This window comes from Mustela nivalis, assembly GCF_964662115.1.
Source record: "Mustela nivalis genome assembly, chromosome: 7".
Lineage (NCBI taxonomy): Eukaryota > Metazoa > Chordata > Mammalia > Carnivora > Mustelidae > Mustela > Mustela nivalis.
The window spans coordinates 94,643,597-94,715,685 of record NC_139026.1 but is presented as its reverse complement, the minus strand read 5'-3'; the positions used below and the strand labels follow the sequence as shown (position 1 = coordinate 94,715,685).

General features: G+C 40.2%; 3 protein-coding genes across 3 annotated transcripts in view; all 3 read right to left on the bottom strand.

The window, feature by feature from the left end:
- The window catches only part of LOC309870329 (olfactory receptor 2AP1-like), a gene marked incomplete at both ends in the record, with an annotated part of 19,652 nt that extends 2,504 nt beyond the window's left edge, over positions 1-17,148 (bottom strand). Inside the window, one exon of the mRNA XM_082742473.1 lies at positions 16,537-17,148. Coding sequence (XP_082598599.1) covers positions 16,537-17,148 — 612 coding nt within the window. The remainder of the gene's footprint in view (positions 1-16,536) is intronic.
- Positions 17,149-27,198: 10,050 nt separating this feature from the next.
- Positions 27,199-28,125, bottom strand: LOC309869900 (olfactory receptor 6C4-like; the record flags this gene model as incomplete). Its single annotated transcript, XM_082741667.1, has 1 exon — positions 27,199-28,125. One exon carries the CDS (start codon positions 28,123-28,125, stop codon positions 27,199-27,201), a length of 927 nt encoding a protein of 308 aa, XP_082597793.1.
- A 27,312-nt stretch (positions 28,126-55,437) lies between these two features.
- Positions 55,438-58,623, bottom strand: LOC309869882 (olfactory receptor 6C4-like). Its single transcript, XM_082741656.1, has 3 exons — positions 58,276-58,623; positions 57,537-57,606; positions 55,438-56,460 (listed from the first exon to the last, which is right to left on the bottom strand). Exon 3 carries the CDS (start codon positions 56,434-56,436, stop codon positions 55,498-55,500), a length of 939 nt encoding a protein of 312 aa, XP_082597782.1. The 5' UTR covers positions 56,437-56,460; positions 57,537-57,606; positions 58,276-58,623; the 3' UTR covers positions 55,438-55,497.
- Between the last annotated feature and the right edge of the window lie 13,466 nt (positions 58,624-72,089).

Genomic DNA, 72,089 nt, shown 5'->3' with positions numbered 1-72,089 from the left:
ATTTGGAGTAAAGTCGTCTATGATTTTCGCACCTGAGTTAATTTCTTCTCTTTCTTGTATATTAACCTCAAGTCTTTATCTCACCGCAAACCTATTTTACATGCCTGTAATCATAGTGGATATACAATTTTGTCTTTTTCCTTTCCTTTTTTTAAAAAAGGTTTTTATTTATTTAAGTAATCCTTATGCCCAATGTAGGGCTTGAGCTAACGACCCCGAGATCAGGAGTTGTGTGCTCTTCTGGCTGAGTCTGTCAGGTGCCCTTTTCCATTTCCTTTTTAATGTTTGCTTGAAGCATTTTGCTCTGTGATCTTTTTTTTTTTTTTAAAGATTTTATTTATTTACTTTTGTATGTGTGTGTGAGAGAGAAAGCACGAGTGGGGGACAGAGAGAGAAGTAGACTCCCTGCTGAGCAGGGAGCCCGAAGCAGGACTCTATCCCAGCACCCTGGGATCATGACCTGAGTGGAAGGCAGACGCTTAACCAACTGAGCCACCCAGGTGCCCTTCTGAATGATCTTATTTCAAAGTTCTTTAGCAGTCTGTTGAATTTCTCCACCACCATTTAACCAACACTTCATATACTCTTGCACTTAAATTCTTCTAATGGGTGTATTTTTTCTTTTAGATAATGATGGAAACAATATCTTTGTGTATTGTCTCATTTTGTTTCTGTTAACTTATTCCCCTAGGAAAATTTTCTAAGAGTGGTAATTGGCTAAAGGTATGGACATCTTTTTGTCCATACATGTCTTGACATGTAATATGTACTTTTGGATTTCTTTTAACTGAACGCAAGTGGCCATGCCAGCCTTCCTTCCCTGAGTAAAGCTGGGATTCTTCTTCATCCTGTCTGTCCTCATCAAGTCTCTCGCACCATCATCAGCTCATCTTTTTTTTTTTTTTAAAGATTTTATTTATTTATTTGAAAGACAGAGATCACAAGTAGGCAGAGAGAGAGGAAGGGAAGCAGGCTCTCTGCTGAGCAGAGAGCCCAATATGGGGCTCGATCCCAGGACCCTGGGATCATGACTTGAGCTGAAGGCAGAGGCTTTAACCCACTGAGCAACCCACGCGCCCCCATCACCTCATCTTTGCCACACCATGAGCATCTCTTTAGTTCAGTCCTCTAATTACATTTCACCCCAAAATATCATCTGTGAAGGGAGAGAGATAAGTTTCTCCTTCCTTAATTTATCCTCTCTCTTCCCTGCTCTATCCCCAGCTCCATCTCCCGTTTGCCGTCTGCCTGTGATAATTTCCCTCTTAACTTCTCTTATCTCCAGTACATCCTGACACAGTTGGGACAATCTTCAGAGAGATACTGGCCCTGAGGCCACTCTTATTTTCTTTAAATTCTCCCATAGAGGGAAAAAGAGAAGGACAGAGAGCCTTTTTGGGTCATAGAGAGGGGCTGAGGCTCTCTCTCTCTCTCTTTTTTTTTTTTTTTTTAAGATTTTTATTTATTTACCAGAGAGAGAGGGGGGTGGAGAAAATAAGCAAGGGAGGGTCACAGGTAGAGAGAGAGAGAGAGAGAAGCAGACTCCCCGCTGAGCAGGGGCTCAATCCCAGGACCCTGAGATCATGACTTTAGCCAAAGCAGATGCTTAACTGACTGAGCCACCCAGATGCCTTTTTTTAAAAAAAAATTATTTTTAACTGTGGTAAAAACACATAACATAAAATTTACCATTTTAACCACTTGTTAGTGTATGGTTTAGTAGTGTTAAGTACATTCACATCGCACACTGAAAAGAAATAAAATAAAATGATAAAAAAAGAAGCAAAAGAAAGTATATTAAGTATATTCACATTGCTATGCAAGGAATCTCCAGAACTTTCTCATCCTGCAGAACTAAAACTCTATACCCATCAAACAACTTCCCATTCTCCCCTCCCGGACACTCATTTGAAAACAGAACCTCTCACCCCCAACGCTTTCTGTAAGTCTTGGTGACATAGGCAGCTGGATAAATCAATCAGGTAAGTGGTCTGTGGATGGAGCAACAGATAACTTGTGTTATCTGGCTAGATGGACAGAAGGTGAAGGGACAAAGGTGCAGCTGTCTGGCTGTATTACTGGTTAGCCTACAGAGCCCTAAGTCCAGGAGGTGAGGCTCTCAAAAGGGGACTGGAATGGATAGTAGCTCTTTAGGGGTAGATCTGATATCTTAGGGGCAAGGGAGCTGGGATTTTGGAACCCACGGAAGGATGTGGGAAGTGGGGGGAGGACTGCCTTTATGAAGTCAGGGAGGTCTTGGGGAGCATAGCCAGACAACTTATCTTTGTTCTTTCAGACATTTTTTTTTCTGCCTGAAACATTAATAACGGGAGTTGCACATGGGTTTGTGTGTGTGCGTGTCTGTGTGTGTGTGTGTGTGTGTGTGTATGTGTTAGGGAGGAAACAGGGCAGCAAAGGAGGATGTGAGCAGCTCTGTGGATGGGGACCATTAACAGGAACCTGGGAAAGAATGTCTTAAGTTTTCATAAGGCATTGACCATAGACAGTCTGGAGACTATGCATGCCCACCTGATTTACCTACCACTTGTGATCCCACAGACTTGCATATGCTTGATGCCCACTGCCTCATTTCCACCTCTTCGCCATACACACCTCATCACACATTGAAAAGTTTGCATAGTCTGAGAATATACACACTTGCCTTGCTGTATTATATGAAGTTTTATCTGGGAGAAGTTGTCCAGATCCCCATTCCCTTCCCTTTCTCATTCCTTCTCCCTGTCCAGCCAACATGGTGGCCCCCGAATCACACCTTTGCAAATGCAATGGTAAGGATTTGGGAAACTTCAGCTGGATTCTTTTCTCCAGTGCCCAGGGACAGGTGTTGGCTACCAGCCCACAGAGAGAGGTTCTAAGGCCCTCTTTTCCTCTTCCCTTTCTACCCTTGGTAGGGTCTAGCCTTGTCAGAGAAGGACCAAGGCTGCCCAGCACTGTATAGGGGCACATACCTGGGAGAGATGGAAGAGCTGCTGGGTACAGACTTGGGCTCTGCTCTTCCTTCCCCTCTTGGAAGTCTCAACCTCTGTGGTGGCTGTAGATATTCTCCAGCTGCTGTTATGTCTTCACCCCTTTGGGATCTAGGAGGCCCTGACTCTTCGCATTTCCCTAGGTGACTCTGAGCTGAGGTAGTGTCATGGGCCAGGTGATTCTGTCTGGGTCCCCAGTGCCTACTGTATCCTCTCATCTCTCCTTGATCTTATTTCTCTTGGCCAAACTGGGTCCTCTTCCCTTTCCTCACACCTTGTTCCTTCACCTTTCTAACTTTTACCTTCTCACTCATTTAGGGTCTCCTTGTTCACAGACTGCATTAGATTTGAGGGTCTCCCTCTGATATATCTAGACTCTCCAATGGGTCATTCATTCATCTGCATGAAGTCTTGGCTTCGAGTTAAATGTGGAAACTTCTGGAAAATTCTAGAAGTTAACTATAGTGAAAATGATTTAGCCACATTAATCTCCATTCTTAGTTTTCTTTTTAGATGAAAGTGTTCCAGTGAAGACATTGCTTGTCTGGTTGCCCAGGCAGGCAGGGAGGACAGGATTTCCATCAATCTCCAGGTCTCTTGTGTCACTGCAGACATTCTTAGTGGTGCCATTAAACAGAGAGTAAGCATTCTTCTTCTTCTTCTCCTTCTCCTCCTCCTCCTCCTCCTCCTCCTTCTTCTTCTTCTTTTAAAGATTTTATTTATTTATTTGACAGAGAGAGAGATCACAAGCAGGCAGAGAGGCAGGCAGAGAGAGAGGAAGGGAAGCAGGCCCCCTGCTGAGCAGAGAGCCTGATGCGGGACTCGATCCCAGGACCCTGAGATCATGACCTGAGATGAAGGTAGTGGCTTAATCCACTGAGCCACCCAGGCACCCTCTTTTCCATTTCTTATCTCCTGTTTTCTGTGTTTGTCCTTACAACTCCACTGAATCTTACTAAAACCACTGACAATCCTGTTTTGTCAAATCCACTGGCTAATTTTCAGTCTTTATCTCAATCTCTCAATGGTATTTGGTTCGCTCTTCTTCTTAAAACATTTTATTTTTTAACTTCTGGGACTCCCAAGCACATATCTTTGACTCTGACTTCTCTTTGTATATATAGTTGAGTATCTCCTTTTTGATGTCTCAGAGCAACTCAAACTTACTGTGTAGAACTCTTGTTGTTCTTCTGAGCTTCCTCATCCCAGCAAGGGAGCTGTTCCCTCCCAGTTGCTCAGATCAAAAATTTAGCCCTCCACTTTAATTCATTTAACACTCCACATTCAACTTCTCAGCAACTTCTGTCAGTTCTGCCTCCAAAATGTAATCCCAACCATCTCATCATCTCCATGGCTAGAATCTTAGTCTAGCAAACTGTCCCTCCCTAGGGCCATCCTGTTCTCCAAATTGTCTCTACCCAGCCAGTGTGATTTTCTCCAAGTGTAAGTTGATGATACCATTACTTTCCCTTAAATCCTCCAGCAACAGTAACTTCTGTTTAGATAGAATAAATCGATAGAGTAAACTGCAAAGTCCTTCCCTTGATTTATAAGATGCTAATGATTCGGTGCCTGCATATTAAGCATGTCTTTTTATTCTGATGTTTTGACATCTGGAACCTTACTCATCCTGGCTAGACTGCCCCTCCCAGCTTCAGCTAATTCCTAGAGATAACCAATGACTCATCTAGAAATGTGCCTCTCATATGCAGACCAACAATCCCGAGGCTGTACCATCTGCCACCGCCTTTATTGGGTTCTAACACTCTAGGCCCACATATTCCTGGGACCTAATCATCCCAGATTCGGTGCCAGACAACTAGAGACAGCCCCTAAATCTAGAACTGGCTGAAATTATCCAAACTAGGTAAACTGAAACTTGTCTAGCCTATGCCTTGCCTGTTCCTTCCCTTGAAAATCACAGTACAGGCTTTTGTCCACAGGACCTCTCACTCCCTGCTGATCTACCCTGGTGCTTCTCCATGTGGCCCTGTGTGAAGCAGCATGCCCTCCTCTTGGGAACTGTGAGTAACAAACTATCTCTTCAGTGGGAATTGTCTTCTGATCTGTTGCCCTCATCCTAGTGGAGAAGTAACAATGAAACCTACATTTTACCATACCCTGCCCTTGTTTCCCTTCCACTATGCTCCTGCCACACTAGCCTTCGTCCTTGTCCTTAACCATACTTCGGGTTCTTCATGCTTGCTGTTCCCTCTGTCGAGAGGTTTTGCCCTACATCTTCCACAGGTGCCTTCTCATTATCATGTCTCCGCTCATATTTCATCTCTTTAAAAAGACTTTCCAAACTGCCCTAGGTATTGCAGCACCATACCCCGATCACCCTATTTCATATCCCAGGCAGAACTGTAATCTTTGGTGTTTTTGTTTGTTTGGTTGTTTAGTGTGTGTCTCCCCCCACTGGGAAGTTTGGTATGTGCAGGAAGGCACTTTGTTTCATTCAAAGCTGTTGCTTCAGAGCTTGGAAGAGCCGCGGGTTGGTAGCTTCGCAGAGATGCTCTGACAGGTGTTACGGAGGACACATTCAATTCCATTTCACCTCTTTTATAGCAGAGCAACTCTTTCTGTCTCCTGCAGTCAAGAGAGCTAAAGATGACAGTCCTCAAACTCCCTTACAGCTCTTACTTGTCTAAGAATTTCTTAGTTTCAATTTCAATTTTTTAAAACATTGGAGTATAGTGGACACACAGTGTTAAATTAGCTTCAGGGGTACAACAGAGTGATTGAACATCTCTCTGTTATGCTGGGCTCTCCACAAGCATGGCTGCCGTCGGTCACCACACATTGCTGTTACGATACTATTGACTATATCCCTTATGCTGTACCTTTCATCCCTGTGACTTATTCATTCCATAACCGGAAGCCTGTACCTCCCACTCCCCTTCACCTATTTTTTGCCCATCTCCCCAAGGCTGCCGTCTCTGGCCAGCATGTATGGTAAGTACCCTATCGGGCCAAGTTTCTAAGGCTGCCACCTGCCCTTGTCTCAAGGCAAGATGGGCACATTTGCTTTTCCACTGGTCCTATTGTGTACGCACTGTCATTGTCCCCCCCTGCGTTGGTTTGGAGGATGGTATAGCACCCACAGAAGCCCTTACTAAATTCGCTCAGCAAGCCTTAAATGATAGCCAGCCAAAAATGTCTTTCTTGAACACTGAAATGTCTCTAATGAGAAAAGCTGTGCTCTGAAATAGAATGACCTTGGACATTATTACAGCTTTGAAAAGAGGCACCTGTGCTTTTATCCAAACAGAATGTGTGTGTTCATGAGTCTGCTGATGGACTCTCTTTATTAAATCACATGAGGACACAAGTGATGCCCTGAATGATCCAACCTCCCAACTAAGGGACTTAATGAATCAGTGAGTGATTCAGATTAGGGGACTCTGAGTGGAAAAAAGTGGTCCTTATTTTGGGAGTCATTCTGTGAATCTTGTTTTTTTTCTTGCATTTGCCTATATTGCTCTGTGACACCTGTGTCCCATGCATCCAGGTAGCCACCCAACATGGCACTGTCACACCAGGAAAACCCTTTACTGCCTGCTCAGGGCGTATTGCAGAAGACGGAGAGTGGGGCATGCAAGATTGTAAGAGCTGGTCCCCAGGCGAGCAGTGCAGGAGGAGGTCATTGGGAGGATATGACCTCGGGTTGACCCCAGGGCTGCATCTGCGCAATCGGGGACTCCTTATCCCCTCCCCTGTCCTTTGAATGTGGGTTCCTCCCACTGTGGGGAGCCATTTTCAAGGACGTAATATTGAGGGGACAAGGTATTGTTGAGACCTTCTGGATGGTGTTCGTTACCGAACCAGGTTAAGTCCTTTATACCAACTTCTACGATTCTGGTGGGCGGGAGCCGAAATCAACGTATTTAGCGGCTATTGGAGACCAGCCTGTAGGTAAGTTTGCTCCAGTGGTAAACCTGCCACCTGCCAGTTGGAGCTGCGTCTTCCTTAGGTTTCTCTTTGTTCTCGGTGGATCTGGCCCAGTTTATGTACTGACAGCTCAGAGCTGCCTCTGCTGGGTCAGGAGACCAGTGTCCCAGGTTCTGGGTGCAGGGATCCCAGGAGGATTTTGTGTGATGCCCGGAGGTGTGCCCCAGTTCCCCTGGGCCTAAGGACAGAAACTGGTTCTCTGCTCCCGAGGTGAAATTCCTGCCTCATTTGCAGAGAGCTCCCTAGAGAGGGGTTTGTAGTAAGGTTCTTTGTGTATCTGAAAACTAATCTGACAAGTTCAGAACAGACAGGTGGACAGATGGATTGCCGGACAGATGGATTGCCAAATAGGTGAGTCCATAAAGGGATGGATGACTGACCACGTGGGCAGAGGACGGGTAGCTGGGGGTGTGGCTGGCGGGCTGGATTAACTGGGTGGCAAGGGGGCCTGTGAAGGCAGGAGGTGGCCCTCTTGGACGAGGGGTGAAGTAGAGGCTCCTGAGGGAAGGTTGGCCCCACAGGGGCAGAGGACGTCTGACTTGATGTCAACAGGAAGCCGTTTGGAATTTGTAACAAGAAAGACAATCTTTTCTTCAACTTGGGACCTGAGAAAGAATGTCTAAGATTACCCTTTGTTACTGGCTCTGGGAATGGAGCCTGTCGTGTGTGTAGTGTCTGTGCTGGGAGGGTGATGTGGTCAGATAGCGGGTGTAGACATGTCCTGTGCAGCTGGAGTGTAACGGGCCTGTGGGTGTCTGTGATGTACCCAGGGTGTGCTATGTGGAAGAGACTGTCTACAGAATCCCCTGGACTGTTTTTCTCAGCCTGATGTACAGCTTCCATCTGGGGATGGCTGGGAATGCCTTTCACTCTCTTTTGAATTGGAGGTCCTGCTTCCCGGATCCAAGGTCTTTTTCTTTCTGAGTTTGAATGGGGTATATTCTCCAGTAGCCTCAGGTATTGTTGGGTGATGGACAAGAAATATAGTTTTTGGGACTTTTCACACCTGAACATTCTTTATTCTAATGTGCTTGATTGAGCATTGGCTGGGTATAGTAGTCAAGGTGTGATTAAGTAATTAATTAATTAATTATTTTTTAAAAAAGAATTTTGAAGGTATTATTCCATTATCTTCAAGATACCAATGCTATTGTTGAGATAGCTGAATCTTTACATGATCATTTCCTCTTTACGATCAATAATCTGTTCATGAAAAACGGATGTTCTGGGTGAAAGTGCTGCTTGGGAACTTATTTCTCATCATTTTAAATGAGAAAAAATATGTGATAATGTCGACTCTAATTCTCCAATTTCCTAAAAAATAGTTCAACACAATAAAAGGTAATCAAAGTATAACACACAATAACAAACTATCATGTTCGGTTGTAAATTGCTTAAAAAAATCATCCTGACCATCGGTTAATATGGTTGTTCACAGGTGGTTGCCTTGAATGGAACAGAAACTTTCTTCTGGCTGACAACAGCCAGCATGCACATTCTTTTTCATGATGCTCATTTTGGATCATATCTGTGTAACTCAAGGCTTTTACCTTAGTGTTTTGCTAAAGTGTTTGCAGTGTTAGCAATGTAAATAGAAAACTCTCTTACATAAACACTAGCTGGGAATGGTGCAATTGTTAAAATGTTTCTAATGCATCATTATAAACTCTTTAAAATTACTTTTTTAACAGGGGCATCTGGTGACTCAATCTGTTAAGTGTCTGCCTTTGGTTCATGGCATGATCCCAGGGTCCTGGAATTGGGCCCCATGTTGGGCTCTGCTTCCTGTTTCCCTCTGCCGCTCCCCATGCTTGTGCTCTCTGGCTTGTTCTCTCTCTCCAAAAAATAAATAAAATTAAAAAAAAATTCCTTTTTAACAGAGACAAACAGGAGTGTCTTGTCGCTTTTCAGCTTAAACTCTGCTGCAGATCTCTCCTCTCCCACTTTCCGTCTCTCTCTCTCCATCCTGTCTGTCTGAGCACATTCATATGTTCATCTTCTATTTTTTTTTGTTTTTTAATTTTAATGTTTAATTTATTGAACCTGTTGTAAAAACTTTGAGATCATAGTCACTATGAATTAATTCCCACAACTTAAAAAATTTGTCAAATTAGCAATCATGAACTCCACACATTCAAATTTGAGTAGTCATGTAAAATTTTTTTTTTTTTAAAGATTTTATGTATTTATTTGACAGAGATCACAAGCAGGCAGAGAGGCAGGCAGAGAGAGAGGAGGAAGCAGGCTCCCTGCCGAGCAGAGAGCCGGATGCGGGACTCGATCCCAGGACCCTGAGATCATGACCTGAGCCGAAGGCAGCGGCTTAACCCACTGAGCCACCCAGGCGCCCTGAGTAGTCATGTAAAATTAACCACACATGGAATGTATGGTTACACAACTATAATACGTTAGCTGAAAACAATTTTGAATTGGGGACAAAGGGCTCTCTAAAAACTTTTATAATTAGATTTAGTTCCCTTATGTACTGTTGAATTTCTGCCATAAATGCTTTTACCAAATCATAATAAGTTTGCTCTCTTGAGGTGGAAGGCTCTTCATCAGTTAAAGATAATATATCTTCTATCTACCTCTTGATGAAACATGTCCACTAATACCTTATCAGCACACATTACCTCTTTAATATCTTGCATTGTAATTTCATAATGCCCTGTATTTTGTACATAATTCCCTACCAGCTTTAAAATGTCTGCAGAAATGTCTTCTAATACTGCTACTATGTAAACAGAAACCCAGAGGTCAATTTTATAAACTATGACTTCCTTTAATAAAGGATGATTTTTTTCTACTGGGAGAGATAAAGGATTTCTTCACTTCCTCTTTTCAATTGTCAATTGGGCATCTGCTATTGCCCTCTTAATAACTGGATGAAGGAAACTTTTTTGAACACTTTGGGGCAGAGCTTGGTGTAGCAAATTTAATAATTTTAAGATTAATTCTTCAACATATGGAAGAGCATCATCACTAGACTCAAGAATCTGGTGAATTTGCCCCTGGATGGTTTTCAGCGCCAGCACCAGCAGCCCCCACCACTTGGATGTGTTGTCCTCTCTGAAAAACTCGTATGGCAGCAGCTGCCCATATATTCATCTTTTTTTTTTAAATGTTCAATTGGCCAACATATAATATCTCATTAGTCTTTGATGTAGTGTTTAATGATTCATTAGTTGCGTATAACATCTGGTGCTCATCACCACATGTGTCTTTCTTAATACCCATCACCCAGGTACTACATTCCTTACCCCTCTCCCCCCTTTCTGTGACCCTCAGTTTGTTTTCTGGAGTCAAGAGTCTCTCATGGTTTGTCTCCCTCTCTGAATTCTTCCCATTCAGTTTTCCCTCCCTTCCCCTTTGGTCCTCCAATGTTCCACAAATGAGTGAAACCATATGATAATTGTCTTTCTCTGCTTGACTGGTTTCACTTAGCATAATCCCCTCTAGTTCCATCCATGTTGATGCAAATGGTGGGTATTCATCCTTCCTAATGGCTGAGTAATATTCCATTTTATGTATGAGACACATCTTTATCCATTGAAGGACATCTTGGCTCCTTCCACAATTTGGCTATTGTGCACCTTGCTGCTATGAACACTGGGGTGGATGTGCCCTTTCTTTTCATTATATCTGTACCTTGGGGGTGAATACTTAGTAGTGGAGTTGTTGGGTCATAGGGTAGCTCTGTTTTTATTTTATTTATTTATTTTAAAAAAGATTTTATTTATTTATTTGACAGCCAGAGATCACAAGTAGGCAGAGAGGCAGACAGAGAGAGAGAGGAAGAGAAGCAGGCTTCCCGCTGAGCGGAGAGCACGCCACGGGGCTCAATGTGGGGCTCAATGTGGGGCTCGATCCCAGGACCCTGGGATCATGACCCAAGCTGAAGGCAGAGGCTTTAACCCACTGAGCCACCCAGGTACCCCTGTTTTTAACTTCTTGAGGAACTGCCATACTGTTTTCTAGATTGACTGCACCAGCTTGCATTCCAGCAGTGTAAGAGGGTTCTGCTTTCTCCACATCATCTTCTAAATAGAAGTTTCAAAAAATTTTTTTTTACATCTTTACAAATAAAATCTTAAGTCTCTATAAAGTTTTTAAAAAATTTATATTTAGAAGGATATTCCTAAGTAGGAAGTAATTTTGCAGAACCCATTCCTTGAACACTTGAAAATGTATTTGTAAATAACACTTTCAAGATCAGTGTTTCTGTCTCCCTTCTTTCTTTCTATTTTCCCCCACTTCCTTCCCTTCTTCTCTTTTATTTTCCCCTTTTCTTCCTTCCTTCCTTCCACCTTCACCCCCTTCCTCCAGTCTCCGACCCCTAGAAGGTGCTGTCTCATCTAGGATAAGCACAGAGGTGACTGTGTACATATTAAAGCAGAATGAAAAGTTAGAGCAGTACAGAGCTCCACCCTCTCCTTCCCCTCATAGAAAGACTTGGCACCTGTTATTAGAAAGGAAGAAAAAACTCCATGTCACTGTTTTCCCTGTTTGAGCTATACAGCAAGAGCAGACAGCAGATGTGTACTCAATTCCGACTATTTTCTTTGAGGATTTTACTTTGGTCTTTTAATTTTTATTGAGAGTCCTTAGATGGCTATTGGGAATTGTATCTAAACAGAATTCCTTAATCTGTGAGTACTCTTGGCTTCAGTGTTCTAAACCAACAATATTTATATTCTTAGTCCTGGTAGATCAGAAAACCTACTCAACCATTTAATTAATCTTTCCCATTAACACCAACATGATACTTAAATTAATAAAGTTTTCATAGACAGGGATCTCCCTAGATCTGGTATTTTCTTTAATTAAAGTTAAAATAAAAATTCATTTAACTAAGGCTTAAAATAAAACCCCCCATAATTCATAACCCTACAGACTAGAAAGAACTACTCAACAATTTAAAAAATCATCCTACTAATACCACTGCATCACTTAAATTTTTAAATTCCCTATGGGCAGACATTTCCCTAGATCTGACTTGTTAATGTTTAGTTATTAAAGCAAGGCACTGAAAATGCCTAGATGAGTTTATTAACTCCATAAACACAGCTTTTAATGAATTTTTATTAAATTAGTTTTAACCAAATTACACACAAAAGTATCTGCATCACAGGGAGAATGCCCTCCAAATCAACAGCTATTAAAAGGAGCAGGCATTAAGAACAGTAAAAAGTAGCTCACAATGCCTTACATAACCTCATCACACCCATATGGGGCATAGCAGTGATAAAAATTAATCCATAAATTAACGTTTGACTAAGTTATATTGGTTAGGGTTGGTCAGTTTTGTGCCAGCCACTGTAGTTGACATTTTCTAAAACAAAACAAACAACGCAACACAACACAACACAACAAAAATCCTTAATGGAGGGAGGTGTTTGTTTAGATCATTCCTGGGACAGTGATTCCATTGTTTGAGAACTTAAATCCTCTGAGTTTCCTAAACTGTGGTGTGTGTGACATTGTAAAAATAGAAAATCCCACTAGAGAGAGCCATTTACCAGATTGTCTCTGGTTCCCTGCCTTGAGAATCTGGTTTCTTCAGCAGGTACACGTTTTAAGTGGCTTTCTGGGTCTTCACTCTCTCCGCATTCCTGTTTCAGTGGGAGGCCTCACAAAAGAGTTACCTTCACATCCTGATAACCTCAATGTGGAAGGTGTAATGCATTTATGAGGTACTGATACAATGTGCTGGGGCTTGAGATGAGAACAAAATGTGTGCATGCGGAGCATTTGCCTGCTTTGGACTTGGCTCATAAATTGTGTCTTTACTGGGTTTGGAGAAAGGAAAGGGATACATGCAATTAAGACTGATCTGGGCTGAGAAGTGAGTGAATCAGCACATCGTCTTCCTGTCTGACTGTTTCCCGCAGCTTCTGAGAAGAAGACACATAGCCTGGGGAGCTCTGGGTCTCTCTCGTGTAGACCATGGCCTTTGTATGAGACTTTTTTTCTCTGGGGACAGAGATCCTGGAAAAGGGTGTCCTAGAAATGCTCCTGACAGGAGTGTGGGGACTTGAGGCTCCAGGTGGCTTCTGAGTTTTCTGGGAAACTCATTGCACACAGAGAATGTTCAAATCAGGCTTCTTGGGATAAGACTTTCAAAGTCTACTGGGGTAACATCCCTATTTGAGTCTTACTTTAGGGGCCACATTACCTGGGAGAAGGACATGGAATGCCCCAAAAGAGAAGTAAATAATTTTGCCTCAGTTTGCTTTACGGCCTATTTCTTGGTAACTTTCTCTGGCCTGCAACTATAGAGATGAGAAGAGATGTAGTTCTCTTTCCTGACCTAACCAAGCCAACTTGAATTCACTTTTTTTTTTTTTAAAGATTTTATTTATTTATTTAAGAGAGAGACAGGGAGAGAGAGCATGAGTGAGGAGAAGGGCAAAGAGAGAAGCAGACTCCCCGTGGAGCTGGGAGCCCGATGCGGGACTCGATCCCAGGACTCCGAGATCATGACCTGAGCCGCAGGCAGTTGTCCAACCAACTGAGCCACCCAGGCGTCCCTTGAACTCACTTCTTAATCTTGGATCCTTAACCAGGCAACAGTATGTGTTTACCATATATATTTACTTTTGCTTGGTGTACTGGTTAATTTTTGTTGAATAATAAACCACTCAAATACTTAGTGGCTTATAATAACCACATTTATTTGGTTCATGATTCTGTGGGTTGGCAACTTGGGCTGGGTTCAGTTGAGTGGTACTTCTCTTGGTTTTTGATGGGCTCATTCATGCACTGCCAGTTGGTTGCTGGCCACCTGGGCAGGGTGTGTGTGTGTGTGCATGCCCGCGCGCATGTGTGTATGTGTGTGTGTGTGATTATTAGTAAATAATAGTAAAGACAATGGTGGCAAGGAGGTCTAGGGTCTTTTAACATCTAGAGGATAGCCCAGACTTGTTCACATGGCAGTCAGAGAGTTCCCAGGGTTTTTTGAATTTCTGCTTGCATTCCGTTTGCTTCTGTCACAATGTGTGAAACAAGCCACATGGCCAAAGCCAGAGTCCATGTGGGAGGGTAGTACCAAAGAGAATGGTGGTAGGGAAGCGAAGAATGTGAGAGCATCTCTTGCAGTCTCTGATAGTTGGTCATATTTGACATGTGGCTTGTGTGCTGAGTGTTGAAATTCAGGGAGAGAGTGAATCCGAGAACCCTTTTGAGGGAGGAGACAGTAGGGGTGGGTGACAGATTACAGGGAAGAGTCAGTGATGACTTCAAGATGTCTAGCTCTAAAGATTGAAGGGATGGTGGTGCCACAGATATAAATGGGAATGATTTGGCACTAGTTTGGGGAACCAATGCCTCTCAGAGGAGGTGTTTCTCCCTATTACCGCAAGAGAAGCAGCTTGGGGGAAATGGGCATACAAAGGCAATAGGGACTCAATTCTGGGGTGAAGGACCAGCTCTAAGGGGTTGGGGGAGCAAGAAATGGGCTGGAGCATCAAATGATTTCTATTGCAGACTATTTTTTAGAAAAGGAAACCAAGACTCAGAGAGACAAAGTATCTTGTTCAAGGCCGCCTAACTAGAAAGCAGCAGCAGAAGAAATACAGGCCTGCTTAGCTTGAGAGTTTGTATTCTTTTTAATGCCCCATGCCCCGTGTTATGTCTTTTGAGGTAATAGAGATCCAGGATCCCTTCTTCTCTGAGAGAGGGGCAAGGATGAGAAAGCGGATGCAGGCCCTGAGGTGTGCTGAGTTGAAAGGAGAGGGTATTTCTGAGCTTAGGCTGCACAACTTCATCCTTTCCTGAAAAGCAGGTGATAAGCTCACCAAAGGAAAAAAGTGGGAAAGGGCAGGAATGATATGAGAGAAATATTATCACACAGGGACATTTGTCAGGGATTTCAGAGGTGAGGAAATGGATTTCTGAACAGCCCTGAGGGCCAGGTTGAAACCCCAACAAGCTTGTCTTAGGGCCTCATGTATCTTTGGGATCATGCTATCTTGGAAGCAGAGGAAAAGCAGGCTGACATTGGGGTGAATGTGATGGGCTGGGAGTGAGGGGCTTGGGGAAAGGTTAGGAGGGTGAGTGCGGCCTAAGTGCTGCAAGTCTTTCTGGAGTATGATGGAGTCTGGGACGGTGTGTGCAGCTCAAATTTCCCCTCAATGTCTCCTTCAGAGCCTGTCTTCCTGGAGTTTCAGAGCTGCCTCCCCATACAGAGGAGCATTTAGATACTGCTGTGTTTTAAGTGGTCCCTGTTCAGACTCATGCCCCAGTCCTACCCACTGTTCTTCATCTTGCACTGAAATAAAGTTCTCAAACACCAATCTGAGCAGCCGTGCCGGGATGCCACTGCGAGGGAGAGCAGCAGCAGCTGAATCCTGCACATAGCTTTTATTTTATTATTTATTTATTTATTTATCAGAAAAGCAAGGACAGATGCCTGCAAGTGTAGGAAAGGAGTACCAAGGGATGGCAAATATCCTGAAGCTGTAGAGCAGATCTGCACCCTCTCCTACATGCCAGCACGCAGGGAGGCATTCATGGGGTAAGGGAGGAACTGGAAGTTTGGATTGGCGGTCACCAGGTGCAGAAAGGGGGAACTGGGATTACATTCTTTCCTAGCTCCTCACTTGTGCCCTGCTACTGGGGATCACGGGATGCCACTGGGGATCATGGGATCCCGTTTCTACCAGGCCATCGTGTTCAATAGCCTGAGCATGGGACACTTGATGTTTCAATGGTTTTCACAGTCACCCCTCAGGTGACAAGATTTTACAATATATTTTCCACATCTCCTTTTGCTTTCCCTCCTTCCCTGATCACACAAGGAGCATTGGTTTTTGTCCCATAGTGGTAGTTCCACCAACAGCCAAGTGAGTGAACTTGGAAGCACATGCCCCCTCAATCATGCCTTCAGATGAGGCCACAGCTCTGGTTGACAGCTTGTCTACAACCTTATGAATCACCTTAAGTCCGAGTTACCCAGCTAATCAGCCAGATTCTGGCCCACTGAAACTATGAGATAATGATCATTTGTTGTTTTAAGCTACTGAGTTTTGTGGGTAACTTGTTATTTGACAATAGGTAATCAATACAGATTTTGGTACCTGGAAGTGGGGTCCTGCCATAACAAATACCTAGAATATGCGAGTGGCTTTTGGGATGAGGGAATGGGTGGAAGTTGGAAAAGCTTGAAGGATTTTGAAGAGGACTATTCATGAAAGCTTAACCTTGAAAATACTTTTTGTAGTATTTGGGCTCTGAGGAGAGTCATGTTTCCCTGGAAAGAGCCTTGTTAGGGCTGTCATTTATTTTGGAGCCAACCCATTTTCCTGATCAGGTCTTTCACTACTTGCTTAACTTGTTGGTTCCTGAGAGTATAGATGAAGGGATTCAAGAGGGGGGCAATAATTGTATTGATTAGAGACACTCCTTTGTTGAAATCAACCCCCTTTCCTGGAGAGGGCTTTACGTACATAAAGAAGCAGCTGCCATAGCACATGGTGACCACAATAATGTGGGAGGAACAGGTAGAGAAAGCTTTCTTTCTCTCCTGGACAGAGGGGATCCTGATGATTGTTCGGATGATCTGGACATAGGATATGGTGATCAGCACCAGAGTGCTGACCAGAGCCACCACAGCCAGGGTGAAGGCCACCATCTCTAACACCTGTGGTCCGCTGCACACCACCTCCATGAGAGGTGTATAGTCACAGAAGAAGTGGTTGATGTGGGTGTCACAGAATGGAAGCTGACTGGTCAGGATGACAGGCACGATGATGAAGGAGAACCCTGCCAGCCAGCAGGTGAGGATAAGCTGCGTGCAGACTCTGTTGCTCATGAGGATGGGGTAGCGGAGGGGCTGGCAGATGGCGATGTACCGGTCGTAGGCCATGGCTGTGAGGAGGAGGAACTCTGTAGCCCCCAGGAAGATATGGAAAAAGTCCTGAGTGATGCAGCCAGCAAAACTAATGGTCTTGGTCCCTGTGGCAATGTTGAGCAACATCTTGGGCACGATGACGGTCTGGAACCAAATTTCCAGGCAGGACAGATTCCGGAGGAAGAAGTACATCGGGGTTTGCAAGCGGGTGTCCAGCAATGTCAGGCTGATGACAACCAGGTTTCCAGAGACAGTCACGAGGTAGGCAAGCAGCAGGAGCAGAAAAACTGCCACCTGAAGCTCTTTGGTATCTGTCAGGCCTTGGAGGAAGAACTCAGTCACTATGGTCCTATTGGCCATGGTGGACCACAGCCCTTTCCACAAACGTGCAAGCCTGGGAGGATAGGAGCATCAGAAATTAGGATGAAGAAGAGAAAAATTTCTCCCAACGTCCATCACTCCTTTGCCTGTGCACTGTCTCTCTATGGATTAAGGGAAGTGGGGCAGAAGTTTCTGGAGACACTTCTCTAGTCAGAAAAGTCACCTCTTTCAGAATCTTTGAGGAATTATTGAATGCCAGTGACTTTCTCCTCTCCCTTCCTTCTTCCCTTCCTCTATTCTTTCTTTTATTCTTGGCTTTTATTTCCTCTGATAATGGCTACAAAGAATTCTCTGCTGTTTCCCTAGTTCTCCTTAGAACTGGCAGACACCTGTTCATCCTCCAAGATCCAGCCTAGGGGTGACCTCTTCTGTGAAGCCTTTCCTGGAAGCCGTAGGCTGAGTCACCTGCTTTCTCCAAGCCCCGGCTAACACATGGTTTGTGCCTCTGTTATATTTTTGTAGAGTCAGTGATGTGGGATAGAGTTTGTCTTCCCCACCAGACCACAGACACCTTGAGCTCAGGGACTGTTTTTTGTTCATCTGTGTATCTCAGCACTTACCTTTCCTTCCTTTGTAGATGCACTGGCTTTCTCAGATCTGTATTCACAACAAAATCTTCTACTTCCTAAGGCATGGCTCACATATGTAGCATGAATTTTGGAATAAGAAGGGTTTTTCGCTCGCCTTGCTGTTTGCTTATGGTGAACCCTTATTAAAAATTGTCTGGTGGTGCCTGGCTGGTGCAGTTGATTAAGGGTCTGATTCTTGGTTTCAGCTCAGGTCGTGATCTTAGGGTTGTGAGATCGAGCCCCTCATCAGGCTCTTCACTTAGTGGGAGTCTGCTTTAGACTCTCTCCTCCTTTGCCCCTTCTCCCTGCCCCCTCTCTAAAATCATCAATCAATCAGTCAATCAATCTTTAAAAAAATTGTCTGACATTTGCATCTAGAGTATCTTGCTTATTTTTACTCAGACTCCTTTCCTCCCCCACCAGCTTTGTTGCAGTATAATTTACAAATAAAGTTGTAAGATATTTAAAGTATACAATGTGATGACTTGATGTATGTGTATACTGTGAAAGGACTCCCCCCACACAGTTAATTAGCACATGCATCACTTCACATAGTAACCTTTTTTCTTCTTCTCTTTTTTGGTGACAACATTTAAGTTATAGTCTCTTAGGAAATTTCAATTATACAATGTAGTATTATCAACCATAGTCACTATACTATACATTAGACCCTCAGACCTTATTCATCTTATAACAGAAAGCTTGTACCCTTTTACCAACCTTCTCACTCATTCCCCCCACCCTCCAGCCCATGGTAACCTCCATTCTACTCTGTTTCCAAGAGTTTAACTTTTTATTTAGATTCCATATGTAAAAGATATCATACAGTATTTGTTTTTCTCTGTCTGGCTTATTTCACTTAGCATAATGGCCTCCATGTTCATCTGTGCTATTGCAAATGGCAGCACTTCCTTTTCTTGGAGGCTGAGTAATATTTCATTATGTATCTATATCTATATCTATATCTATATCTATATCTATTTATATTATGTTTTCATTTCCATTCATCCATTGATGGACAGCTAGGTTTTTTTCCATACCTTGGCCACTGTGAATAATGCTGCAAAGAATACAGGTATCTTTTTGAGGTAATGATTTTGCTTCCTTTGGATGTATACCCAGAAGTGGGATTGCTGGGTCACGTGGTAGTTCTGTTCTTAATTTCTTGAGGAACCTCTACACTGTTTTCCATAGTGGCTGTGCCAGTTTACATTTCTGTCAATAGCACACAAGGGTTCTCTTTTCTCTGCATCCTCACCAGAAGTTGTTACCTGTTGTCTTCTTGATAATAGACATCCTGACGGATGAAAGGTGATATATCATTGTGGCTTTGATTTGCATTTACCTGATGATTAGTGATGCTGGCATCTCTTCATGTATTTGTTGGCCATCTGTATGTCATCTTTGGAAAAATGTTCAGGCGCTCAGACCACTTTCTCATACTGATCCCTGGCATGTATAGTTACCAGTGAAGATTGTTAGGATGGTTCGCACCAGCTTTGATAAGAAAAGTAATTAACTATTGGCTCAGGGCCATGCTGAGAATCTAAAAAATAATAATAGTAAATAATCTAAAAAATAAGTGCAAGCCTCTTGATGTTTCCTTGCCTTGATCAGATTCTCTGAGGCTCTCAGGCACATTGTATTATGAGTAGAAAAGAGATTGTTTTCTGGGGGAAATCTATGGAATTCTTATGAGGGATTTTTTTCTCACTTCTTTTCATTTGTGACCAATGGCCAAGATCGCCTTGGTCCCCCTCATTGCTCTTTAAATGTGGAGGGCACCCACATTGTGGGGTGTGCCAGATGACTGATTATGGGAAGGAGATATTAGAGCCATCTAGTTCAATATATTTCATAAAATTTAAGGTACAGTTCAACGTGAATTACACTATTATTTTATGTGCTATTAGGAAAGATGTTACCCCAATTAGACAGTGACCTTCTGCCAAAATATCATTGATCATCAGAAGTCTTCGAATTTCAGAGATATTGAAACGGATGTCTGGAAGTTGATAAACTATGGAACTTAGTTTTAGCTCATTAAAAAATTCTGTTTCTCCAGGGATGCCTGGGTGGCTTAGTCAGTTAAGTGGCTGCCTTTGGCTCCGGTCATGATCCCAGGGGACTGGGATGGAGTTCCGTAATGGGCTCCTGGCTCAGCAGGGAGTTTGCTTCTCCTTTTCTCTCTCTGCCTGCCGCTCCCCCAGCTTGTACTTTCTCTCTCTCTCTGACAAATAAATAAATAAAATCTTAAAAAAACGAGTATAGAGTATTCTTTTTTTTTTTTTTTAAAGATTTTATTTATTTATTTGACAGAGAGAGATCACAAGTAGGCAGAGAGGCAGTCAGAGAGAGAGGAAGGGAAGCAGGCTCCCTGCTGAGCAGAGAGCCCGATGCGGGACTCGATCCCAGCACCCTGAGATCATGACCTGAGCCGAAGGCAGCGGCTTAACCCACTGAGCCACCCAGGCGCCCGAGTATAGAGTATTCTTAACAAAAATAAAGAAAGGAAAAAATTCTTTTTCTCCAGAAAAATGTTGCTGAGACCCCTAAGATGTTATTACCTATGTTTTCTTTTAGGAGTTTTATGGTTTCAGGCCTTACTCAAAACTAATGTAACATTGTCAGGCAATTATATTTTGTGAAAAAAATGTGTTCTATGTATGTTTTAAAGCATAAACTATGCATTTATATATCACTACATGTAAATAATTTAAAAATTAATTAATATACACACATATATTGGTGATATTTCCTCAACTTCACTTGAAAGTTTTCACTGATGGGATATACAATTAATAATGTTTGGAAAATTCTTGCCTAGGGACCTGTTGCCTATCTCCCTTCCCATAGCCAGCCATTGTTTGAAAAGAGGCCCATTTTCTTTTCGGAGAGGATTATCCTTTAGCTTTATCTTTTAAAAAAGGTTTCTGAGCTGGTGGTTTTCTCAGAATGAGTGCAAGGAAGCTTGCACTATTTCAGAAACCTGGGTGTTGGGTCATTTCTGGGCCCTGGCAAGGGAAGCCATGATCTGCAGCAACCTCCCTTTCTGTACAATGACTGGTTATCTGAGAAGTGGCCTCAGGAACTCACCAGACCAGGGACAACACAAGCTTGTCAGGTCTCTGAGGATCCCTCAAGAAGGGAGCAGGGAGTGTGCAGTCTGGAAAGTCCTATGTGGTTTCATGAAAAGAGCTCATTTGCAGCAAAATGTGGCAACAGCTCTGTAGAAATAGAGTATGACATTCAATAGAAATCTTTTCTTAACTCATTCTTTTTTTCTCTCTGGCCTCCAACGTATCTTCCCCTTCAGCAGCAGCAGTCCTAAAACTTGGCTATCCAAGAAGAAAATTTTGTTGCTTACTCAACATCTAAACAATGCAGCAGGAGGATCAGGGAGAGTCTGAGATGGGACTGGAAGCTTCCTGTCTGTGCTGTGGTTATGGTCCCCCCCCCCCCCCCATCCTCCTGTAATCTAAGGTTTTGAAGCTTTGGGGGCATGTAAGAGGCTTCTGAACAGGTTACTTTCAATGAAAGGGGACATTTGCTTTATAGACTCTTTTATTATAGACTCAAGGGATCAATTCTGGGAAAACACGTGATGCTCCAGGGAATTTGTAATCAGAATTCACTAATTTGCTCAAGATATAACTGTTTTGGCCACAAATTGTAAGCAGTGTAATTTGTCAAAAATCCCTGGAGAAAATGACAAAATACTTACCTAAGACTTTGCTCCTTGATGAATATTTGTGTCCCTGTCAAATATTGATAATGTAGTTGGTAAGAACTGTTGGTAATTTTAAAAAAGATTTTATTTATTTATTTGACAGACAGAGATCACAGGTAGGCAGAGAGGCAGGCAGAGAGAGGAAAGGAAGGTTCCCTGCTGAGCAGAGAGCTCGATGTAGGGCTCAGTCCCAGGACCCTGAGGTCATGACCTGAGCCGAAGGCAGAGGCTTTAACCCAATGAGCCATCCAGGTGCCCTGGTAATTTTTTTAAATTAAGTTTTTAATTTTAAATCCAGTAGAGTTAACATGCAGTGTTATATTAGTTTTAGGTATTCAGTATATTGATTCAACAATTCTATACAGTTTTCCATCCTTATATTATCATGATAAATGTGTCCTTAATCTCCATCACCTATTTCACCTACCCGCCCAACCTCTGTTTTTTCTCTATAGTTAACAGCCTGTTTATTCTGTTCATAAATATTTTTGAGAACGTATAAGTAGGTCAGAAGGCATCAAAGACAACTTTGCTATCCTTGAATCCACGTGTAGACTTCTTGGTAAGGTAATCTATTCCCATTGGTTGCTAAAACTCATAATTTGGTAGATTTTAACATATAAAACCATATTACCATCTTATTTTTTTAAAAGATTTTATTTATTCGACAGAGAGAGATCACAAGTAGGCAGAGAGGCAGGTAGAGAGAGAGGGGAGGGGAAGGAGTCTCCCCACCAAGCAGAGAGCCCTGACCACAGTGCTAGATCCCAGGACCCCGAGGTCACAGCCCGAGTTGAAGGCAGAGGCTTAACCCACTGAGTCACCCAGGCACTCCCATATTACTACTTTATATTCTTTATCAGTTTATGAAACAGGCATCCATGGCTTATTATAAACAAAAACAAAAACTTGGGAAAAAGTTAAAAGAATGGAGTCATATCACAGAACTTGCTCTTTCTAATATCTAACAAAAGTAAACATGAAGATGAAAATAAAATTACAAAGGATTAATTAATTTTCAAATGGTATAGTGAATTACATTGATGGATTGTTTTTATTTCATTTTGAAATGAAAGTACCATACTGTTTTGATTACTACAGCTTTGTAATGTAACTTAAGTAAGAACATTTTTGGAAAGCTGAGTGCTTCCACATAGTTTAGTAACATCCTAATGCATTGTAGAACTCTGGTTACCATTTCAGATACAAGCGAACATCATCTGGTGTGTTCACGTGCTTTATATGTTGTACTGTTGTTGAGTGTTGCTTCTTGAACATTTAAGAAACAAGCTCTACTGGACTGGTTATGAGAGAAAATTTCCAGAACCACAGAAAATATTGAAGAGTGCATGGCATTTAGAATAAAAGGTTCTTTATGTAAAGGTGTTCCTATTTGGAACATCTGGATTTCTTTGGTGACTAAGCTAGAGATTAGTGATGACTTTTAATTTATTACAAATTATTGGGGGAACATGATCAAAAAGACATTACTGCAGCTGGTTGACCTGTGAGCTGGACCTGGTACTTGGAGGCTCCTCACTTTATTTATTTATTTAGAGATTTTATTTATTTGAGAGGGAGAGAGAAAGAGAGAGTGCATGAGGACTCTTGGATCATGACTTAAGGAAAAGGGAGACACTTAATCGACTGAGCCACCCAGGCGCTCTGAAATCATACTTACTTAAAATTCTTGCTGTTTCTGTTCCAGTAATAACTTCTTTGCATCATGTATTGTCTGGTGTGTAATCTTGCTTCTCTCCCTCAGTGGATATATTCTTAAGTTGGGTGGTTATTTTGGCTTCTGAACTCATGACCTCTGTATAGCATTAGCTCTACTGTCTAGTGATGCAGATAAACAGAATCTGAAGCCTTGGTTTGTGACCTTCTGGATAAATCATTTATTTATTTATTTATTTATTTATTTGTTTGTTTAAAAAGAAGAATTAGTTAATTTATGTATTTTAGAGAGAGAGAGAAAGAGAAGGAGAGCAGGGGAAGGGGTGGTGGGAGAGGGGGAAGAGTAAGTATAGTCTGTGCTGAGTATAAAGCCAGATGCGGGGCTCAATCCCATGAGCCTGAGATCAAGACCTGAGCCAAAATTGAGACTTGGGCACTTAACTGAATGAGCAGCCCTCTTCTGGATAAGTTTAAAGACATTACAAAGATGATTCTCAGGCCAGATAGCCCAAATCATTATAGAATTGTTCTTACATAACCTGCCATCTTAAAAAGTACTATTTTTTTTCTTATGGATTTTATTTTTAACATTCTGCAAGGAGCAGCATGTTTTGATGTGTAATCTGTAGTCCATAATCTCTGGGGGTTTAGGGAGAGTGGATAGAGGAACTGGTGCTGAAGTGTGGTGACCCTTGTTTTCATTATCTACTCGCTCTAGCGCAGCTCTAATGTTATCCTGAGAAGGCTAGTAGCCAAAACCGTTTTTTTTGATTCTTCTTTCAAAACAATTTTAATTGTATTTTATTTTAGTGAGAGTGAGAAGGCGTGTATGCAAGAGTGGGGTGGTGCAGTGGCAAAGAGAGAGGGATGGAGAGAGTCCCAAGCAAGCTCCATGCTCAGCAAAGAACCAATGTGGGGCTCAGTCTCACTATCCTGAGATCATGACCTGAACCAAAACCAAGAGTCAGCTGCTTACCTGCCTGAACGACCCAGTGGCCCCTCTTTTGATTCTTGTCTACAGGGGTGACAGGAGGGATAAAGTCTACCAACTCAGACATTTAGAAATTGAACATTCCAAGGGCTCAGCTGCAGAATCAGTAAACTCATTCCTTTGCTGATCTATGACTTGGATTACATTCCAAATATGGACTAGCATAAAACCAGTTTAGTGAAAAGTTGCAGAAGAGCATGACCTGTCTTTTTTTTCTTTGACAAGATTATTTAGAGGGTGATATGTTCCCTCTCGAATAATTTCCAAATGCTTATATTATGAAGGCTGGGTGAAGCCCTGCTTAGTGTTCTTAAATTTCGCCTTACACCAAGTATCCTTCTTCCTTATCTCAGCATACTTAGAGATCTTCAGAGCACATGGAGTTGATGTAGTCAGTTCTAATAATCTCTTGCCAAATGTTCCGATTGGCTTTATGTCAAGTGTGGATAAGTCAATCTGTCTACTGAAGGATGCAACTGGCCATAAGAGAGATGTAAATAAGCTGGCCTTGCTGCAGAGGGATTTCAAGTAGAATGACCAACATGTTTACAGTCCCATTATGTTATACCAATCAATTTAATATCTATTTTTACTAATTAAGCTGCAGTTTCTTGAGAAGGATATTGTTCATTCTGTTCCAGTGGATATCATTTATTAAATACTTAAGTAGTGGCTTTTAAATGTTTTATACTTATTTTCTCATTTAATGCTCAAAACTATTGTATATGATAGACATGATTATTATTCACATTTTAGAGTTTGAGAAAAGTAAGTCTTAGTGAGGTCTATCTAGTAACTATCCCAAGGCAACTCTTGAAGAAGGTTGAGAATCCAAGATTTGAACTAACATCTATATTTCTGACCACCATATGGTATTGTGTTCCACTTCATCATAGATTTGGGTGGAAATGTGGATTTGGGTGAACCTAATGATTGAAATGTGGCTATTTAAGAACATTTCTGTATCAGTTGATAGCTCAGTGAATTTGTGTTGGTTTGTGCCCTCCTGGGAGCTTCCCAGGTGGAATCTGAAACCAGCACCCATACTCAGAGGACAGGGAGAGATGGAAGAAAGAGACAGACCACTCCAGGTGGGTAAGTGGCAGTTTTAATAAGCAAAGGGAGCTTATATAAGAGGCTTGTCTTGGGTGGCATCAAGACGAATGGATTGCTGCACCTGTCTGCTGCATCTTAAGAGTTTATAGAGGCCTTAACTGGGTTCAGTCATCTAAATGGTACAGGTGTTGTCAACACCACATCACTATCTCAAGGCTGTGTCCTTTGAGCAGCCCCTGGGAGTGGGAAATTCAAGTGGAACCCACATTGTAAGCACAGGGGAGGGAGCATGTGGTCACCCCCGCCCCCGGACCCAGCTCCTGGGTTAAATCAATGGCATTATGTATTTTTGATGATGTTCCCCCCAAATTTGTAATAAATTAAAAGTCATCACTAATTTCTAGCCTAGTCTCTAAAGAAATCAGATATTCCAAATAGCAATACCTTTACATATAAGACCTTTTATTCTAAATGCCATGCACTCTTCAATATTTTCTGTGATTCTGGAAATTTTCTCCCATAACCAGTCCAGTAGAGCTTGTTTCTTAAATGTTCAAGAAGCAACACTCCACTCAACAATAGTACCACGTATAAAGTATGTGAACACACCTGATGATGTTCCACTTGTACCTCAAACAAAATCAGCATTCTACAATGCATTAGGATTTTACTAAACTCTGTGGAAGTACTCAGTTTTCTTAAAAAATATTTTCAATTAGTTTTAAGTTGAGGTCCTACCACCACCAGTTCATATTCAAGCTGTTGTGAACTTGAGTCCATGTGTAGAGTTCTTGGTAGGGTAGTTTATTCTCATTTGGTTGCTAAGACTTATACATTCTAAATTCTAAATATAAAACCATATTATTTTTAAAGATTTTATTTATTTATTTGACAGAGAGAGATCACAAGTAGGCAGAGAGGCAGGCAGAGAGAGAGAGAGGAGGAAGGAGGTTCTTTGCTGAGCAGAGAGCACGATGCAGGACTTGATCCCAGGACCTTGAGATCACTACCTGAGCTGAAGGCAGAGGCCCAACTCACTGAGCCACCCAGGCACCCTAAATATAAAACCATATTATATTTTATATGCATTATTTGTTTACAAAACAGGCATCTGCAGCTTATATTATAAACCAAAAAACTTGGAGAAAAGATAAAAGAATGGAGTCATATCATAGGATTTGACCTTTCTAATATTTAACAAAAGTAAACAAACATGAAAATAAATTACAAGAGGAAAGAAAGAATCACCAGAAACTACCAAAGAGAGAAAGAGAAAGAGAGAGAGAGAGAGAGAGAGAAAGATTGAGACTGGGAGATCCCAGCCATTAACTTAAAATGATCCTAGCTAGAAAAGCAACAATAGATCCTGTCTAGAAGCAGAAGGTTTTTAACCTTGGCTCTAGAAGCCTCTTCTATCCACAGCTTCTGGAGAGTGGATATGGAAGTTGACAAAATCTTGAGGGTTCTCTCATTTGGAGAGAAGTGGACCAAATGTATATCCTTTTAATTTTCCCTTAGGGAAGGATGAAATTTGTAATGGCTACAATTGAAAGATGAATGACAAAGAGGAGGAGAATCAAAATTATTTACACCTTGTCCAAAGCATAGTCTCCAGGGCTCGCTGAGGAAGAGCAATGCCAATGCCAGATTTCCTTCAAAATAATGCTGAGGATATAACTTCCTTTCTCAGAACTTCTCTTGACTCACCAGTGTCCACTGACTCTGGAGCTTGTAATTAAATAATACTTTCTTGATGGTCCCTTCTTCTCATTCTAAATTCTTATCCTTCCACTCTTCTAAATAAACAATGTCTTTTGCCTTTTAAATTTCAGGTCATTTCTACAGTTTAATATCTTTCTGCCATACTAGGCTGCAGATTCCTTGAACTTAGGACCTATGTCATTTCTATATTTATCCTCAGGGGCCAGTTCAGCATCTGAGACATAGAAAACACTTAGTACCCATTTAGTATGTGCAATATATTTTTCATGGAAACGTATTGTGTTTTAAAGCTTCACAATCTTTTTGATGGTGTCTTTGAATGCTTGCTTCACTTGCTGATTTCTTAGAGTATAAATGAAGGGGTTTAACAAGGGAGTAATTGAGGTAATGAGCACAGCCATTCCTTTGTTGAAGGCACCTTCTTCTTTTGCAGAGGGATTAATATACATAAACATGCAGCTGCCATAGGAGAGGCAGACGACAATCATGTGGGAGGAACAAGTGGAAAAAGCCTTTGTCCTTTGCTGGGCAGAAGGGATCCTCAAAATGGTCCTGATAATGAATGTGTAAGAAAATGTCACCAGCAGCAGAGTAACCACCAGAGTCACAACTGCCACGAAGAGGACCATCCCTTCTAGGAGTCTTGTGTCTGAGCAGGCCAGCTCCAGAAGGGGCCCATAGTCACAGAAATAGTGATTCACAACATTGGAAGCACAGAAATCTACCTGGCTCATCAGGATGATTGGGGGTAAGATAGCTAGTAATCCTCCCAGCCAGGAAGAGAACACGAGTTGTATGCAGACCCTGTTGTTCATGATGGTCAGGTAATGCAGGGGTTTGCAGATGGCAACATAGCGGTCATAGGACATAGAAGCCAAGAGGTAAAACTCTGTTGCCCCAAGAAATATAGCAAAAAAATATTGAATGAAACATCCAGCAAAACTGATGACTTTATTTCCTGTTGTCACGCTGGTCAGAAATCTGGGAATAAAAATGGATGTGAAGGAAACTTCTAAGAAGGAGAAATTCCGGAGGAAGAAATACATGGGGGTCTGGAGGTGAGGGTCTACTAGAGTGAGAATGATGATAGTCAGATTTCCTAGGACACTTATCATGTAGATGAGGAACAGAAAGATGCATATCACAGCCTGGACCTCAGGTTGATTTGTGAAGCCCAACAGAATAAATTCAGTCAACGTCCTGTTTTTCATGGTTGACTTTTAGGAGATCTGAAGGAGAGAGGTGAGTGATGAAAACTCAAGTTTCTCAGGGTAGGAGAGACAAAGCTGAACCTAATGAGTCATATCATATATTCCTCTCTATGCAGTTGATATAAACCAGCATCGCATTACACTGGCCTTGGCTCCATGGAAACCTAATTATCTTTTATGACCTTATTCCTAAAGTCTTTTTAATTCCCCAAGTTGATATATTCCCAGACACTTACCAGACTCTATTACAGAACAGTTACTCATTTTTTTTCAGAAGAATAACATTTTTGAACCTATTCTTCAATCCCAAAATGTTTACAAAATCTGAATATTTAAGCCAATTTCCTCTGACTCTGTTAATTTTCATACTTCTTTGCTCTTGGTAGAACTATTTTTTATCAGATTCTGTTTTCTGTGCTTCCCTTTCCCCTCATTGTGCTTTTCCCCCTTACCTGTAGTATTTGATGTTTCACTGGCTTTCTGCCATAGATCCTCATCTCCATTATTGTCCAAATCTGAATTCCTTGTTTCAGCAACCATTAGGACATTCCTCACATGGATATGGTTGAAGGTTTTGATGCATAAATGATTTTTTTTCCTCTACCCCTATTTCTTTGGAAGCATACATTTGTAATAGATCTTTAAGATCTTTGATTTAGTACTCTCTCATATTATATTGTGAGCATTTTTGACTATATGAACAGGCTCTGGTGTCAATAAATCACATTAATTAGAATTTTCTTATATATCTCTCTGTCATGTTCCAGGTCTTATAGGTAGATTTGGGATATATCTCTGAGAATAGAGATTTTGAAATATCCACAGGCAGCACCTCAGAGTGGATTTTGCTGTCTTAATGAGTCCTCAGTGGCAAAGTAAGGATGACAGTTTATCATGCCTAAACATTTCCTGTTCTCTATTCTTGGCATATAGAAACCAGGAAAAGGGACATTCGTGTTTTCCACAAGAAGAGTCCTTTATAGATAAATTGGTAATCCCCCAAGAAGGAAACTTTAGTGGTGGTGTCCTATGTGCATATTTGGATTTTTGTGATTCGGAGGCAAAGGCAATAGAAAAGACCCATCTAATTCACATGCATACAAGTTAGAAAAAATCATATCCTTGGAATCCTTGTCAATCTCCCTATTATTACATACAGCTGTTGGAGGCACAAAGTGATATTAAACTTTGACCTGGATTTGCCTTCAGCCCTTCCTTCCCTGTTTGTACTAACCTGTGGTCTTTGGCAAGTACTGCATTTTCATCCTGATTTTCACAATTGATTGACTTCATGATCCACATTTATAGGATAATAACATCAGTGACTTTAAAAACATACAGTGCTCATGCCCTTGACAATTTAAATGACTGCAGTGGGATGTTTCCCTTGTTGTTCCTAAGAGGTGAATCAAAGGTGAGATGTGCCATATTAGTCTCTGAGTAGTATCAAATTTAACGTGCTGTCTGTTGGCTTCCCATCAACATTCTGCCCTTCTCTCTTTTTGTTGTTGGAGTCACTAGCCACAGGTGGTTATTTATTTATTTATTTATTTTAAGAAATTGAATTATAATTGACATACAATATTACATTCGTTTTCTGTATGCAACATAGTGATTTGATATTTTTATGCATTATGAAATGGTCAACACAATAGGTCTCGTTACTATCTGCCATCATAAAAGCCATTAGAACATTATTATCACTTATGTTGTACATTATATCCCTGTGACTTATTTATTTTATAACTGGATGTTTGTACCACTTAATCCTCTTCACGAACTATTTTGCTTCCCTTTCCCCAGCTTCTCCGCACTCTGGTAACCATCAGCTCACTCTTGTATCTATGAGTCTGTTTCTCTTTTGCTTAGTTGGTTTTATTTCTTAGATTCCACAGGTAAATGTTTTACTCTTCTCTTAACGAAAATACCCAAGTGTTTGGGGCTTGCTTAGAAAGCGTATTACCTTCCATTCTATGAATCCAAACCAGAATTCAATAATAGATTCTGAGAGACACAGTTCTTCACATATATAATAAGAAAGAAAAACAAATAAATAACCCACCTCCCAGCAGGGCACCTGGGTGCTACAGTGGGTTAAAGCCTCTGTCTTCAGCTCGGGTCATGATCTCAAGGTCTTGGGATTGAACCCCACATTGGGCTCTCCACTCAGCAGGGAGCCTGCTTCCCTTCCTCCCTCTCTGTCTGCCTCTCTGCCTACTTGTGATTTCTGTCTGTCAAATAAATAAATGAAAATCTTAAAAAAAAAAAACAACCCACCTCCCAGCAGTGATAGAATTAGAGGAGTGGAATTTGATAGATAGAAAATTCCTTAATATTTTTATGCTAAAGGAGATTATTTTGAAGTCAGAAGGCAAGGCTTGGCCTTCTCTGCAGTTTCTATGTTAGGCAGAGCGACACAGATTTTATCTGCTCTTTTGAATAGGCACGTGGGAATCGATTTCCCGAAGAAGCTAAGCATGCCCTGTGGACTTAAGTTTAAATGCTTCACATGAACCTCAATTGTTGACAACTTTGAGAACAAGTTGTAAACATATGGCTGAGGAGAGATGTTCCAGAGAGACCATGATAATGGGTTCCATGAGAGAAGCTGCTGGAGACATGATGCTTGTGAAGTTTAGAGTGACAGAGTGAGATCCCTGGAGATTGGTGTGCCTGGCCTGCTCATTCTTCCTATTATCTCTCCCTTTAATAACCCAGTGTTCAAACCTGAAATAAATGAATTCACTTCACAGTGAATTACCATAATCTTAATGCCATCATGGCCTCCATTAAGATCTGCATGCCTAATTTTACTGAAATAATAGGAATCAGCAACTGGAAAATATTATACTGTTGTGGATTTGGTTGATATGTTCTACTCTATAAATAGTTCTTTATCTTTGAAGAAATGATACATTTTATTTATCTCCCCATGAGATATTTGGGGAGCCTTGCCAATGCTCACACCTTTATAGATCTTAACCATGTTCAACTTATTCCAAAAACACAGGTATGACATTATATTGATAACATCCTTCTGCAAGGATATTCAAATTTTCCAATCGGGATAAGCCACTGCATGCTGCAAAATTCAAGGTACTTCTATTACAGTAGAATCTCCGGACATGACTTGTCAGCCCAGGGATGATCCTTACCTGGTTCAGGAAGGAACCAACTCTTCATTGACATCAGCCCTTACTATTTTATTTTATTTTATTTTTTTTTAAAAGATTTTATTTATTTATTTGACAGAGAGAGATCACAAGTAGGCAGAGAGGCAGGCAGAGAGAGGAGGAAGCAGGCTCCCTGTGGAGCAGAGATCCTGATGCGGGGCTCGATCCCAGGACCCTGGGATCATGACCTGAGCCGAAGGCAGAGGCTTTAACCCACCGAGCCACCCAGGCGCCCCAGCCCTTACTATTTTAGAGTAGACTCAACATTTAGTGGTTTATTTGGGTTTCAAAGGTGATATCTTCTTCATTCACAAACTTTCTTTAAATTCATTATGCTGTTACTCACAAATTGGCTCACTTTGAATGGGCCATCCAATGACAAAAAGCTGTAGAGTCTGTCTAAATTGCAGTCAAATAGGCACTCCCATTGGTCTCCACCTAGAAGCTCCTTCACTGTAGAGACTTCAGCAACCTCTTTGCATTCCTTCCAGAGTTTCTGAATCCACCACAGTGGCCATAAATTGTTCATGGGCTTCTGAAGCAAGAAACTGCTTTCCTTGGCTGAATCAACACACCATCAGGATGGCAACTGTTGGTTGTATAGTGGACTCTTCTTGAGATAAATGATTTCACAGGTCCTGAGCTTGTGATTATCTGAACCCAGTTGTCTGTCTTGCCTTTGGTCATTGAGACAGCACTCCACAAAGTTGGCATGACTGTAGGGGCCTCATTAGGAAAAGGAAAATATTAATTATGAAGCCAAACTGGGCCCTTTGGCATATCCCACCTGTAGGTCCTCAGTCCTTTGCTAGATGCAATGGTGCCAAGAGGTCACCTCTCTCCCATATCTGCTGGCTACTTAGGGACCCTCATGGTGTGAACTGAATGATTAGGAGAGGGAGTCTATAGTTGTTATAGGTGTCAACACCACTGTCATGCTTGATAGAGACACTGAAGAGCTGCCGCATCCCATTCCCTAAACTGGGACATCCCTAATCAAGGATGGGACCCATGTTCAGCAGTTATCTTAGCACTAGAGGGTGTCCTGGCCAACCCTTTGTCTCTTATTCACATTTTTATAGACTCTAGGCCATTGTCAATGGTATGGTCATCTGGTCTGACTAATGGAAGCAACAATAATTCCTTATCAAAGGTGTTCCCCCCTCTCTGTTGGGGTAAAGAACTTTGGGAATTTCTTGTCTCCCAGATACCCAAAATACAAATCAAGCCCACACATATTCTCCACAAACTAAAATTTACTTTTCAGGGGCTTATTGCAATGCACAGCAGATAGATTGGCTTTGATTTCTGAGACACATATTAGACAACCTCAGATCTGATCTAACTTTAGACTGGTGGGCCCATGAAATATCAGGCCACAGAGAAGCCACTGCCCTGAAGTCCTCAGAAGAATGAATCGCTAAGGAAATGTTGAAAAACAAAAATAAAACTGGGGGCATCATGCTGCCTGATTTCAAGCTTTACTACAAAGCTGTGATCACCAAGACAGCATGGTACTGGCATAAAAACAGACACATAGACCAGTGGAACAGAGTAGAGAGCCCAGATATGGACCCTCAACTCTATGGGCAAATAATCTTTGACAAAACAGGAAAAAATATACAGTGGAAAAAAGACAGTCTCTTCAATAAATCGTGCTGGGAAAACTGGACAGCTATAAGTAGAAGAATGAAACTCGACCATTCTCTTACACCGTACACAAAGATAAACTCAAAATGGATAAAAGACCTCAACATGAGACAGGAATCCATCAGAATCCTAGAGGAGAACATAGGCAGTAATCTCTTCGATATCAGCCACAGCAACTTCTTTCAAGATATGTCTCCAAAGGCAAAGAAAACAAAAGTGAAAATAAACTTCTAGGACTTCATCAAAATCAAAAGCTTCTGCACAGCAAAGGAAACAGTCAAAAAAACAAAGAGGCAACCCATGGAATGGGAGAAGATATTTGCAAATGACAGTACAGACAAAATGCTGATATCCAGGATCTATAATGAACTCCTCAAACTCAAGACACATGAAACAAGCAAACATATCAAAAAATGGGAAGAAGATATGAACAGACACTTCTCCTATGAAGACATACAAATGGCTATCAGAGATATGAAAAAATGTTCATCATCACTAGCCCTCAGGGAGATTCAAATTAAAACCACATTGAGATATCACCTTACACCAGTTAGAATGGCCAAAATTAACAAGACAGGAAACAACATGTGTTGGAGGGGATGTGGAGAAAGGGAACCCTCTTCTACTGTTGGTGGGAATGCAAGTTGGTGCAGCCTCTTTGGAGAACAGTGTGGAGATTCCTCAAGAAATTAAAAATAGAACTTCCCTATGACCCTGCCATTTCACTCCTGGGTATTTACCCCAAAGACACAGATGTAGTGAAAAGAAGGGCCATCTGTACCCCAATGTTTATAGCAGCAATGGCCACGGTCGCCAAACTGTGGAAAGAACCAAGATGCCCTTCAATGGATGAATGGATAAGGAACATGTGGTCCATATACACTATGGCGTATTATGCCTCCATCAGAAAGTATGAATACCCAACTTTTGTAGCAACATGGACGGGACTGGAAGAGATGATGCTGAGTGAAATAAGTTAATCAGAGAGTCAATTATCATATGGTTTCACTTATTTGTGGAGCATAACAAATAGCACGGAGGACATGGGGAGTTAGAGAGGAGAAGGGGGTTGGGGTAAATTGGAAGGGGAGGTGAATCATGAGAGACTATGGACTCTGAAAAACAATCTGAGTGGTTTGAAGTGGGGGGGGGTAGGAGGTTGGGGTAACAGGTGGTGGGTATTATAGAGGGCATGGAGCACTGGGTGTGGTGAAAAATAATAATACTGTTATGCTGAAAAAAAAAAGAATAATGAGGAAAAAAACACCTTAAGAAACACTTTATTTTTTTAAAAATATTTTAATTATTTATTTGACAAACAGAGACCACAAGTAGGCAGAAAGGCAGGCAGAGAGAGAGGTGGAAGCAGGCTCCCTGCTGAGCAGAGAGCCCGATGTGGGGCTCGATCCCAGGACCATGGGATCATGACCTGAGCTGAAGGCAGAGGCTTTAACCCATTGAGCCACTTAGGCGCCCCTTAAGAAACACTTTAAAATCAGATAAATATAACAAATGCTGCTATTTTACAACTTTGTAAAAATAATGTCCTTGATTAAAAAAAAGAATGTTAAATAAAGAAGGAAAGTTATCAGTAAAAGATAAATAAAACTTTAAGCAGAAAAAAAACTCCACATTGAGATATCACCTTACACCAGTCAGAATGGCTAAAATTAGCAAGACAGGAAACAGCATGTGTTGGAGGGGATGTGGAGAAAGGGGAACCCTCTTCCACTGTTGGTGGGAATGCAAGTTGGTGCAGCCTCTTTGGAGAACAGTGTGGAGATTCCTCAAGATATTAAAAATAGAACTTCCCTGTTGACCCATTGGATCAAGAAGATGTGGTATATATACACAATGGAATACTGTGCAGCCATCAAAAGAAATGAAATCTTGCCATTTGCGACAACATGGATGGAACTAGAGCGTATCATGCTTAGCGAAATAAGTCAAGCAGAGAAAGACAGCTATCATATGATCTCCCTGATATGAGGAAGTGGTGATGCAACATGGGGGCTTAAGTGGGTAGGAGAAGAATAATTGAAACAAGATGGGATTGGGAGGGAGACAAACCATAAGTGACTCTTAATCTCACAAAACAAACTGAGGGTTGGTGGGGGGAGGGGATTTGGGAGAAGGGGGTGGGATTATGGACATTGGGGAGGGTATGTGCTTTGGTGAGTGCTGTGAAGTGTATAAACCTGGTGATTCACACACCTGTACCCCTGGGGATAAAAATATATGTTTATAAAAAATAAAAAATTTATTAATGAAAAAAAATAAAAAATTAATAAAAAAAAAAAAAGAACTTCCCTATGACCCTGTCATTGCACTCCTGGGTATTTACCTCAAAGATACAGATGTAGTGAAAAGAAGGGCCATCTGTACCCCAATGTTTATAGCAGCAATGGCCACGGTCACCAAACTGTGGAAAGAACCAAGATGCCCTTCAACGGACGAATGGATAAGGAAGATGTGGTCCATATGCACTATGGAGTATTATGCCTCCATCAGAAAGGTTGAATACCCAACTTTTGTAGCAACATGGACGGGACTGGAAGAGATGATGCTGAGTGAAATAAGTCAATCAGAGAGAGTGAATTATCATATGGTTTCACTTATTTGTGGAGCATAACAAATAGCACGGAGGACATGGGGAGTTAGAGAGGAGAAGGGGGTTGGGGTAAATTGGAAGGGGAGGTGAACCATGAGAGACTATGGACTCTGAAAATCAATCTGAGGGTTTTGAAGGGGTGGGGGATGGGAAGTTGGGGTACCAGGTGGTGGGTATTAGGGAGGGCATGGATTGCATGGAGCACTGGGTGTGGTGCAAAAATAATGAATACTGTTATGCTCAAAAGAAATAAAAAATAAAAAAAAAAACTATCCAGAAAAAAATAAAATGAAAGGACTCTCCTCCTCAGTCCTGAGTAATGTAGTGACTGACTCATGTACCGCATGTGGGAAAATGTGCCAGTGTCTATACAGTTGACAAGACTTGTGTCCCTGGGGACTATCCATTAGGCAATGGTAAAAAGATTTTAGGGGGTCACTGACTCCCTCTATGTACTATTCTCTGACCATGGTGGACACTTAGATGGGACTATTACTCATCTATCCTTCCAGACATGTTACCAGTGAAGCCTTAACAGGAGCATTAACAAGACACTTATTCACTTTAGAGTTCTAGACATTACTAATATTAACCTAGGCTCTTATTCACTTCTGAAAATAGACAATGCTGGGCTCTTGAAACAGCATTCATTAAAACTCCCCACCATTTCCTCCCCACCCACTTTACCAGCCTCAGGCTGCAGGCCTTAGAGAGTGGAATAAAGGCTTTCTTAAAGAAACCTTGCTAAATTTACAGAGCAGTATATGATCTGGTCACTGACTCTCACTGCTTTCAGCAACCTCAGTTATGCTCAACTTCTGACACTTAGGACCCCTTGCTTTGTCCTGATCATTGGGCTTACTAGCACCTTATAAATAGAAACCTCTACATACAAGATGTTCTGTCAAAACAGTCACTCCTGTTAGGCCTTTGGTTTCATTGTTATACCCCCCACTCATATCCCACTCCCAGGCCTTCCTCCTGACATCACCTGTGAGCCTTTTATGCCAATATTTTATTTTGGGCAATGGGATTTCCTTCAGTCTCAACACCAACATGATTTTTTCTTGCTAATTGTGCTCACTTTGCTCAGGATCCTGGGAGTCATGGACCTTGCTTCAGGTGCACTCAGTGCCCCTGCAAAAACTTACATTATTAATGCCAGCCAGGAAATATCTAAGATACTTTCTAAACACATGCAACAGCATGTATGAGTTTACCATTAAAATGATTTATGCATTTTACTACTGATAGAAATTCAGGTTGTTTTCATTTCAGGGAAATTCTGTATATGCTACAGTGAGCATTTTTATATACACATGCTATGGAGTATGTAAGGTTTGTTACAGAAATATATCAAGATTATTCAGGAGTGCGTTTAAAAATTTTCAAACGGGAATGCCTGGGTGGCTCAATCCATTAAACTCCGACTCTTGATTTCAGCTCATGATGTAATCTCCAGTCCCGGCTCTGGCTCCATGCTCAGTGGGAAGTCTGCTTGAGACTCTCTCTCTCTGCACCTTCCCCCAGTTGTGCTCTCTCTCTCTCAAATAAATAAATAAGTAAATAAAATTATAAAAAATTTCAAACATATTACTGTTTTCTGGTTGTATTTTTATATTGATTTCTGGTTTAAGTACACTGTGGTCAGAGAACAAATCCCTATTTCCAATCTTTTGAGATTTCTTGAGATTTTCATTTTGGTCCTGTTATTCTAAAACATTCTTTTTTTCTTTTTTGTTGTTTGTTTGTTCTTGAAAAGAAAGTGGATTTTGGATTTGTTGGGTGTGGTATATTTCTGTATTTTTATTAAGTCCAGATTTTAATCTTGTACCTTAAGTCTATATATTTTTTGTCTTGTCTTACTTTGACTTCATGGCTAAAAAATTCCACCATGATTTTATTTTATTTTTAAAGATTTAATTTATTTATTTGAAAGAGAGCATGAGTGGCCAGAGAGGCAGAGGGAGAAGGTGAAGCAGACTCCCTGCTGAGTGCGGAGCCAGATGCAGGGCTGGAGCCCGGACCCACGGATCATGACCTGAGCCAAAGGCAGATGCTTAATTGACTGAGTGACCCAGGCACTGCTTAACTATCTTTCTTAATAAGTCTACCAATTTTTATTTTGTTAATTTTGAGGCTTAGTTAGTTGTTAGGTACACAAAAAATGATCAAAGTCTATAGTTACTTAGTATCTTTACCCTTCTCTCAGTCAGTAAAGGAAATATAGGGCTTTATCTCCATTTCATATCTCAATTAGTATGACATTTTATTTTTTATTATTTTTTAAAAAAGATTTTACTTATTTTTTTGACAGAGAGAGATCAAAAGTAGGCAGAGAGGTAGGCAGAGAGAGAGAGAGGAGGAAGCAGGCTCCTGCTGAGCAGAGAGCCTGATGCAAGACTCAATCCCAGGACTCTGAGATCATGACCTGAGCCGATGGCAGAGGCTTAACCCACTGAGCCACCCAGGTGCCCCTAGTATGACATTTTTAGGCTCTATATTTTTAGGCTCTATATTTTGTTAAAACCCCATACTATATGACTATTACTGATTTTGCAGATGTTGACTTAGATTTACCTGTATATTTACATTTTATCCATTCTTTCTTCTGTGTGATTTTTTCCATTGTAGACCCTAATAAAGAGAGATACCTCAGAGAGAGCCTGTATACCTTTTACTAGTTTCCCAAGATAGTGGCATCTTGAAAAACTAGTATAGCCAGGAAAAAATAGTATAACCAGGATATTAATATTTTATTTTATTTTTTTTAAGATTTTATTTATTTATTTGACAGAGAGAAATCACAAGTAGATGAGAGGCAGGCAGAGAGAGAGAGAGAGAGGGAAGCAGGCTCCCCGCTAAGCAGAGAGCCCGATGCGGGACTCGATCCCAGGGCCCTGAGATCATGACCCGAGCCGAAGGCAGCGGCCCAACCCACTGAGCCACCCAGGCGCCCCAGGATATTAATATTTTAATAATCCATTGATCTTTTATGATTTGTTTTGGCCTAGTTCTTCTCATGGCAAATGTTCTTAGCTTTTTATATGTGAAAATCTCTTTATTTCATCACTTTTTAAAAAATTTTTAATTTTTTTATAAACATATAATGTATTTTTATCCCCAGGGGTACAGGTCTGTGAATCGCCAGGTTTACACACTTCACAGCACTCACCATAGCACATACCCTCCCCAATGTCCATAACTCCACCCACCTCTCCCGATCAGTTTGTTTTGTGAGATTAAGAGTCACTTATGGTTTGTCTCCCTCCCAATCCCATCTTGTTTCATTTATTCTTTTTTTACCTCCCAAACCCCCCATGTTGCATCTCCAATTCCTCATATCAGGGAGATCATATGATAGTTGTCTTTCTCTGATTGACTTATTTTGCTAAGCATGATACCCTCTTGTTCCATCCACATCACTGAAAATGGCAAGATTTCATTTCTTTTGATGGCTGCATAGCATTCCATTGTATATATATACCACTACTTCTTTATTCACTCATTTGTTGATGGACATCTAGGTTCTTTCCATAGTTTGGCTATTGTGGACATTGCTGCTATAAACATTTAGGTGCACGTGCCCCCTCGGATCACTATGTTTGTATCTTTAGGGTAAATGCCCAGTAGTGCAATTGCTGGGTAGTAGGGTAGCTCTATTTTCAACTTTTTGAGGAACTTCCATGCTGTTTTCCAGAGTGGTTGCACTAGTTTGCATTCCCACCAACAGTGTAGGAGGGATCCCCTTTCTCTGCATCCTTGCCAGCATCTGTCATTTCCTGACTTGTTAATTTTAGCCATTCTGACTGGTGTGAGGTGGTATCTCATTGTGGTTTTGATTTGTATTTCCTTGATGCTGAGTGATGTGGGTCACTTTTTCATGTGTCTGTTGGCCATATGGATGTCTTCTGTGCAGAAATGTCTGTTCATATCCTCTGTCCATTTCTTGATTAGATTATTTGTTCTTTGGGTGTTGAGTTTGCTAAGCTCTTTATACATTTTGGATACTAGCCCTTTATCTGATATGTTGTTTGCAAATATCTTCTCCTATTCTGTCAGTTGTCTTTTGGTTTTGTTAACTGTTTTCTTTGCTGTGCAAAAGATTTTGATCTTGATGAAATCCCAATAGTTCATTTTTGCCCTTGCTTCCTTTGCCTTTGGCGATGTTCCTAGGAAGAAGTTGCTGCGGGTGAGGTCAAAGAGGAAAAAATAATGAATACTATTATGCTGAAAATAAATAAATTGAAAAAATTAAAAAAAAAGAAAAAAAAGAGGTTGCTATATGTGTTCTCCTCAAGGATTTTGATGGATTCCTTTCTCACATTGAGGTCTTTCATCCATTTTGAGTCTACTTTCATGCGTGGTGTAAGGACATTTTCCAATTTCAATTTGCTGCATGTGACTGTCCAATTTTCTCCACACCATTTGTTGAAGAGGCTGTCTTTTTTCCATTGGACATTCTTTTCTGCTTTGCCAAAGATTAGTTGACCATAGAGTTGAGGGTCTATTTCTGGGCTGTCTATTCTGGTCCATTGATCTGTGTGTCTGTTTTTGTGCCAGTACCATACTGTCTTGTTGATGACAGCTTTGTAATAGAGCTTGAAATCCGGAATTGTGAAGCCACCAACTTTGGCTTTCTTTTTCAATATTCCTTTGGCTATTCAAGGTCTTTTCTGGTTCCATACAAATTTTAGGATTATTTGTTCCATTTCTTTGAAAAGAATGGATGGGATTTTGATAGGGATTGCATTAAATGTGTAGATTGCTTTAGGTAGCATAGACATTGTCACAATATTTGTTCTTTGAATCCAGGAGCATGGAACATTTTTTCCATTTCCTTGTGTCTTCCTCAATTTCTTTCATGAGTACTTTATAGTTTTCTGAGTATAGATTCTTTGCCTCTTTGGTTAGGTTTATTCCTAGGTATCTTATGGTTTTGGGTGCAACTGTAAATGGGATTGACTCCTTAATTTCTCTTTCTTCTGTCTTGTTGTTGGTGTAGAGAAGTGCAACTGATTTCTGTGAATTGATTTTTTAAAAAATTAAATTAATTTATTTATTTTCAGAAAATCAGTATTCATTATTTTTTTTACCACACCCAGTGCTCCATGCAATCTGTGCCCGCTATAATACCCACCACCTGGTACCCCAACCTCCCACCCCCCTGCCACTTCAAACCCCTCAGTTGTTTTTCAGAGTCCATAATCTCTCATGATTCACCTCACATTCCAATTTACCCCAACTCCCTTATCCTCTCTAAGACCCCTTGTCCTCCATGATATTTGTTATGCTCCACAAATAAGTGAAACCATATGATAGTTGACTCTCTCTGCTTGTGCATTGATTTTATATCCTGACACTTTACTGAATTCCTGTACAAGTTCTAGCAGTTTTGGCGTGGATAGTATCATATCATCTGTAAAGAGTGATAGTTTGACTTCTTCTTTGCTGATTTGGATGCCTTTAATTTCTTTTTGTTGTCTCATTGCTGAGGTTAGGACTTCTAGTACTATGTTAAATAGCAGTGGTGATAATGGACATCCCTGCTTTGTTCCTGCCCTTAGCAGAAAAGCTTTCAGTTTTTCTCATTGAGAATGATATTTGCGGTGGATTTTTCATAGATGGCTTTGATAATATTGAGGTATGTGCCCTCTATCCCTGCACTTTGAAGAGTTTTGATCAGGAAGGGATGCTGTGCTCTGTCAAATGCTTTTTCAGCATCTATGGAGAGTATCATATGGTTCTTGTTCTTTCTTTTATTAATGTATTGTATCACATTGATTGATTTGTGGATGTTGAACCAACCTTACAGCCCAGGAATCAATCCCACTTGGTCTTGATGAATAATCCTTTTAATCTACTGTTGGATCCTATTGGCTAGTATTTTGGTGAGAATTTTTGCATCTGTGTTCATCAAGGATATTGGTCTATTGATGGGATCCTTGTCTGGTATTGGGATCAAGGTGATGCTGGCCTCATAAAATGAATTTGGAAGTTTTCCTTCCATTTCTATTTTTTGGAACAGTTTCAGGAGAATAGGAATTAATTCTTCTTTAAATGTTTGGTAGAATTCCCCTAGGAAGCCGTCTGGCCCTGGGCTTTTGTTTGCTTGGAGATTTTTGATGACTGTTTCAATCTCCTTACTGATTATGAGTCTGTTCAGGTTTTCTATTTCTTCCTGGTTCAGTTGTGGCAGTTTAAATGTCTCTAGGAATGTCAAATTGTCAAATTTGTTGGCATAGAGTTGTTCATAATATGTTCTTATAATTGTTTATATTTCTTTGGTGTTGGTTGTGATCTCTCCTCTTTCATTCATGATTTTATTTATTTGGGTTCTTTCTCTTTTCTTCTTGATAAGTCTGGCCAGGGGATTATCAATCTTATTAATTCTTTCAAAGAACCAGCTCCTAGTTTCATTGATTTGTTCTATTGTTTTTTTAGTTTCTATTTCATTGATTTCTGCTCTGATCTTTATGATATCTCTTCTCCTGGATTTTGATGCTTGTTCCCTTTACCATATTAGGGAAATTCACTACAGTAATTCTCTCCAATAAACCTTCTGCTCCCCTCTCTCTTTCTTCTTCTTCTGGAATCCCAATTATTCTAATGTTGTGTCGTCTTATGGTATCACTTATCTCTCGAATTCTCCCCTCGTGGTCCAGTATTTGTTTGTCTCTCTTTTGCTTAGCTTTTTTATTCTCTGTCATTTGGTCTTCTATATCACTAATTCTTTCTTCTGCTTCATATATCCTAGCAATAAGAGCCTCCATTTTTGATTGCACCTCATTAATAGCTTTTTTTGATTTCAACTTGGTTAGATTTTAGTTCTTTTATTTCTCCAGAAAGGGCTTTTATTTCTCCGGACAGGGTTTCTCTAATATCTTCCATGCCTTTTTTGAGCCCGGCTAGAACCTTGAGAATCATCATTCTGAACTCTAGATCTGACATATTACCAATGTCTGTATTGATTAGGTCCTTAGCCTTTGCTATTGCCTCTTGTTCTTTTTTTTTGTGGTGAGTTTTTCCGTCTTGTCATTTTGTCCATATAAGAATATATGAAGGATCTATGTGTCTGTTTTTGATCCTTCATATATTCTTATATGGACATGAACAGACATTTCTGCAAAGAAGACATCCAGATGGCCAAGAGACACATGAAAAAGTGCTCCATATCACTCGGCATCAGGGAAATACAAATCAAAACCACAATGAGATATCACCTCACACCAGTCAGAATGGCTAAAATAAACAAGTCAGGAAATGACAGATGCTGGCGAGGATGTGGAGAAAGGGGAACCCTCCTACACTGTTGGTGGGAATGCAAGCTGGTGCAGCCACTCTGGAAAACAGCATGGAGGTTCCTCAAAATGTTGAAAATAGAACTGCCCTATGACCCAGCAATTGCACTATTGGGTATTTACCCTAAAGCTACAAACGTAGTGATCCAAAGGGGCACGTGCACCCGAATGTTTATAGCAGCAATGTCCATAATAGCCAAACTATGGAAAGAGCCTAGATGTCCATCAACAGATGAATGGATCAAGAAGATGTGGTATATATACACAATGGAATACTGTGCAGCCATCAAAAGAAATGAAATCTTGCCATTTGCGACAACATGGATGGAACTAGAGCGTATCATGCTTAGCGAAATAAGTCAAGCAGAGAAAGACAACTATCATATGATCTCCCTGATATGAGGAAGTGGTGATGCAACATGGGGGCTTAAGTGGGTAGGAGAAGAATAAATGAAAGAAGATGGAATTGGAAGGGAGACAAACCATAAGTGACTCTTAATCTCACAAAACAAACTGAGGGTTGCTGGGGGGAGGGGGTTTGGGAGAAGGGGGTGGGATTATGGACATTGGGGAGGGTATGTGCTTTGGTGAGTGCTGTGTAATGTGTAAACCTGGTGATTCACAGACCTGTACCCCTGGGGATAAAAATATATGTTTATAAAAAATAAAAAATTAAAAAAAAAAAGAATATATGAAGGAGCAAATAAAATACTAAAAGTGTGGCAAAGACCCCAGAAAAATGTGCTTTAACCAAATCAGAAGAGTTCCCAAATCATGGGTGGGGGGTGGAGAAAGGGGATAAAAAGAAGTTCAGAAAAAAAAAATTAAAAAAAAAGAAAACAAATTTAAAAAAATATAAAAAAGACTATATATATATTAGACTGGTGACTAGAACAGGGTCACCCACTTAATTTTGGGAGTATTTTGGTCTCTTAGAAGAAATTATCTTCCCAAATTTTAACTAATGAAAAACATATATAAGGGTAAACACAATAAATGGAGGAATATGCCTATAAATATGAAAAATTTTTTAAAAAAATTTCTAAAAAAGGAGTTGATAAAGTAAGTTGGTTGAGAGAATAAAGAAAAAGAAAGTGGAGAGATTTTGCTCAGGCTGGAGACTAGAAAAAATCCAGAGCTAGATTTAGGGTATATTTTGATCTATTAGAAGAAGTTGTACCCCAAATTTTTTAGAAGAAAAAACCCTATGTGTATACAAAAAATAAAGTTAGATACAATGAAGGATAAAATATGACTATAATAATGAAGGTTCAAAAAAAGATTATTTTTTTTAAATGAAAGGTATTGTTAAGATAAACTAGTTAGAAAACATTAAAAGAGAAAAGGGTAAAAGTTAAAAAAATTTAGAAGAAGAAAAAAAATGAAAAACAATTAAATTAACTGCAAGATTAAAGAATCATGGGGAGAAAGTGATGAATTCCATGCTTTGCTTTCTCTTCCTCTAGAATTCTGCTGTTCTCCTTGGTAAGTGAACTTGGTCTTGGCTGGATTTCTTGTTGATCTTCTGGGGGAGGGGCCTGTTGTAGTGATTCTCAAGGGTCTTTGCCCCAGGCGGAATTGCACTGCCCTTACCAGGGGCTGGGCTAAGTAATCCGCTCAGGGTCGTTTTCGAGAGCTTTTGTTCCCTGAACACTTTTCTGTAGAGTTCTGGAGGACGGGAATGAAAATGGCGGCCTCCCAATCTCTGGCCTGGAGGAGTTGAGAGAGAGCTCAGAGTCCTACTCCTCAGTGCACCCTCAGAAAATAGCACTCAATCACTTCCTTCTCCCTGGCCTCTGGCTCCCTGGCCTTTGGCTGCTCATCCAGCCTGTGACCGGTTTAAGGTAACCCCGTGCCGAGAGCTCACTCCTTGGCTCTGTCTCTGTAGCTGGCTTCCCCACTCTAATACCTGTGAGCTCTGTGACACTCAGACACCCCTGATCCTTCTGTGACCCTGCGGGAGCTGGGGCCACACTGACCCCGTGTGGGCTTCACCCCAGTTTAGCCTCTGGAGCAATGTCCCTCAGTGGAGCAGACTTTTAAAAGTCTCTGTTGTTCCACCGCTTGCTGGGAGCCGGCCCCTCCCCCTGCGGTCTATCTTCCTGTCGCTTTGGATTCACTTCTCTACCATCCTGCCTTTCAGAAAGTGGTCGATATTCTGTTTCTAGAATTGGTGCTCTTCCTCTCTTCAGTCTCCCATTGGATTTGTAGGTATTTGCAATGGATTGATAAGCTATCTAGCTGATCTCCTGCTACCTGAAGTAGTCTAAGCCTGCTACTTCTCCGCCATCTTGACTCCTCCCCCTATTTCATCACTTTTAAAATAAATCTTTTATTTAAATTTAACAAGCATTGAAAAAGTACACAAAGGAAGTAACTATATTGAGTAAATATCACATCCAAATTACCAGCACCCCAAAATTTAATTGTTATATGTCTTGATGTGTATTTCTTTGGCTTTATTCGATTTGAAATCTGATGAGCTATTTGACCCTAAAACAACAGAATGCTCATTCTTCTAATATGGAACCTTCTCCAGAATAGACCACATACTGGGTCACAAATCAGGGCTCCACCAATACCAAAAGACTGAGATTAATCCCTGCATATTCTCAGATTACAATTCTTTGAAACTGGAGCTCAACCACAAGAAAAAGTTTGGAAGGAATTCAAACACCTGGAAGCTAAAAACTACCTTGCTTAAGAATGCTTGGATCACCCAGTAAATCAAGAAGAACTTTAATATTCATGGAAACCAATGAGAATGAAGACACTTTGGTCCAAAACCTATGGAATACAGCAAAGGCATAACTAGCATAACTAGCATAACTACCCAAGCCTCTTTCAAAAAATTAAAAAACCCAGAATACACAAGCTGCTTTTACACCTTAAAGAACTGGAGAATCAAAATCAACACAAATTAAACCAACTCCACACACAGTAAGGAAATAATGAAGACTAGAGCAGAGATCAATGAGATAGAAACTAGTGATACAGTAGAACACATCAATGAAACTAGAAGCTGGTTTTTTGAAAGAGTCAATAAAACTGATAAGCCATTGGCCAAACTAATCCAAAGGAAAAGAAAGAAGACCCAAATTAATAAAATTATGGATGAAAAGAGAGAGAGATCTCAACTAACACTGAGGAAATAGAAACAATCATCAGAAATTATTATCAACACTTATATGCCAATTAGTTAAGCAATCTAGATGAAATGGATGCATTCCTGGAAACCTATAAACTTCCAAAACTGAACCAGGAAGAAATTGACAACCTGAATAGGCCAATATCTAGTAAGGCGATTGAAACAGTGATCAAAAACCTCCCAAAAAACAAGAGCCCAGGACCTGATGGATTCCCTGGGGAATTCTACCAAACTTTCAAAGAAGAAATAATACCTATTCTCCTGAAGCTGTTTCAAAAAATGAAAGCAGAATGAAAACTTCCAGACTCTTTTTATGAAGCCAGCATTACCCTGATCCCCAAACCAGGCAAAGACCCTACCAAAAAGGAGAATTTCAGACCAACATCCCTGATGAATATGGTTGATCTGCTGTTTGAATCTGCAGGTTTATGTGTTTTTTTCTTCCAAATTTGGGAAGTTTTTGGCAATTCTTTCTTGGAATCCTTTCTTAGCTCTACTCTCTTCTTTCCTTTTGGACTACAGTTTTGCCAATGTTAGCTCTTTTCTAATTGTCCCATGGATGCCTGAGGCTTCATTCATTTTTAAAAAATGTATTTAGTTTCTGTTCTGAGTAAATTCTACTGATCTGTCACGTTCACCTATTCTGTCTTCAGTCATCTTTATTAATGAGGTCATTCAATGAGTTTTCAAAATTTCTGTTACTATAATTTTAAGTTCTATAATTTCCTTTTAGTTCCTTTTTATAACTTTCTTTATAATATTTTCTATTTTTTCACTTATTTAAAGAGAATCCACAATTGCAGTGAAACATTTTTATGATGGTTGGTTTAAAATCCCTGTGAGATAATCCCAAAATTTGATTCATCCAAGTGTTGGCATCTATCGATTGTCTTTTTTTTCATTTAAGTTGTATTTCTGGTTCTTTGTGTGATGAACAATTTTTTAGATTTTATTTATTTATTTGTCAGAGAGAGTGCACAAGCAGGCACAGTGGTAGGCAGAAGCAGAGAGAGAAGCAGGTTCCCCGCTGGACAAGGGCCTGATGTAGGACTCGATCCCAGGACCCTGGGATCATGACCTGAGCTGAAGGCAGCAGCTTAACCAACTGAGCCACCCAGGTGTATCATGATGAACAGTTTTTTTAAAAAAAAGATTTATTTATTTTAGAGAGAGAAAGAGCTCCAGAGAGAAAGAGTGTGTGAGTGAGGGGAGGGACAGAGCAAGAGGGAGAGAGAAAATCCTCAAGCAGACTCCCCGCTGATCACGCATCCTGATGTGGGGCTTGATATCAGGACGCTAAGATCAGGACCTAAGGGGAAAGCAAGATTCAGGCACTTAACTGACTGAACCACCCAGGTTCAGTGTTAAGTGTCACTAGGTTAAGTGTTACCAGGTGCCTGTGATGATCAATTTTTGATTGTTTTCTTGATGTTCTGGATATTTTATTATAATATTCTGAATGCTATGTAATATGTTTTTTTTTTTAGCAGTCTCTTTTTTGAGGTGTAACACAAGGCCAAGTGACTGCATAGTTTCAGTCTTTTCCTCAGTGCTGCCAAAACCATTCTGTCAAAAGTGGAGTACTCTAGACCTGCTGCCCCATGGCATATGGGTGGGCTCCAAGTGCAGCTTCTTTCTTGGCCCCAATGACACCTTCACACTGAAAGTAAGGCATTGATTCACACTGTCTTTTTTCTCTTTAGTGGGGGTGTACACTCAGCAGGGAAGGTAAAGCAGAGATCTGACTCATGCCAATTTGTTGTGGCAGTGTGGGACATCCCAATTCCCTACTAGTCTTTGCTGACCAGGGGAAGTTGGTGAGTGGGTGGCCAATTTAGCCTACAATCTAGTATGACCTAGTGACCTAGTATGTACTCTATTCTGGAGAATGTCCATTGTGTACTTGAGAAGAATGTGTGTTCTGCTGTTTTAGGATGGAATGTTCTGAATGCAACTGCTAAGTCCATCTTGTCCAGTGTGTCACTCAAAGCTATTGTTTCCTTGTTGATTTTCTCTTTAAATGATCTGTCCATTGATGAAATTGGGATGTTAAAGTCCTCTCCTTTTATTGTGTTACTGTCAGTTAGTTGCTTTATGTTTGTTACAAATTGTTTTATATATTTGGGTGTTCCCATATTGGGTGCATAAATATTTACAACTATTATATATATTTTTTAAAGATTTTATTTATTTATTTGACAGAGAGAAATCACAAGTAGATGGAGAGGCAGACAGAGAGAGAGGGAAGCAGGCTCTCCGCTGAGCAGAGAGCCCGATGCAGGACTCGATCCCAGGACTCTGAGATCACGACCTGAGCCGAAGGCAGCGGCTTAACCCACTGAGCCACCCAGGCGCCCCTTATATCTTCTTTTTAAAAAAGATTATTTATTTATTCATTTGACATAGAGAGAGAAAGAGAGAGTGTGTATAAGCAGGGGGAGCAGTAGAGGGAGAGGGAAAAGCATGCTTCCCAGATGTGGGGCTCAGTCCCAAAATCCTGGGATCATGACCTGAGCTGAAAGCAGACATTTAATCAACTGAGCAACCCAGGCACCCCACAACCATTATATCTACTTGTTGGATTGTCCCTGTATAATTATATAGTACCCTTGTCTCTTTTTATAGTCTGTTTTAACGTCATTTGTCCAATATAAATATTGTTACCTGACTTTCTTTTGACATCCATTTGCATGATAAGTATTTCTCTATGTCCTCACTTCTGATCTGCAGGTGTTTTTAGGTTTAAATTGAGTCTCTTGTAGGCAGCATATATCTGGGTCTTTTTTTTTTTCCCCTAAATCCATTCTGACACCTGCCATCCTTTGATTGGAGTGTTTAGTCCATTTACATTCAAATAATTATTGATAGATATAAATTTATTGCCATTTATTACTTATTTTGCCATTGTTTCTGGAGATTTTTCTCTGATCCTTTCTTGTCTTTCTCTCCTTCATGTTTTCTTGATTTTCTTTAGTGATATATTTGGGTTTCTTTCTATTTATTCTTTGCATGTTTATTAGGGTTTTTGATATTTGCATATAACGTTTTCTGGAAATAGCAGTCTACATTAAGTTGATGATTGTTCAAGTTTGAATGTATTCTTTTTTTTTTTTTTAAATGTACACTCCACACCATCGTGGGGCTTGAAATCATGAACCCAAGAGGAAGAGTTGCAAGAGTTACTCAGCACACACAAAACAGACAATCATATAAAAAAATGGGCAGAAGATATGAACAGACACTTCTCCAATGAAGACATACAAATGGCTATCAGACACATGAAAAAATGTTCATCATCACTAACCATCAGGGAGATTCAAATTAAAACCACATTGAGATACCACCTTACACCAGTTAGAATGGCCAAAATTAGCAAGACAGGAAACAACATGTGTTGGAGAGGATGTGGAGTAAGGGGAACTCTCTTACACTGTTGGTGGGAATGCAAGTTGGTGCAGCCACCTTGGAAAACAGTGTGGAGATTCCTCAAGAAATTAAAAATAGAGCTTCCCTATGACCCTGCAATTGCACTCCTGGGTATTTACCCCAAAGATACAGATGTCGTGAAAAGAAGGGCCATCTGTACCCCAATGTTTATAGCAGCAGTGGCCACGGTTGCCAAACTGTGGAAAGAACCAAGATGCCCTTCAATGGATGAATGGATAAGGAAGATGTGGTCCATATACACCATGGCGTATTATGCCTCCATCAGAAAGGATGAATACCCAAGTTTTGTAGCAACATGGATGGGACTGGAAGAGATGATGCTGAGTGAAATAAGTCAGTCAGAGAGAGTGAATTATCATATGGTTTCACTTATTTGTGGAGCATAAGAAATAACATGGAGGACATGGGGAGATGGAGAGGAGAAGGGAGTTGAGGGAAATTGGAAGGGGAGGTGAACCATGAGAGACTATGGACTCTGAAAAACAATCTGAGGGTTTTGAAGGGGTCAGGGGGGACGTTGGAGGAGCCAGGTGGTGGGTATTAGAGAGGGCATGGATTGCATGGAGCACTGGGTGTGGTGCAAAAACAATGAATACTGTTACACTGAAAAGATATTAAAAAAAAAAAGAGTTACTGACTAAACCATCGAAGCACCTTGAATGCATTCTTTTCTCCTCTTCTCCCCACGTTTTAGGTATATGTTATTATATATTTTATCCTTGTTTTTGGTATGAGTTTTTTGATTTTTACTGCTTTTGGATTTCTTTTATATTGTCACTTTTTGCCTCTCCTTTCCACTCACAAAGTCCCTTTTAATATTTCTTGTGGGGCTGGTTTAGTTGTCACGAAATCCTTTAGTTTTTATTTATCTGGGAAACTCTCTCATTCTATTCTGGATGAAAGCCTTGTTGGATAGAGTATTCTTGATGTAGATTTTTTCCATTCAGCACTTTGAATGTATCATGTCAGTCCTTTCTGACGTGCTCTGTTTCTCTTGAGAAATCTGTAGCTAGCCTGTGGGTTTTCCCTTGCAAGTTAATGATGTCTTTTTTGTTGTTGTTGTTGTTAATGACTTCTTTTGTCTTGTTGCTATTACAATTTTTTCTTTATCAGTATATTTTGCAAATGTAATTAAAATGTGTCTTGGTGTTGGCCTGCTTTTGTTGATTTTGATGAGAGTTCTCTGTGCCTTCTGGATCTGGATGTCTGCTTCCTTCCCCAGATTAGGAAATTTTTTTGCTATTAGTTTTTCAAATATATGTTCTTACCCCTTTTCTCTTTCTTCTCATGGGTCTTCCATAATATGAATGTTATTATGTTTGGTGGAATCACTGAATTCCCCAAATCTATTTTCCTGTTGCATAATTCTTCTTTCTCTCTTTTGTTAAGCTTCATTATTTTCCATTATTTTGTCTTCTAGTTCATTAATTCATTCCTCTGCTTCTTCCAGCGTGATGTATGTTGCATTGAGCCTGTTTCCAATCTCATTTATTGCAGTCTTCATCTCTGATGGATTCTTTTTAACCTTTTATCTCTATGGTATGACTCTCACTGATGTCTTCTATTCTGTTCTCAAGCTCAGTGAGTATCCTTATGATTGTTGTTTGAGATTCTCCATTAGACATGTTAATTATATCTATTTTGCTGAGATCCCTGGCTGTGGCCTTGGGATACATTCTCCTGTCTTGACATTATATCTAAGTCTCTGTCTTTTTCTCTGTGTTAGAAAAGCCAGTTATGTCTCCTGTTTCTGAAAGTAATGGCTTTATGAAGATGAGGTTATTCAATGCCCTGGGCCTTGTGCTTCAAGGGATTTCTTCTGTGTGTGCTGCCTGAAGTCTTCTGTGAGATTATGGCTGCTCTATCCTTCAGGCCAGTCATCTGCAGAGGCACTCCTTGCATGTTATTGGCAGTGTTTGGTTTTGTCCTGAAGGTGGCAAGTTTTAAGTAAGTATGCTCTGGTCTGCTTGTGAAATGAGACCTGTCACCACCTCCACTGAACTGAGGCCCTAATAAGCCACTTGGTGTGGGCAGGGGTTTGTGCTGATCTTCTGGGTGTGGGACCTGTTGTTGTGGGACTGAGGGAAGCTTGACTGAGAAGGGAAGTTCACCTGGTATGCAGGGGCTTGGTGTAAGCAAGTTAGGTAGCCAGTGTAGGTAATCTCCTGCTTCCTGAGAGGCTCTGTGTTTACGCTGAGGTCTTGGTAAAGGGAATGGTGCTGGTCAGCTGTTTTGTTCCCAGAGAGGTATCTCCATGAATGCTGTCTCTCAGAGACTTCCTCCAAGAAGTATGAATAATTTCCCCACTGTGTGCCCTAGGCATACTTCAGATCACTGTTTCCACACTGTCTGCCCCCAGGTTGTTTTCTGGCCTTCTCTCCAGGAGCAGCAAAGTGGCTCTATCCTAGCCAAGCCCCCTGTCCTGTACAACTTAGGTATCTCTTCAATAAATGTTGTTGAGAAAAGTGGATAGCAACATTCAAAAGAAAGAAACTGGACCACTTTATTACACTATACAAAAATAAATGCAAAATGATTAAAGACTTAAATATAAGACCTGAAACCATAAAAATCCCAGAAGAGAACACAGGCAGTAACTTCTTTGATGTTAGCTCTAGCACCTTTCTAGATAATGTCTCCTGAAGCAAGGGGAAAAAAAAAGCAAAAATAAAGTATTGGGACTTCATCAAAATAAAAACACTTACATAGTGAAGGAATAATCAACAAAACTAAAAAGCAACCTATGAGAGAAAATATTTGCTATTGACATATCTTACAAAGGGTTATATCCAAAATAGGTAGAGAATTTATAAAACACAACACCCAAACCTGGAACAATCCAATTAACAACTGGGCAGAAGACAAGAATAAACATTTTTTCAAAGATATCCAGATGGCCAACAGACACATGAAGAGATGCTCAACATCATTTGTCATCAGAGAAATGAAAATTGAAACTACAATGAGATGTCACCTCACCCCTGTCAGAATTACTAAAATTAACAACACAAGAAGCATCAGATGTTGTTGAGGATGGAGAAAGGGGACCACTCTTACACAGTTGGTGAGAGGGAAAACTGGTACAGCCAGTCTGAAAAACAGTTATGTAGGTTCTAAAGGAATTAAAAAGAGAACTACCCTATTATACAGTAATTTCATTACTAGGTAGTTACCTAAAGGATAGAAAAATACTAATTCAAAGGGATACATGCACCCTGATGTTTATAGCAACATTATCTACAATAGCCAAATTGTGGAAATAGCCCATGTCCAACAATCGAAGAGTGGATAAAGAAGATGTGGTATATATGTACAATGGAATATTACTCAGCCATAAAAAGAATGGGATCTTGCCATTGCAACGACATGGGTGGAGCTAGAGAGTATAATGGTAAGCAAAATAAGTCAGTCAGAGAAAGACAAAAATACCATACGATTTCATTCATCTGTGGAATTTAAGAAACACAACAAACCACCAAAGGGAAAAAGAAGAGAGAGAGAGGCAAGCCAAGAAATGGACTCTTAACTATAGAGAACAAACTGATGGCTACCAGAGAGGAGGTGAATGAAGGGATGGTTTAAATAGGTTGCAGGGATTAAGGGGTATACATGTACAAGCATCTGGTGTTGTTGGGAAGTATAGAGTCATTATACTGTACACCTGAAACTAATATTAAAGTATATGTTAACTAACTGGAATTAAAATAAAAATGAAAAAAAACTTATAAAAAATGAAAAAAAAATTACACACATTTGATGTATACACCTTAATGAGTCTGTGATTGACAGATATTTTGAAGCCAGTCATATTTATGGCCAATGGTCATAATATATTATCATTTTTAATATATTGCTTGATTAGGTTTGGTAAAATTTTATTCAGACTTTAACGTCTACATTTATGGAGGATATTGATGTGAAGTTTTTTGAAATGTATTTGTTTGGTTTTGGTTTCGGGGTAAGGTGGGTCTCCAATGAGTTGGGAAGTACTTCTTTCTTTTCTAATTTTCTGGAAGAATTAATGGAAAATTGGTATGATTTATTCCTTAAGTGTCTGGTAGAAAATACCAGTGGAGACACCCAACTAGGTGTTTTCTTTGTGGGAAAGATTTTAATCATATTTTCTTTTTTTTCCATTTTATTTTATTTTATTTCTTTTGAGTGTTAATCATATTTTCTATTTCTTTAGTATTTGGTTGTTGGGATCTTGAAAATATTCATTTTTTCTTTTTATTAAGTTCTAAATTTTAATTCCAGTGTGATTAACATATAGTGTTATATTAGTTTTATGTGTATGATGTACTGATTCAGCAATTCTATACATTACTCAGTGCTTATCTTGGTAACTGTACTCTTTAATCCCCATCACCAATTTCACCCATCTCACCATCCACCTCCTCTGCCCTGAAAGATGGTAATGGAAGGAATAAAAAGGCTGAGGTAGGTAGAATGATGTAAGAACATCAGATCCACTAGAAGATTTGTTCTACAGGGGGGGCAATGGGATGCAACACCAGGGAGATAAGGAATGTGCTGCTGAGAAGGATATCAGCATCACCAGAAAATTCAGTAATGACACTCATTCATCAGGGATGATGGTAGGACAGATGGTTACAGGTCTGGGCTTGTTAATTTTCATGGGTATGATGGGACCCAAATAAGTAGAGGCCAAGTGGCTCCACTTGACTGTCAGAAGCATTTATAAGGATTGGCAAAGTCAGTGGGGTAACCAAGGGACTCGAACTGCAGGAAGTTGTGGAGATAGTCAATAGATCATAGCATCCTAAGGCCTCCCTAACTAGCATCTTTAACACCTCCAATCTTCTCAATTTCATTTATGAATGTACTCTCTAAAAGTCAGGCACACTTTGCCACACTCCAGCTTTTACAGATTTTGGTCATTGTTAACAAGGTCTAAGATATCACCTCACTTGATTTTTCCTTTATTTATTTATTTTTTTTATTATTATTATTTTTTAACATCTCTACTTGCTTTATTTACTGCATAGGTTGCCTCTTCAACTTCATTTTATAACTTCTCCTTGACTCCAGACACACTAGCCTCTTTCTAGAATTTTTCACACTAGGGAACCATACCAGCAAAACTTTCTGCTTCACCTGGCTCACTCCTTTTCCTTCTTCTATGCTAAAAAGACCATCAATTTCTTTATTTTTTATTTTTAAAAAGATTGTATTTATTTATTTGACACAGAGAGACATCACAAGTAGGCAGAGAGGTAGGCAGAGAGAGAGAGAGGGGAGAGCAGGCTTCCCGCTGAGCAGAGAGCCCAATGCGGGACTCAATCTCTGGACCCTGAAATCATGACCTGAGCTGAAGGCAGAGGCTTAACTCATTGAGCCACCCAGGTGCCCCCTGATTTTTCCTTTAAATTTAGTCCAAAGATTCCTAAGTTAACAGTTTTCCTTCTGATTTCGGTTCTCAAATGAGAGTCAGAAATGTCCTTGTGAATAATCATGAGATTCCATACTGTCACCTAGAGTAGGAAATATTTTCTGTAGGAGATACTTGAAAGAGGTAATCTTTAAGAACTATAAGAGGGAGAAGCTTGAGAAAGCAAATTGGTGAAAACCTGAGAAAGATTATCTGGAGTAGAATTTGTTTTTGTGTTTGACCTCATAAGTTACATTTTCTGGGAAGTACCTAGGAATTTCTGACAAAATGTGCCTACAAGTTTTTGATAGTTATTGGTAAGATGAAGAGCTTCATGTGGAAAAATAGACTTATTCATTCAGCTGATCACCAAATTTATGATAAGCAAAATAATTTTTAATCATATAGTTATTTTTTGTATGTAGTTTAAATATATTTTCCCCTAGTTTTCACCTTTATTAAAAGATATGTATCAGAAAAAATATCTTTGAATATCTTTCTCTTGCTTGCAAATTTGAAATAAAATTTTGATACATATGCACAATCCATTGATATGAGCAATTACTTTGAAAGAGATTTCAGAAACTCAATTTATCAGTTGGAGTAACTTCATGAATTTTATTCAGAATTTTCATTGATTTTTGAGGCCATTAAAATGAATTAAGATGCACTATTTTCCTGGTAACATCCTTGAAAGCTTGTTTTACTTGTTTGTTCTTTAGAGTGTAAATGAATGGGTTCAATAAAGGGGCAACTGAGGTATTGAGCACAGCTACTCCCTTATTGAAGGCAATTCCTTCTCTTGCTGAGGACTTTATATACATGAAGATGCAGCTGCCATAAGAGAGGGAGATGACAATCATGTGGGAAGAACAGGTGGAAAAGGCCTTTTTCCTTTGCTGAGCAGAAGAGATCCTGAGGACGGTCCAGACGATGTTTGTATAGGAGAAAATCACCAGTACCAGGGTGACCATCAAGGTGACAACTGCTAAGATAAAGTCAAGCAGCTCCAGGAATCTTGTGTCTGAGCAAGATATTTCTAGGAGGGGTCCATAGTCACAATAGTAATGATTCAGCATGTTGGAGGCACAGAAATCCAGCTGACTGGTGAGGATGATTGGGGATATGATGATTAGAAATCCAGCCAACCAAGAGCAGAGAACCAGCTGGATGCAGACCTTGCTGCTCATGATGGTCAAGTAATGCAAGGGTTTGCAGATGGCCACATAGCGGTCATAGGACATGGCAGCCAGAAGGTAAAACTCTGTGGCTCCGAAGAGGATGGCAAAGAAATACTGAGTGAAACAGCCAGCAAAGCTGATGGTCTTGTTGCCAGTTGTGATGCTGAACAGCAGCCTGGGAGTGAAAGTGGTTGTGAAGGAAATTTCTAAGAAGGAGAAATTCCGGAGGAAGAAATACATGGGAGTCTGGAGGTGGGAGTCCAGTAGTGTAAGGGTGATGATTGTCAGGTTTCCAATGATGCTGAATATGTAGGTGAGGAGGAGAAATATAAAGATTATAGGTTTGATCTCTGGGATGTCTGTTAGTCCCAACAGAATGAATTCTGTCAGGAAGGTTTGGTTTTTCATTGCTAACCTTTGCTGCCTGTGAAGCTGAGAAGGAGACAAACAAGTGATGAGAAGGATAGCAAAGTTCAGGAATATTGAGTGAGGATGTGGCTTTACCTTGGAATTTTTTCATGGGAAATTCTTTTGTCCAACTGACTAAAGGAGAATGTTGGTCTCAATCTGGCCCCAAATCTATATGATAAAGTCCCCATTTAGGAGGTTTTATTTCTGAGACCTTTTCCTTAGAATAACACATGGCCACCCGGCTCTTCTTAATGCATATTGTGTATTTTTTCTCCCCTCCCTCCCTCCCTCCCTCCCTTTCTTTCTTTCTTTCTTTCTTTCTTTCTTTCTTTCTTTCTTTTTCTTTCTTTCTTTCTTTTTAGAGATAGAGATAGAGATAGCATGTGAGTGGGGGTTAGGGGAGGAACAGATGGAAAGGGAGAGAGAGAATCTTAAGCAGGATCTATACCCAGTGTGGAGCCAATACTGGGCTCGGTCTCATTATCCTGAGATCATGACCTGAGCTGAAATTAAGAGTCAGATGCTTAACCAACTGAGCCACCTAGGCACCTGGCATATTCTGCATTTTCATTTTTACTCTCTTTTTCTTAATTTTCTTCTCATATCTATGCAGCCCTTTTCCTATGATAGGAATGTCCCTTTCTTCAACCTTATTGCTTTAATTATTTGCTTCATTGCCCTCTTCAACATACTGGATATCCTATTCTTTGTTCTATCTTATAACAATCCCCAGCTGTGCAATGCAAGAGTGGCTAGTTCTTTTTATGTGTTTTGGCTTTTGTGTCTGGCAGCAGGGCTTGAGAAAGCTCTGGAACATTGAATTCTTTTCTGTATGAAGCGCTTTCTCCTGATTTTAACTGATGGGAGAGAGATAAGAGATATTTAATAATTACAGGGAAGCTTTCTTTAACTGCTTTAAATACTCAGGGAGGAATGTTTATCTAGACCTGGATCCCTTCTTATACTCGTTCAGGTTCTAGGACATAGATAAAACTCTGGTGTAGACAACTAGGGAAAGGTCACCCTGGTCCTTAAGATCAGAAGGATTGCTCTCAGGAAAGAACTTCCTAGGTTCAAGGATGCTTTTGGGTATTTACCTTGCGTCCTGATCTTCCAGATTCCCAGAAACTCAGGAATGTCAAGATCCTTTCTGAAGTGAGTGCTTATCTGGAATAAATACACAATGGAGCCCATCCGTGAACGTGGATCATTGTTACCATTAGACTATAAGGTCTAGGAAATGTCTCACTCTGACTGGGAGGCTCAGACTTTTGTTCACTAGCTTCTGGTCTTTGATGAATTATTTAGATTGTCATTCAAAAATTTACATTCATATTTCATATAAATACCAGCATAGGTGTGGCATATTCTGCATTTTCATTTTATCATTGTTTGAGATATTGAAAAATTGTCAACAATAAAAATTCCACCAATACGTGAATGGCTAAATAAGTTACGATCATTCCTAGTTGGAATAGATGGGAGGTTGATTTATACTGCCTTGGATATAATTACAGCATATTGTTAGTGAAATTAACAGTTACTGCTCATTACATATTGTGTGATTTTATCTGTGTAAGGAATTGGAAATTTATATGTATATTTCAAAGTGCATAGAAAATAATCTGGAAGAATACCAAATGATCAATGATAGCTATTTCTGGAGTGCCACTGAAGAAAAATTGGAAGACTTTCCCTTTTACTTTATACCGATCTTGATCATTAAAATTAAAAAAAAACATGATATGTAATGGTAAAAAACAGTAGCAATCACAATCAGGTCTTCTAATCCATCATGATAGAAGGGGTAACATTGATGACTGTGAACATACTCACTTTTGCCACTTAGGAAAGATGATGAGAGATTTTACCTCTGGATGCTATGGGTCAAAATTGCGATGTCAGATGTAGATGAAAAAGTAGAATAAAATGTAACATACTTCCTTTTCTAGTGCTGATCCATAATCTATTTTCTCATAGGGCATACAGGCTTCTTGAGCACTAGTGTGAAAAGAAATAATTTCTAGCTCTTGCTTGCTACTGCTCTTTCTACAGTCAATTCAGATTAGTATTGGATCCATAATTCTTGAAGATATTGCCTTATATAAGCTAATGGCACTCTTTAGTATTCAAAATCCACTTTCTTCATTTTGTCTGAAGACCTGTTATGGACTTCTTTGTGACTTTATACCAGTTTGAAGGATCACATTTTATCTAGTAACTGAGCAGAGACATTAAGGGATAAACTATTTCCCTGGGGACCCAGGTCTAGAGAAGTCTAATTAGAGAAGTCTAATTTCTTCTAAGGAAATAATGTTGGGGAATAACATTTGGCAGGTAACTAGAGATGTCCAAACAGACTCATGAGGAAGTTGCCACAAGGGTATCAGTTACAGCATAAAAGCCTTGTGGGAACTGAAACAATAATAATGATAACAATAGTTTAAAAAATGCAACTATATCAGTTTCTTGAGCAGCTTACTTGAGCTGGGCAGGGTTGCAGCAACTTCCATTCCTTTTATCATTTTATGCTTACAACATTTTATTAGGCTCTCAGTTATTATTATTAGGCTCTCAGCTCACTTACTATTAGTTGTGTGACTTTTAACAAGTTGCCTAGTCCCTCTGTACCTCAGCTGCCTCATCTCTCAAATAGTGGTAAGAGTAATACCTGTATCATGTTTGTCACATGAACTAAATGTGTTAATATATGTGGAATGCTTAGAAAAGTGCTTGGAATATAGTAACTACAAGACAAGTTACTATTACTGCTATTACTATTTTACCCATTTTGTAGATGAGAGAATTAAGCATCTAGAAGTCACATAACTTTTGCAAAGTCCCACAGCAGGTACCCTGGATTATTGGCATTTGAGAGCAGGGTATGCTACAGTATGCTCCAAGCCTCTTCAGAAATGTGAGGGATTTAGAAGTGGTGTTTGCTTCCTGTTGTCAGTGGCATTACTGCATCACCATAGGGAAAGCTCAGGAATTTTTTCAGATCAACCTATTTCCTCCCTGTGTTGGATTATTGTTCTTGATTCCTGCTTTCTGACAGAAGTCAGGATATTCTATATCCTCCCTGTTCTTCATGGGGTTGAACTTCCTTCCTTCATGGCTCCTCACCATTTCCTTTTGGATTCTGCATTTCTAGGCTCCTTCTACCCACATATGGCAATCTATCAATCATTTATATGGCAATGTCAGTAGAAGACTGATCTCCAGGGATCATGAAGTCTGTGAAGGAGAGGCCCATGTTGTGGTGTTAAGAAGGGTTTTGGCTAAGAGACCAAAGGTACTGAAGTTTTTTCTTGGATTTGGGGAGAAGAAGGTTCTATTTTCAGGGGTAGTCTGGAGTAAATCTGGTAGTTCATGAAGTTTGTCTTTAGTATTCTATGGTGAACAATTGTTTTTTAAAAAAATACTTTTTTTTGCCATAGGCAGAGAAATCTAAGGATGAATGTTGCAAATAGAGGGTTTGAGACTGATAATGTGTAATTGACCAAGAGTCTTACATCCCTCAGACTCTTAGTAGAAAAGTAAAAAAAGCCCATATTGGGGGGGGGGGGCTGAAGGACAAAGATGTATCAACCAAGACAGGTGATATATTGGAAACATATGATGCAGAGGAGAAAAGGATGAGAAGGTGAAGAAAACAAAAGTGGTATAAATTTATGAAAGAAGAGATAAATGCAGTCCAGTCAGAAGCCTACGGAGAGTGGTTATTGTTATTATTATTTTTATTTATTAATATATAATGTATTATTTGCCCCAGGAATACAGGTCTGTGACTTGTTAGGCTTACACACTTCACAGCACTCACCATAACACATACTTTCCCCAATGTCCATAACCCAGCCACCCTATCCCTACTCCCTACACCCCAGAAACCCTCAGTTTGTTTTGTGAGATTAAGAGTCTCTTATGGTTTATCTCCCTCCCAATCCCATCTTGTTTCATTTTTTCCTTTCTTACCACCCAAGACACCCCCCCCCCCGCCTCTCAAACTCCTCATATCAGAGAGATCATATGATAATTGTCTTTCTCTGACTGACTTATTTTGAGAACGATTATTTTGTATTAAATTTGTGGGATCAATTCCTCCCAGCCCACACTGCCTTAAGAGACTCTTTCTTGGACTTATTCTAGAAAGAGCCGCTCTTTGACCATCAATAATTGGAGCTCTGTTGGCATGAGGATTGAGTTGCCACAATTATAATATCTTTCCTGGGTATTTATACATGGCCTGTGGTGTCTGAGTGTGCTAACTGAGGGTAGCTGGGCTGGAAGAAGAGTTGAACTTCCTGGGGCAGGCATGAAAGGCCATGTGAGAATGGATGAATGATCAAAAGACTAGTCAATGTTACAAGAGGGTGAGACAGAGCAATAATGAAATAGAGACAGAAATAGAAATGATAGAGATGGGGTGTGAGAGAAAGCAACTGATGGCAGCCTAAACTTGTTATATTTGGCTGTACTTGTTGAATTTGGCCTCTGAGATGCCCCTGCAACCATTTCTTATACTTGTTTGAGAGAGTTTCTTCTATTTACATCCAAATGAACTTGACTGCCAAAAGTTTTGAGAAGTTCTGAGTGTGGCAGCCTAGGGTAGAAAGAACACCTACTGTATGTATGCTGGGATTTGTAAGGAAGTTATTTGGTTGGCTTGAAGTGGCAGGGGGTAAACCTTAGTTTTCTCTAAGACATAGGGACTCTGTGTGATAGAGCTCACTTAGATTGACACCAAGTAAGTGGAAACTGAGATCCATGCATAAACCTAGACAGTGTTGGACTTGGGAGATGATGTTATCATTAACAATTTGCCCATTTGCTTAATTCAGATGATTCTTACACTGAAATAAAACAAATGATTTTTAAAATTTAAATTTAATTAGCCAACATTTGATACTTTCATCATTAGCTTCAGATGTAGAGTTTAATAATTCATCAGTTGCAATTAGAGGGTTGGGAACAAGATAACAGAGGATTAGGAGACCTAAATTTCTTCTGGTCCCAGGAATTCAGTTATATAGTTATCAAACCATTCTGAACACCTAAAAACTCAATAGGAGATCAAAGAAAAGAATAGCAGCAATTCTATGAACAGAAAAGTGGCCACTTTTTGGAAGGTAGGACGTGCAGAGAAATGAATCCGTGGTGATATTTGGGAAGATAGACTGTGGGGGGAGGGAGCCTCCATCAGCTGGCTCCCAGCAAATGATTGAGTGGTAGAGCACAAAATCAGAAGTTTTAGAAGTCTGCTCTACTGAGGGACATTTCTCCAGTAGCTAAGCAGTGGGTAGAATCTTTGCTCAGACAGTGTGGTCTCAGGATCCTTGAGGTCACAGAAAGACCAGGGGTGCCTGAGTGTGGCAGAACTCCCAAGTATCAGAGTGGGGAAAGATGGAGCTGAGGAGGGGCAACAATAGACCTAACAAGCGGCAGATCTGGGGAGACTTTCTTTCCTCCTGTGGGAGAAATGGCATGGGAGTGCACTGCAGGAATCTGCTGGGTTTGGAAACTCCAAACAGGGTCAGGTGCCAGAGATAGAAATGCTTTGTCACAGACTGGATGAGCACTGAGTGTGGCCAGAGACCAAGGAGACAGGAGTGATTGGCTGCTTTTCTCTGAAGGCTCATCAAGGAGTAGGGCTCTGAGCTCTTGGCTCCTCTGATGCCAGATATTGGGAGGTCACCATTTTCACTCTCATCCTCTAAAGCTGTATGGAAAGCTTTCAGGGAACAAAAGCTACCCAGGACCCTGGCAAGGGCGGTGTGATTCTGCCTGGGGCAAAGACAACAGGCTCCTCCCTCAGAAAATCAGCAAGAACATCCAGCCAAGACCAAGTTTACCAATCAATGAGAACTGCAAAACTCCAGGACTAGGGGAATAGAGCACATAAAATTGATGGCTTTCCCCCCATGATTCTTTAGTCTTTCAAAGTTAATTTTTAAAATTTTCTTTATTTTTTTCTTTTTCTTTCTTTTTTTTAAAATTTTCTTCTTTCCTTTTCAACCAACATCTTATCAATTCCTTTGTAAATTGCGGAGCATAACAAATAGCATGGAGGACATGGGGAGTTAGAGAGGAGAAGGGAGTTGGGGGAAATTGGAAGGGGAGGTGAATCATGAGAGGCTATGGACTCTGAAAAACAATCTGAGGGTTTTTGAAGGGGTGGGGGGTGGGATGTTGGGGTACCAGGTGGTGGGTATTATAGAGGGCATGGATTGCATGGAGCACTGGGTGTGGTGCAAAAATAATGAATACTGTTATGCTGAAAATAAATAAAAAATAAATTAAAAAAATATTTTTTAGGGGCACTTGGGCAGCTCAGTAAGTCTCTGCTTTCAGCTCAGGTCATGGTCTCGGGGTCCTGGGATCAAGTCCTGCATCAGGCTCTCTGCTCAGCAGGGAGCCCTCTTCCTCCTCTCTCTCTGCCTACCTCTCTGCCTACTTGTGATCTCTGTCAAATAAATAAATATAAATAAAATCTTAAAAAAATCTTTTTAAATTTTCATCTTTACATTCATATTCTACCCCCTCATTGCATTTAACCTTAATTCTTGTATATATATAAGTTTTTCTTTAAAAAATTGGGACACAGTTTCTCCTAACAGACCAAAATATACCCTAAATATAGTGTATGGCTTTGTTTTAGTCTCCTGTCTGATCACATTCTTTGCTGTTTTTTTTTTTTTAAATTTTCTTCCTTTTAAAATCAACTTCTTATCAATTCCTTTTAAAAAATCTTTTAAAATTTTCATCTTTGCAGTCATATTTTATCCCTTCATTGTATTTACCCTTATTTTGGTATATATGTAAGTTTTTCTTTCTTTAAAGTTTTGGGAGGCAGTTTCTTCTAACAGACCAAAATACATCCAAAATATAGTGTGTGGCTCTGTTTTATTCACCAGCCTGATCATAGTCTTTTTTTTCTTTTTCTCCTTTCTCTCCCCCTAAACCCAGTATTGGGTCTTTTCTGATTTATTTAGTATTTTTTTGGTAGGGTCATTGTTACCCTTTTATCATTTTGTTCTTTCATTCATATGTTCCTCTCTGGACAAAATAACAAAATGGAAAGCCTCACCTCAAAAAAAAAAAAAAAAAAAAAAAAAAAAAAAAAAAAAAGGCAGTACTGACTGCCAAGAACCTAATCAATATGGACATTAGTAAGATGTTGGAACTAGAATTCAGAATGATGATTATAAAGATACTAGCTGGGATTGAAATAGCATTAAAGATTCCAGAGAATCCCTTTTTTGAGAAATAAAAGAACTAAAATCTAACCAAGTTGAAATAAAAAAGCTATTTGCCATCAAAAATGGAGGCTCTAGAGGAGTCAAGATGGCGGAGAAGTAGCAAGCTGAGACTGCTTCAGCTAGCCGGAGATCAGCTAGATAGCTTATCTAAAGATTGCAAACACCTGAAAATCCATCGGCAGATCGAAGAGAAGAAGAACAGCAATTCTGGAAACAGAAAAACAACCACTTTCTGAAAGGTAGGACCGGCAGAGAAGTGAATCCAAAGCGACGGGAAGATAGACCCCGGGGGGAGGGGCCGGCTCCCGGCAAGCAGCGGAGCAACCGCGCACAAAATCAGGACTTTTAAAAGTTTGTTCCGCTGAGGGACATCGCTCCAGAGGCTAAACAGGGGCGAAGCCCACGCTGGGTCAGCGTGGCCTCAGGTCCCGCAGGGTCACAGAAGGATCGGGGGTGTCTGAGTGTCGCAGAGCTTGCGGGTATTGGAACGGGAAAGCCGGCTGCAGAGACAGAGCCGACAGTAAGCTCACAGCTCGGTGTTACCTTGAACCGGTCGCAGGCTCGGTGAGCTCGGAGCGCGGCCGGAGGTCAGGCAGACGGGAGTGACTGGGCGCTGTTCTCTGAGGGCGCACTGAGGAGTGGGGCCCTGGGCTCTCGGCTCCTCCGGGCCGGAGACCAGGAGGCCGCCATTTGTATTCCCGTCCTCCGGAACTCTATGGAAAGCGCTCAGGGAACAAAAGCTCCTGAAAGCAAACCCGAGCGGATTACTCACCCCGGCCCCGGGTAGGGGCGGTGTAATTCCGCCTGGGGCAAAGACACTTGAGAATCACTACAACAGGCCCCTCCCCCAGAAGATCAACAAGAAATCCAGCCGAGACCAAGTTCACCTACCAAGGAGTGCGGTTTCAATACCAAGGAGAGCAGCAGAATTCCAGAGGAGGAGAAAGCCAAGCACGGAACTCATGGCTTTTTTCCTGTGATTTTTTTTAGTCTTGCAGTTAATTTAATTTTTTCTTTTTCATTTTTTGTGTTTTTTTTTTTTTTTCTTCTCGCCTTCGGGTAAAAAATTTTTTTTTTAACTGTTACCTTTTTCTTTTTTAACGATTTTTTACTAGTTTATCTAATATATATATTTTTTCTTTTTTACATTTTTCTCAGGTGTTTTCTTTTTTAAAAAAATTTTTTTTCTTTTCTTTTCTTTTTTTTTCTTTTCTTTGTTCTTTTTTTCCCCTTTCTTCCTTTTTGAACCTCTTTTTATCCCCTTTCTCCCCACTCACGATTTTGGATCTCTTCTAATTTGGTTAAAGCATATTTTCCTGGGGTTGTTGCCACCCTTTTAGTATTTCACTTGCCCCTTCATTTACTCTTATCTGGCCAAAATGAACAGACGTAAAAATTCAACACAAAAAAAAGAACAAGAGGCAGTACCGAAGGCTAGGGACCTAATCAATACAGACATCGGTAATATGTCAGATCTAGAGTTCAGAATGACAATTCTCAAGGTTCTAGCCGGGCTCGAAAAAGGCATGGAAGATATTAGAGAAACCCTCTCGAGAGATATAAAAGCCCTTTCTGGAGAAATAAAAGAACTAAAATCTAACCAAGTTGAAATAAAAAAAGCTATTAATGAGGTGCAGTCAAAAATGGAGGCTCTCACTGCTAGGATAAATGAGGCAGAAGAAAGAATTAGTGATATAGAAGACCAAATGACAGAGAATAAAGAAGCTGAGCAAAAGAGGGACAAACAGCTACTGGACCACGAGGGGAGAATTCGAGAGATAAGTGACACCATAAGACGAAACAACATTAGAATAATTGGGATTCCAGAAGAAGAAGAAAGAGAGAGGGGAGCAGAAGGTATACTGGAGAGAATTATTGGGGAGAATTTCCCCAATATGGCAAAGGGAACGAGCATCAAAATTCAGGAGGTTCAGAGAACGCCCCTCAAAATCAATAAGAATAGGCCCACACCCCGTCACCTAATAGTAAAATTTACAAGTCTCAGTGACAAAGAGAAAATCCTGAAAGCAGCCCGGGAAAAGAAGTCTGTAACATACAATGGTAAAAATATTAGATTGGCAGCTGACTTATCCACAGAGACCTGGCAGGCCAGAAAGAGCTGGCATGATATTTTTAGAGCACTAAACGAGAAAAACATGCAGCCAAGAATACTATATCCAGCTAGGCTATCATTGAAAATAGAAGGAGAGATTAAAAGCTTCCAGGACAAACAACAACTGAAAGAATTTGCAAATACCAAACCAGCTCTACAGGAAATATTGAAAGGGGTCCTCTAAGCAAAGAGAGACCCTACAAGTGGTAGATCAGAAAGGAACAGAGACCATATACAGTAACAGTCACCTTACAGGCAATACAATGGCACTAAATTCATATCTCTCAATAGTTACCCTGAATGTGAATGGGCTAAATGCCCCTGTCAAAAGACAAAGGGTATCAGTATGGATAAAAAAACAAAACCCATCTATATGTTGCCTCCAAGAAACTCATTTTAAGCCCGAAGACACCTCCAGATTTAAAGTGAGGGGGTGGAAAAGAATTTACCATGCTAATGGACATCAGAAGAAAGCAGGAGTGGCAATCCTTATATCAGATCAATTAGATTTTAAGCCAAAGACTATAATAAGAGATGAGGAAGGACACTATATCATACTCAAAGGGTCTGTCCAACAAGAAGATTTAACAATTTTAAATATCTATGCCCCCAACGTGGGAGCAGCCAACTATATAAACCAATTAATAACAAAATCAAAGAAACACATCAACAATAATACAATAATAGTAGGGGACTTTAACACTCCCCTCACTGAAATGGACAGGTCATCCAAGCAAAAGATCAGCAAGGAAATAAAGGCCTTAAATGACACACTGGACCAGATGGACATTACAGATATATTCAGAACATTTCATCCCAAAGCAACTGAATACACATTCTTCTCTAGTGCACATGGAACATTCTCCAGAATAGATCACATCCTCGGTCCTAAATCAGGACTCAACCGGTATCAAAAGATTGGGATCATTCCCTGCATATTTTCAGACCACAATGCTCTAAAGCTAGAACTCAACCACAAAAGGAAGTTTGGAAAGAACCCAAATACATGGAGACTAAACAGCATCCTTCTAAAGAATGAATGGGTCAACCGGGAAATTAAAGAAGAATTGAAAAAAATCATGGAAACAAATGATAATGAAAATACAACGGTTCAAAATCTGTGGGACACAACAAAGGCAGTCCTGAGAGGAAAATATATAGTGGTACAAGCCTTTCTCAAGAAACAAGAAAGGTCTCAGGTACACAACCTAACCCTATACCTAAAGGAGCTGGAGAAAGAACAAGAAAGAAACCCTAAGCCCAGCAGGAGAAGAGAAATCATAAAGATCAGAGCAGAAATCAATGAAATAGAAACCAAAAAAACAATAGAACAAATCAACGAAACTAGAAGCTGGTTCTTTGAAAGAATTAATAAAATTGATAAACCCCTGGCCCGACTTATCAAAAAGAAAAGAGAAAGGACCCAAATAAATAAAATCATGAATGAAAGAGGAGAGATCACAACTAACACCAAAGAAATACAAACTATTATAAGAACATACTATGAGCAACTCTACGGCAGTAAATTGGACAATCTGGAAGAAATGGATGCATTCCTAGAAACATATAAACTACCACAACTGAACCAGGAAGAAATAGAAAGCCTGAACAGACCCATAACCAGTAAGGAGATTGAAACAGTCATTAAAAATCTCCAAACAAACAAAAGCCCAGGGCCAGACGGCTTCCCGGGGGAATTCTACCAAACATTTAAGGAAGAACTAATTCCTATTCTCCTGAAACTGTTCCAAAAAATAGAAATGGAAGGAAAACTTCCAAACTCATTTTATGAGGCCAGCATCACCTTGATCCCCAAACCAGACAAGGATCCCACCAAAAAAGAGAGCTATAGACCGATATCCTTGATGAACACAGATGCAAAAATACTCAACAAAATACTAGCCAATAGGATTCAACAGTACATTAAAAAGATTATTCACCACGACCAAGTGGGATTTATTCCAGGGCTGCAAGGTTGTTTTAACATCTGCAAATCAGTCAATGTGATACAACACATCAATAAAAGAAAGAACAAGAACCATATGATACTCTCAATAGACGCTGAAAAAGCATTTGACAAAGTACAGCATCCCTTCCTGATCAAAACTCTTCAAAGTGTAGGGATAGAGGGCACATACCTCAATATCATCAAAGCCATCTATGAAAAACCCACTGCAAATATCATTCTCAATGGAGAAAAACTGAAAGCTTTTCCGTTACGGTCAGGAACACGGCAGGGATGTCCATTATCACCACTGCTATTCAACATAGTACTAGAGGTCCTAGCCTCAGCAATCAGACAACAAAAGGAAATTAAAGGCATCCAAATCGGCAAAGAAGAAGTCAAATTATCACTCTTCGCAGATGATATGATACTATATGTGGAAAACCCAAAAGACTCCACTCCAAAACTGCTAGAACTTATACAGGAATTCAATAAAGTGTCAGGATATAAAATCAATGCACAGAAATCAGTTGCATTTCTCTACACCAACAGCAAGACAGAAGAAAGAGATATTAAGGAGTCAATCCCATTTACAATTGCATCACAAACCATAAGATACCTAGGAATAAACCTAACCAAAGAGACACAGAATGTGTACTCAGAAAACTATAAAGTACTCATGAAAGAAATTGAGGAAGACACAAAGAAATGGAAAAATGTTCCATGCTCCTGGACTGGAAGAATAAATATTGTGAAAATGTCTATGCTATCTAAAGCAATCTACACATTTAATGCAATTCCTATCAAAGTACCATCCATCTTTTTCAAAGAAATGGAACAAATAATGCTAAAATTTATATGGAACCAGAAAAGACCTCGAATAGCCAAAGGGATATTGAAAAAGGAAGCCAACGTTGGTGGCATCACAATTCCGGACTTCAAGCTCTATTACAAAGCTGTCATCATCAAGACAGCATGGTACTGTCACAAAAACAGACACATAGATCAATGGAACAGAATAGAGAGCCCAGAAATAGACCCTCAAATCTATGGTCAACTAATCTTCGACAAAGCAGGAAAGAATGTCCAATGGAAAAAAGACAGCCTCTTCAATAAATGGTGCTGGGAAAATTGGACAGCCACATGCAGAAAAATGAAATTGGACCATTTCCTTACACCACACACAAAAATAGACTCAAAATGGATGAAGGACCTCAATGTGCGAAAGGAATCCATCAAAATCCTTGAGGAGAACACAGGCAGCAACCTCTTCGACCTCTGCCGCAGCAACATCTTCCTAGGAACAACGCAAAAGGCAAGGGAAGCAAGGGAATAAATGAACTATTGGGATTTCATCAAGATCAAAAGCTTTTGCACAGCAAAGGAAACAGTTAACAAAATCAAAAGACAACTGACAGAATGGGAGAAGATATTTGCAAACGACATATCAGATAAAGGACTAGTGTCCAGAATCTATAAAGAACTTAGCAAACTCAACACCCAAAGAACAAATAATCCAATCAAGAAATGGGCAGAGGACATGAACAGACATTTCTGCAAAGAAGACATCCAGATGGCCAACAGACACATGAAAAAGTGCTCCATATCACTCGGCATCAGGGAAATACAAATCAAAACCACAATGAGATATCACCTCACACCAGTCAGAATGGCTAAAATCAACAAGTCAGGAAATGACAGATGCTGGCGAGGATGTGGAGAAAGGGGAACCCTCCTACATTGTTGGTGGGAATGCAAGCTGGTGCAGCCACTCTGGAAAACAGCATGGAGGTTCCTCAGAATGTTGAAAATATAACTGCCCTATGACCCAGCAATTGCACTATTGGGTATTTACCCTAAAGATACAAACGTAGTGATCCAAAGGGGCACATGCCCCCGAATGTTTATAGCAGCAATGTCCACAATAGCCAAACTATGGAAAGAACCTAGATGTCCATCAACAGATGAATGGATCAAGAAGATGTGGTATATATACACAATGGAATACTATGCAGCCATCAAAAGAAATGAAATCTTGCCATTTGTGACAACATGGATGGAACTAGAGCGAATCATGCTTAGCGAAATAAGTCAAGCAGAGAAAGACAACTATCATATGATCTCCCTGATATGAGGAAGTGGTGATGCAACATGGAGGCTTAAGTGGGTAGGAGAAGAATAAATGAAACAAGATGGGATTGGGAGGGAGACAAACCATAAGTGACTCTTAATCTCACAAAACAAACTGAGGGTTGCTGGGGGGAGGGGGTTTGGGAGAAGAGGGTGGGATTATGGACATTGGGGAGGGTATGTGCTTTGGTGAGTGCTGTGAAGTGTGTAAACCTGGTGATTCACAGACCTGTACCCCTGGGGATAAAAATATATGTTTATAAAAAATAAAAAATTAAAAAAAAATGGAGGCTCTAATTGCTAATTGCATTTATTAGAATACCATATGGTTCCTCTTATTTCTTTTATTAATGTATTGTATCACATTGATTGACTAGCAGATGTTGAATCAACCCAGGAATAAATCCCTCTTGGTCACGGTGAATAATCATTTAAATGTACTGTAAAATCCTACTGGTTAGTATTTTGTTGAGAATTTTTGTATCTGTGTTCATCAGTGATATTGGTCTGTAATTCTCCTTTTTGATGGGGTCTTTATCTGGTTTTGGAATCAAGGTAATGTTTTCAGCATAGAATGTGTTTGGCAGTTTTTCTTTCATTTTTGTTTTTTGGAACAGTTTCAGAAGTATAAGTATTAACTCTTCTTTAAATGTTTGGTGGATGGGGCACCTGGTTGGCTCAGTGGGTTAAAGCCTCTGCCTGCATCTCAGGTCATGATCCCAGGGTCCTGGGATCAAGCCCCATATCAGGTTCTCTGCACAGTGGGAAACCTTCTTCCTCCTCTCTCTCTCTGCCTGACTCTGTCTTCTTGTGATCTCTGTCTGTCAAGTAAATAAAATCTTTAAAAAAATGTAAAAAAAAATGTTTGGTAGAATTCCCCTGGGAAGCCATCTGGCCTTGGAGTTTTTTTAGGGGGGGGGAGATTTTTGAATACTGAGTCAATTTCTTTGCTGGTTCTTAGTCTATTCAAATTTTCTATTTCTTACTGTTTCAGTTTTTGTAGTGTATGTGTTTCCAGGAATTTGTCCATTTTTTTCTGATTGCTCAGATTGTAATTTTTCAAAATTTTCTCTTATAGTTGTTTTTATTTCTGTGGTGCTGTTTGTGATCTCCCTCTCTCCTTTGTGATTTTATTTGTTTGGACCCTTTTTCTTTTCTTTTTGATAAGTCTGGCTGGGGGGTTTATCAATTTTATTATTTTTTTCAAAGAACCAGCTCCTAGTTTCATTGATACATTCTAATTTTTTTGTTTGTATATAATTTATTCTGCTCTGGTCTTTATTATTTCCCTTCTTCTGTTGGCTTTAAGCTGTATTTGTTGTTTCTTTTCTAGCTCCTTTTGGTGAAGTCCAGTTGTATATTTGAGACTTTTCTTGCTTCTTTCTTTTTTTTTAAAAAAGATTTTATTTATTTGACAGAGAGATAGAGATCACAAATAGGCAGAGAGGCAGGCAGAGAGAGGGGGAAGCAGGCTCCCTGCTGAGCAGAGAGCCTGATGCGGGGCTCAATCTCAGATCCTGAGATCATGACCTGAGCTGAAGACAGAGGCTTTAACCCACTGAGCCACCCAGGTGCCCCTTTTTTGCTTCTTGAAGTAGGCCTGTATTGTTATATACTTCCCTCTTAGGATCTCTTTTTCCCGTGTCCCAAAGGTTTTGGGCTATTGTGTTTTCATTTTCATTTGTCTCCATGCATTTTAAAATTTCTTCTTTAATTTCCTGGTTGACACATTCATTCTTTTGCATTATGTTCTTTAAGCTTATGTATTTGTGGTCTTTCTAAGTTTTTTCTTGTGGTTGTCTTCAAGTTTCATATTGTGGTCTGAAAATATGATCTCAGTATTTTTGTAGTTGTTGAGGTATGATTTGTGACCTACTGTGTGATCTCTTCTGGATAATGTCCCTCATGCACTCAAAAAAGAATGTGTGTTCTGCTGCTTGAGGGTGGAATATTCTGAATATATCTGCTAAGTCCATCTGGCCCAGTGTGTCCTTCAAAACCATTGCTTCCTTGTTGATTTTCTGCTTAGTTGATGTGTGTCCATTATTGTATGGGGGGTGCTAAAGTCTCCTACTATTATTGTATTATTATCAATGAGTTTCTTTGTTATTAATTGGTTTATATTTGGATGTTCCCAAGTTGGGGCATAAATATTTAAAATTGTTAGATCTCCTTGCTGAAAGACTACTTTATTATGTTACAC

Excerpts from the sequence above, each read along its gene's own strand:
- LOC309869882 (XM_082741656.1), bottom strand. The coding sequence starts at position 56,436 with ATGAAAAACCAAACCTTCCTGACAGAATTCATTCTGTTGGGACTAACA.